Source organism: Tachypleus tridentatus, chromosome 1, assembly GCF_004210375.1.
Source record: "Tachypleus tridentatus isolate NWPU-2018 chromosome 1, ASM421037v1, whole genome shotgun sequence".
NCBI classification, from domain to species: domain Eukaryota; kingdom Metazoa; phylum Arthropoda; class Merostomata; order Xiphosura; family Limulidae; genus Tachypleus; species Tachypleus tridentatus.
This window is the reverse complement of record NC_134825.1, coordinates 105125099-105197187: the sequence shown is the minus strand read 5'-3', so window position 1 is coordinate 105197187 and position 72089 is coordinate 105125099. Positions and strand designations below refer to the sequence as shown.

General features: G+C 33.8%; 2 protein-coding genes across 3 annotated transcripts; one reads left to right on the top strand and one right to left on the bottom strand.

The window, feature by feature from the left end:
• The first annotated feature begins 13297 nt into the window (after positions 1-13297).
• LOC143257435 (serine/threonine-protein kinase SIK3-like) lies at positions 13298-45474 on the top strand. Of its 2 annotated transcripts, XM_076516110.1 has the most exons (16): positions 13298-13802; positions 14040-14232; positions 29833-29949; positions 30322-30385; positions 32883-33044; positions 34035-34159; positions 34360-34483; positions 35405-35634; positions 37443-37593; positions 38377-38501; positions 39282-39603; positions 39831-39946; positions 40963-41069; positions 41658-41794; positions 41903-42054; positions 42995-45474. In XM_076516110.1, exons 2-16 carry the CDS (start codon positions 14062-14064, stop codon positions 44387-44389), a joined length of 3498 nt encoding a protein of 1165 aa, XP_076372225.1. In that variant the 5' UTR covers positions 13298-13802; positions 14040-14061; the 3' UTR covers positions 44390-45474. The 2 variants fall into 2 exon arrangements, with proteins under 2 accessions (XP_076372225.1, XP_076372235.1); XM_076516120.1 differs by lacking the exons at positions 13298-13802; positions 14040-14232 and adding an exon at positions 27869-27986.
• Positions 45475-46626: 1152 nt separating this feature from the next.
• On the bottom strand, positions 46627-57038 carry LOC143257430 (uncharacterized). Its single transcript, XM_076516096.1, has 9 exons — positions 56867-57038; positions 55964-56066; positions 54865-55009; positions 54335-54522; positions 53371-53501; positions 52891-53077; positions 51617-51788; positions 50862-51006; positions 46627-50446 (listed from the first exon to the last, which is right to left on the bottom strand). The coding sequence occupies exons 3-9, from the start codon at positions 54922-54924 to the stop codon at positions 47550-47552; spliced, it is 3780 nt and encodes a 1259-aa protein (XP_076372211.1). The 5' UTR covers positions 54925-55009; positions 55964-56066; positions 56867-57038; the 3' UTR covers positions 46627-47549.
• Between the last annotated feature and the right edge of the window lie 15051 nt (positions 57039-72089).

The window sequence follows — 72089 nt, the reverse complement described above, 5'->3', positions numbered from 1 at the left end:
TTGTTCTGACTTAAGGTTATGTACAGTGAGGAAGTTGTTCTTACTTAAGGTTATGTACAGTGAGGAAGTTGTTCTGACTTAAGGTTATGTACAGTGAGGAAGTTGTTCTGACTTAAGGTTATGTACAGTGAGGAAGTTGTTCTGACTTAAGGTTATGTACAGTGAGGAACTTGTTGTGACTTAAGGTTGTATGCAGTGAGGAAGTTGTTCTCACTTAAGGTTATGTACAGTGAGGAAGTTGTTCTGTCTTAACGCAATGTACAGTGAGGAAGTTCTTCTGACATAAGGTTATGTACAGTGAGGAAGTTTTTCTGACTTAAGGTTATATAGAGTGAGGAAGTTTTTCTGACTTAAGATTGTATGCAGTGAGGAAGTTGTTCTGATTTAAGGTTCTTAACAGTGAGGAAGTTGTTCTGACTTGAAATTATCTACAGTGAGGAAGTTGTTCTGACTTAAGGTTATATACAGTGAGGTAGTTGTTCTGACTTAAGGTTATATAGAGTGAGGAAGTTTTTCTGACTTAAGATTGTATGCAGTGAGGAAGTTGTTCTGACTTAAGGTTCTTAACAGTGAGGAAGTTGTTCTGACTTAAGGTTATATACAGTGAGTAGTTATTCTGACCTCAGGTTATGTACAGTGAGGAAGTTGTTCTGTCATAACGTAATGTACAGTGAAAAAGTTGTTCTGACTTAAGGTTATAAACAGTGAGGAAGTTTTTCTGACTTAAGGTTTTATACAGTGAGGAAGTTTTTCTGACTTAAGGTTATTTACAGTGAGGACGTTTTTCTCAGTTAAGGTTATTTACAGTGAGGAAATTGTTTTAACTTAAGGTTATAAACAGTGAGGAAGTTGTTCTGACTTAAGGTTATGTACAGTGAGGAAGTTGTTCTGACATAAGGTTATGTACAGTGAGGAAATTGTTGTGACTTAAGGTTGTATGCAGTGAGGAAGTTGTTCTGACTTAAGGTTGTCTACAGTTACAAAGTTGTTCTGACTTAAGGTTATATACAGTGAGTAGTTATTCTCACTTAAGGTTATGTACAGTGAGAAAGTTGATCTGTCTTAACGTAATGTACAGTGAGGAAGTTCTTCTGACATAAGGTTATGTACAGTGAGGACGTTTTTCTCAGTTAAGGTTATTTACAGTGAGGAAATTGTTTTAACTTAAGGTTATAAACAGTGAGGAAGTTGTTCTGACTTAAGGTTATGTACAGTGAGGAAGTTGTTCTTACTTAAGGTTATGTACAGTGAGGAAGTTCTTCTGACATAAGGTTATGTACAGTGAGGAAATTGTTCTTTCTTAACGTAATGTACAGTGAGAAAGTTGTTCTGACCTAAGGTTATGTACAGTGATGAATTTGTTCTGTTTTAAGGTTAGGTACAGTGAGGAATTTTGTTCTGACTTAAGGTTATGTACTTCGAGGAAGTTGTTCTGACTTAATGTTATATACAGTGAAAAAGTTGTTCTGATTTAAGGTTATAAACAGTGAGGAAGTTTTTCTGACTTAAGGTTATGTTCAGTGAGGAAATTGTTCTGACTTAAGGTTGTATACAGTGAGGAAGTTTTTCTGACTTAAGGTTATTTACAGTGAGGAAGTTTTTCTCACTTAAGGTTATTTACAGTGAGGAAATTGTTTTAACTTAAGGTTATAAACAGTGAGGAAGTTGTTCTGACTTAAGGTTATGTACAGAGAGAAGTTGTTCTTACTTAAGGTTATGTACAGTGAGGAAGTTGTTCTGACTTAAGGTTATGTACAGTGAGGAAGTTGTTCTTACTTAAGGTTATGTACAGTGAGGAAGTTGTTCTGACTTAAGGTTATGTACAGTGAGGAAGTTGTTCTGACTTAAGGTTGTATGCAGTGAGGAAGTTGTTCTGACTTAAGGTTATGTACAGTGAGGAAGTTGTTCTGTCTTAACGCAATGTACAGTGAGGAAGTTGTTCTGACATAAGGTTATGTACAGTGAGGAAGTTTTTCTGACTTAAGGTTATATAGAGTGAGGAAGTTTTTCTGACTTAAGATTGTATGCAGTGAGGAAGTTGTTCTGACTTAAGGTTCTTAACAGTGAGGAAGTTGTTCTGACTTAAGGTTATGTACAGTGAGGAAGTTGTTCTGACTTAAGGTTATGTACAGTGAGGTAGTTGTTCTGACTTAAGGTTATATACAGTGAGGAAGTTGTTCTGACTTAAGATTATATACAGTGAGGAAGTTGTTCTGACTTAAGGTTGTATGCAGTGAGGAAGTTGTTCTGACTTAAGGTTATATACAGTGAGTAAGTTGTTCTGACTTCAGGTTATGTACAGTGAGGAAGTTATTCTGACATAAGGTTATGTACAGTGAGGAAGTTGTTCTGACATTACAGGTTGATAAACAGTAAGGAAGTTTTTCTGACTTAAGGTTTTATACAGTGAGGAAGTTTTTCTGACTTAAGGTTATTTACAGTGAGGACGTTTTTCTCAGTTAAGGTTATTTACAGTGAGGAAATTGTTTTAACTTAAGGTTATAAACAGTGAGGAAGTTGTTCTGACTTAAGGTTATGTACAGTGAGGAAGTTGTTCTGACATAAGGTTATGTACAGTGAGGAAATTGTTGTGACTTAAGGTTGTATGCAGTGAGGAAGTTGTTCTGACTTAAGGTTGTCTACAGTTACAAAGTTGTTCTGACTTAAGGTTATATACAGTGAGTAGTTATTCTCACTTAAGGTTATGTACAGTGAGAAAGTTGATCTGTCTTAACGTAATGTACAGTGAGGAAGTTCTTCTGACATAAGGTTATGTACAGTGAGGACGTTTTTCTCAGTTAAGGTTATTTACAGTGAGGAAATTGTTTTAACTTAAGGTTATAAACAGTGAGGAAGTTGTTCTGACTTAAGGTTATGTACAGTGAGGAAGTTGTTCTTACTTAAGGTTATGTACAGTGAGGAAGTTCTTCTGACATAAGGTTATGTACAGTGAGGAAATTGTTCTTTCTTAACGTAATGTACAGTGAGAAAGTTGTTCTGACCTAAGGTTATGTACAGTGATGAATTTGTTCTGTTTTAAGGTTAGGTACAGTGAGGAATTTGTTCTGACTTAAGGTTATGTACTTCGAGGAAGTTGTTCTGACTTAATGTTATATACAGTGTAAAAGTTGTTCTGATTTAAGGTTATAAACAGTGAGGAAGTTTTTCTGACTTAAGGTTATGTTCAGTGAGGAAATTGTTCTGACTTAAGGTTGTATACAGTGAGGAAGTTGTTCTGACTTAAGGTTATTTACAGTGAGCAAGTTTTTCTCACTTAAGGTTATTTACAGTGAGGAAATTGTTTTAACTTAAGGTTATAAACAGTGAGGAAGTTGTTCTGACTTAAGGTTATGTACAGAGAGGAAGTTGTTCTTACTTAAGGTTATGTACAGTGAGGAAGTTGTTCTGACTTAAGGTTATGTACAGTGAGGAAGTTGTTCTTACTTAAGGTTATGTACAGTGAGGAAGTTGTTCTGACTTAAGGTTATGTACAGTGAGGAACTTGTTGTGACTTAAGGTTGTATGCAGTGAGGAAGTTGTTCTCACTTAAGGTTATGTACAGTGAGGAAGTTGTTCTGTCTTAACGCAATGTACAGTGAGGAAGTTTTTCTGACATAAGGTTATGTACAGTGAGGAAGTTTTTCTGACTTAAGGTTATATAGAGTGAGGAAGTTTTTCTCACTTAAGATTGTATGCAGTGAGGAAGTTGTTCTGATTTAAGGTTCTTAACAGTGAGGAAGTTGTTCTGACTTGAAATTATCTACAGTGAGGAAGTTGTTCTGACTTAAGGTTATGTACAGTGAGGTAGTTGTTCTGACTTCAGGTTATATAGAGTGAGGAAGTTTTGCTGACTTAAGATTGTATGCAGTGAGGAAGTTGTTCTGACTTAAGGTTTTTAACAGTGAGTAAGTTGTTCTGACTTAAGGTTATATACAGTGAGTAGTTATTCTGACCTCAGGTTATGTACAGTGAGGAAGTTTTCTGTCATAACATAATGTACAGTGAAAAGTTGTTCTGACTTAAGGTTATAAACAGTAAGGAAGTTTTCTGACTTAAGGTTGTATACAGTGAGGAAGTTTTTCTGACTTAAGGTTATTTACAGTGAGGACGTTTTTCTCAGTTAAGGTTATTTACAGTGAGGAAATTGTTTTAACTTAAGGTTATAAACAGTGAGGAAGTTGTTCTGACTTAAGGTTATGTACAGTGAGGAAGTTGTTCTGACATAAGGTTATGTACAGTGAGGAAATTGTTGTGACTTAAGGTTGTATGCAGTGAGGAAGTTGTTCTGACTTAAGGTTGTCTACAGTTAGAAAGTTGTTCTGACTTAAGGTTATATACAGTGAGTAGTTATTCTCACTTAAGGTTATGTACAGTGAGAAAGTTGATCTGTCTTAACGTAATGTACAGTGAGGAAGTTCTTCTGACATAAGGTTATGTACAGTGAGGACGTTTTTCTCAGTTAAGGTTATTTACAGTGAGGAAATTGTTTTAACTTAAGGTTATAAACAGTGAGGAAGTTGTTCTGACTTAAGGTTATGTACAGTGAGGAAGTTGTTCTTACTTAAGGTTATGTACAGTGAGGAAGTTCTTCTGACATAAGGTTATGTACAGTGAGGAAATTGTTCTTTCTTAACGTAATGTACAGTGAGAAAGTTGTTCTGACTTAAGGTTATATACAGTGATGAATTTGTTCTGTTTAAGGTTATGTACAGTGAGGAAGTTGTTCTGACTTAAGGTTATGTACAGTGAGGAAGTTGTTCTGTTTTAAGGTTAGGTACAGTGAGGAATTTGTTCTGACTTAAGGTTATGTACAGTGAGGAAGTTGTTCTGACTTAATGTTATATACAGTGAAAAAGTTGTTCTGATTTAAGGTTATAAACAGTGAGGAAGTTTTTCTGACTTAAGGTTATGTTCAGTGAGGAAATTGTTCTGACTTAAGGTTGTATACAGTGAGGAAGTTTTTCTGACTTAAGGTTATTTACAGTGAGGAAGTTTTTCTTACTTAAGGTTATTTACAGTGAGGAAAGGTTTAACTTGTTTTTATAAACAGTGAGGAAGTTGTTCTGACTTAAGGTTATGTACAGAGAGGAAGTTGTTCTTACTTAAGGTTATGTACAGTGAGGAAGTTGTTCTGACTTAAGGTTATGTACAGTGAGGAAGTTGTTCTGACTTAAGGTTATGTACAGTGAGGAAGTTGTTCTGACTTAAGGTTATGTACAGTGAGGAAGTTGTTCTGACTTAAGGTTGTACTTAAGGTTGTATGCAGTGAGGAAGTTGTTCTCACTTAAGGTTATGTACAGTGAGGAAGTTGTTCTGTCTTAACGCAATGTACAGTGAGGAAGTTTTCTGACATAAGGTTATGTACAGTGAGGAAGTTTTCTGACTTAAGGTTATATAGAGTGAGGAAGTTTTCTCACTTAAGATTGTATGCAGTGAGGAAGTTGTTCTGATTTAAGGTTCTTAACAGTGAGGAAGTTGTTCTGACTTGAAATTATCTACAGTGAGGAAGTTGTTCTGACTTAAGGTTATGTACAGTGAGGTAGTTGTTCTGACTTCAGGTTATATAGAGTGAGGAAGTTTTGCTGACTTAAGATTGTATGCAGTGAGGAAGTTGTTCTGACTTAAGGTTTTTAACAGTGAGTAAGTTGTTCTGACTTAAGGTTATATACAGTGAGTAGTTATTCTGACCTCAGGTTATGTACAGTGAGGAAGGTTTTCTGTCATAACATAATGTACAGTGAAAAAGTTGTTCTGACTTAAGGTTATAAACAGTAAGGAAGTTTTTCTGACTTAAGGTTTTATACAGTGAGGAAGTTTTTCTGACTTAAGGTTATTTACAGTGAGGACGTTTTTCTCAGTTAAGGTTATTTACAGTGAGGAAATTGTTTTAACTTAAGGTTATAAACAGTGAGGAAGTTGTTCTGACTTAAGGTTATGTACAGTGAGGAAGTTGTTCTGACATAAGGTTATGTACAGTGAGGAAATTGTTGTGACTTAAGGTTGTATGCAGTGAGGAAGTTGTTCTGACTTAAGGTTGTCTACAGTTACAAAGTTGTTCTGACTTAAGGTTATATACAGTGAGTAGTTATTCTCACTTAAGGTTATGTACAGTGAGAAAGTTGATCTGTCTTAACGTAATGTACAGTGAGGAAGTTCTTCTGACATAAGGTTATGTACAGTGAGGACGTTTTTCTCAGTTAAGGTTATTTACAGTGAGGAAATTGTTTTAACTTAAGGTTATAAACAGTGAGGAAGTTGTTCTGACTTAAGGTTATGTACAGTGAGGAAGTTGTTCTTACTTAAGGTTATGTACAGTGAGGAAGTTCTTCTGACATAAGGTTATGTACAGTGAGGAAATTGTTCTTTCTTAACGTAATGTACAGTGAGAAAGTTGTTCTGACCTAAGGTTATGTACAGTGATGAATTTGTTCTGTTTTAAGGTTAGGTACAGTGAGGAATTTGTTCTGACTTAAGGTTATGTACTTCGAGGAAGTTGTTTTGACTTAATGTTATATACAGTGTAAAAGTTGTTCTGATTTAAGGTTATAAACAGTGAGGAAGTTTTTCTGACTTAAGGTTATGTTCAGTGAGGAAATTGTTCTGACTTAAGGTTGTATACAGTGAGGAAGTTTTTCTGACTTAAGGTTATTTACAGTGAGCAAGTTTTTCTCACTTAAGGTTATTTACAGTGAGGAAATTGTTTTAACTTAAGGTTATAAACAGTGAGGAAGTTGTTCTGACTTAAGGTTATGTACAGTGAGGAAGTTGTTCTTACTTAAGGTTATGTACAGTGAGGAAGTTGTTCTGACTTAAGGTTATGTACAGTGAGGAAGTTGTTCTTACTTAAGGTTATGTACAGTGAGGAAGTTGTTCTGACTTAAGGTTATGTACAGTGAGGAACTTGTTGTGACTTAAGGTTGTATGCAGTGAGGAAGTTGTTCTCACTTAAGGTTATGTACAGTGAGGAAGTTGTTCTGTCTTAACGCAATGTACAGTGAGGAAGTTTTTCTGACATAAGGTTATGTACAGTGAGGAAGTTTTTCTGACTTAAGGTTATATAGAGTGAGGAAGTTTTTCTCACTTAAGATTGTATGCAGTGAGGAAGTTGTTCTGATTTAAGGTTCTTAACAGTGAGGAAGTTGTTCTGACTTGAAATTATCTACAGTGAGGAAGTTGTTCTGACTTAAGGTTATGTACAGTGAGGTAGTTGTTCTGACTTCAGGTTATATAGAGTGAGGAAGTTTTGCTGACTTAAGATTGTATGCAGTGAGGAAGTTGTTCTGACTTAAGGTTTTTAACAGTGAGTAAGTTGTTCTGACTTAAGGTTATATACAGTGAGTAGTTATTCTGACCTCAGGTTATGTACAGTGAGGAAGTTTTTCTGTCATAACATAATGTACAGTGAAAAAGTTGTTCTGACTTAAGGTTATAAACAGTAAGGAAGTTTTTCTGACTTAAGGTTTTATACAGTGAGGAAGTTTTTCTGACTTAAGGTTATTTACAGTGAGGACGTTTTTCTCAGTTAAGGTTATTTACAGTGAGGAAATTGTTTTAACTTAAGGTTATAAACAGTGAGGAAGTTGTTCTGACTTAAGGTTATGTACAGTGAGGAAGTTGTTCTGACATAAGGTTATGTACAGTGAGGAAATTGTTGTGACTTAAGGTTGTATGCAGTGAGGAAGTTGTTCTGACTTAAGGTTGTCTACAGTTACAAAGTTGTTCTGACTTAAGGTTATATACAGTGAGTAGTTATTCTCACTTAAGGTTATGTACAGTGAGAAAGTTGATCTGTCTTAACGTAATGTACAGTGAGGAAGTTCTTCTGACATAAGGTTATGTACAGTGAGGACGTTTTCTCAGTTAAGGTTATTTACAGTGAGGAAATTGTTTTAACTTAAGGTTATAAACAGTGAGGAAGTTGTTCTGACTTAAGGTTATGTACAGTGAGGAAGTTGTTCTTACTTAAGGTTATGTACAGTGAGGAAGTTCTTCTGACATAAGGTTATGTACAGTGAGGAAATTGTTGTGACTTAAGGTTGTATGCAGTGAGGAAGTTGTTCTGACTTAAGGTTGTCTACAGTTACAAAGTTGTTCTGACTTAAGGTTGTCTACAGTACAGTTGTTCTGACAAAGTTTATTCTGACTTAAGGTTATGTACAGTGAGGAAGTTGTTCTTTCTTAACGTAATGTACAGTGAGGAAGTTGTTCTGACTAAAGGTTATATACAGTAAGGAAGTTACTCTGACTTAAGGTTATGTACAGTGAGGAAGTTGTTCTGACTTAAGGTTGTATACAGTGAGAAAGTTGTTCTGACCTAAGGTTATGTACAGTGAGGAATTTGTTCTGATTTAAGGTTAGGTACAGTGAGGAATTTGTTCTGACTTAAGGTTATGTACAGTGAGGAAGTTGTTCTGTCTTAACGTTTTGTACAGTGAAAAAGTTGTTCTGACTTAAGGTTATAAACAGTGAGGAAGTTCTTCTGTCTTAACGCAATGTACAGTGAGGAAGTTCTTCTGACATAAGGTTATGTACAGTGAGAAAATTATTCTGACTTAAGGTTGTATGCAGTGAGAAAGTTGTTCTGACTTAAGGTTATATACAGTGAGTAGTTATTCTGACTTAAGGTTATGTACAGTGAGGAAGTTGATCTGTCTTAACGTAATGTACAGTGAGGAAGTTGATCTGTCTTAACGTAATGTACAGTGAGGAAGTTGTTCTGACTTAAGGTTATATACAGTGAGGAAGTTGTTCTGACTTAAGGTTATGTACAGTGAGGAAGTTGTTCTGACTTAAGGTTATGTACAGTGAGGAAGTTGTTCTGTTTTAATGCAATGTACAGTGAGGAAGTTCTTCTGACATAAAGTTATGTACAGTGAGGAAATTGTTCTGACTTAAGGTTGTATGCAGTGAGGAAGTTGTTCTGACTTAAGGTTGTATACAGAGAGGAAGTTGTTTTGACTTAAGGTTATGTACAGTGCTGAAGTTGTTCTGACTTAAGGTTATGTACAGTGAGGAAATTGTTCTGACTTAAAGTTATTTACAGTGAGGAGGTTGTTCTGACTTAAGGATATATACAGTGAGAAAGTTGTTCTGACTTAGGTTATGTACAGTGAGGAAGTTGTTCTGATTTGAAATTATCTACAGTGAGGAAGTTGTTCTGACTTAAAGTTGTATACAGTGAGGAAGTTGTTCTGTCTTAACGTAATGTACAGTGAAAAAGTTGTTCTGACTTAAGGTTATATAGAGTGAGGAAATTGTTGTGACTTAAGGTTGTATGCAGTGAGGAAGTTATTCTGACTTAAGGTTGTATACAGTGAGAAAGTTGTTCTGACTTAAGGTTATATACAGTGAGTAGTTATTCTCACTTATGGTTATGTACAGTGAGGAAGTTGTTCTGTCTTAACGCAATGTACAGTGAGGAAGTTCTTCTAACATAAGGTTATGTACAGTGAGGAAATTATTCTGACTTAAGGTTGTATGCAATGAGGAAGTTGTTCTAACTTAAGGTTGTATACAGTGAGAAAGTTGTTCTGACTTAAGGTTATATACAGTGAGTAGTTATTCGGACTTAAGGTTATGTACAGTGAGGAAGTTTTTCTGTCTTAACGTAATGTACAGTTAGGAAGTTGTTCTGACTTAAGGTTATATACAGTGAGGAAGTTGTTCTAACTTAAGGTTATGTACAGTGAGGAAATTGTTCTCACTTAAGGTTGTATACAGTGAGAAAGTTGTTCTGACCTAAGGTTATGTACAGTGAGGAATTTGTTCTGTTTTAAGGTTAGGTACAGTGAGGAATTTGTTCTGACTTAAGGTTATGTACTGTGAGGAAGTTGTTCTGACTTAATGTTATATACAGTGAAAAAGTTGTTCTGATTTAAGGTTATAAACAGTGAGGAAGTTGATCTGTCTTAACGTAATGTACAGTGAGGAAGTTGATCTGTCTTAACGTAATGTACAGTGAGGAAGTTGTTCTGACTTAAGGTTATATACAGTGAGGAAGTTGTTCTGACTTAAGGTTATGTACAGTGAGGAAGTTGTTCTGACTTAAGGTTATGTACAGTGAGGAAGTTGTTCTGTTTTAATGCAATGTACAGTGAGGAAGTTCTTCTGACATAAAGTTATGTACAGTGAGGAAATTGTTCTGACTTAAGGTTGTATGCAGTGAGGAAGTTGTTCTGACTTAAGGTTGTATACAGAGAGGAAGTTGTTCTGACTTAAGGTTATGTACAGTGCTGAAGTTGTTCTGACTTAAGGTTATGTACAGTGAGGAAATTGTTCTGACTTAAAGTTATTTACAGTGAGGAGGTTGTTCTGACTTAAGGATATATACAGTGAGAAAGTTGTTCTGACTTAAGGTTATGTACAGTGAGGAAGTTGTTCTGATTTGAAATTATCTACAGTGAGGAAGTTGTTCTGACTTAAAGTTGTATACAGTGAGGAAGTTGTTCTGTCTTAACGTAATGTACAGTGAAAAAGTTGTTCTGACTTAAGGTTATATAGAGTGAGGAAGTTGTTCTGACTTAAGGTTGTATGCAGTGAGGAAGTTGTTCTGACTTAAGGTTCTTTACAGTGAGGAAGTTGTTCTGACTTAAGGTTATATAAAGTGAGTAGTTATTCTGACTTAAGGTTATAAACAGTGAGGAAGTTTTTCTGACTTAAGGATATGTACAGTGAGGAAGTTGTTATGACTTAAGGTTGTATACAGTGAGGAAGATTTTCTGACTTAAGGTTATTTACATTGAGGAAGTTTTTCTGACTTAAGGTTATTTACAGTGAGGAAGTTGTTTTAACTTAAGGTTATAAACAGTGAGGAAGTTGTTCTGACTTAAGGTTGTATACAGTGAGGAAGTTGTTCTGACTTAAGGTTATGTACAGTGAGGAAGTTGTTCTGACTTAAGGTTATGTACAGTGAGGAAGTTCTTCTGACAACTTAGAGAAACATTCATCTTTACTAGTTAGTTTGAATTAGTGGTGGGGTTGTTCAAGTCGCCGCGAGTGCGAAGTTGTTCTGATAAGGGCGATATAAGGTTATGGTCACAGTGAGTACTAAATTATGTAGGGTTAACATAGATAACAAAGTTCTTCTATGGCGAAGCCTCTATGTAAGAGATCTTTCAAAATCAATATAGTGAAATATAATACTTGAAAAACGTATGTATATACGATATAAAATAAATATGTATATGAAATAATTACGGCAATCTCTTTCAAAATCAATATAGAAACTGTATTTGCTGTATCTCTCCTTTTTGCTGTATCTCTCCTTTTTTGTTATGTATATGTATGAGTTTTTTATTTCAAAATAAACCCAGTTTGTGCTGTCTTCTATTCGTGAAAAACGCATGAAAAAAATTATCCATATAACCGTATAAAAATGACATATGAAACTTTAACAAAACCGAGTCAGCCAATTTGCACATGTTACGGACAACTCTAATTAAATAACTTTGTATGTATCACATAGCTCTATAGATAAACTGTGTGTATTATCTTCCTTTGAAGAAACATTTCACATCCCGTACTTTAATTGGTTGATTGTAAAACATCATTACATGCACTTTATGAGGACTTTTGGGGTCGAGCGTGGTGTAGCTGTTAACGTGTCCGGACTGTATACCTAAAGTGTTCGCGGTTCGCGTCCCGTTGCTCCTTAACCATGTTCCATGCCTGAGGTCCACGAACGCGTTACTTGGCCGTACAGCTAAAGAATAGACAATGGGCTGTATTGACTAGGCACATCCTCTATATTCCATCAGTTCAAAATTATGAACAGTAACGAACATATAATGTAGCTTTATAAGAAAATTCTGAAAGAAACAAGTTGGCAGTTGTAGATGGTTTTATTATTATTTTTGACAGAAGAACATAAGTTTATAAAACCGAAAGAAACATAGCACTCATGGAGTTTTGGTTTTATAAAGAGAAATTACCTGCTTTTAACACATTAAAAATTTATTAAATGAGTTTTTTATCTATTCTAATGTTCTGTGCACAGAAAATAAGCACGATAGCAAAACGGTCACAATATTAAATAATTAATTTGTATTCTTGTGTGGTCCAAAGTCACATAATGTGATGCGTCTACAGAAGGGAATCGAACCTTGCTTTCTATGATTGCAATTCCTCAAATTTACTGATGAAATACGATAAAGCATTAATTACATACGTATGCATGTGCCCGATAAATTTAAATGTATTGTTCAATCGGGGACTGTATCCCGTGTGTACTTTATGTTGCCATGACGATTAACAAACTTAAACCTGATTTTATTAATAATATAAGAATAATACAGATTGAATGATATTTATAACGGGCGTGCTTGTGTACGTATAAAACTGTGTTATTACATGTAACAAGTAAGTTGTAGCCTGACAAGGCCAGGTGGTTAGGGCGTTCGACTAGCCGCCTGAGTAACCACGTATATTGTGTAAAACTTCGGTAATAAGAAATATGAATTAAATATGAACTTTTTATCGCTAGTTTCTTGTTGTTGTTTTTTTTAGTCTGCACATTATGCACATCTTAAGGTTATTTTATTTGGTTACTATAGTAACGTGACGTCAAGCCCGGGTCTTACTACACTTTCAAGGTCCCATGTTAGCCCCTAGGACACAAAATGGGATATCACATGCTAGGCCTCGTCTGTTCTATTGCTGTCATCTTAGCTGAAAGTAGAGGTTTAGACTGATCATTTATAAACATTATGCAGATTGTTTGTTGTTTTTTTATTTCGTGCAAAGCCACTAGAGGGCTATCTGTGCTAGCCGTCCCTAATTTCGCAGTGTAAGACTAGAGGGAAGGCGGCTAGTCATCACCACCCACCGCCAACTCTTGGGCTACTCTTTTACCAACGAATAGTGGGATTGACCGTAAAAATTATAACGCCCCCACGGCTGGGAGGGCGAGCATGTTTGGTGCGACCGGGATCGTGCGGTTTGTACACAAACGAATTAAAAATTATAATGGCAAGTTTTCACTTACTACCTAAAATTTACTTGTTTGTAACTTTTTTAACGTTGTTAATGTGGATAAAATTTTATGTTTGTGAATAGAGATATAATCGTAATTTAACACAAATTTGTTTTATTTCTCTCATTCTCTCTAGGTTTTGTTTGTTTTATAAAGCTAAGATATTACGTGCTGTGTTTTTTGTCACCGACAAACGTTAACTTAGAATAATGTGACTGTTTTTGTTACTCTCTTCAGTTTGTCGTGGTGTCACTGCGGTCGTTAAAGTTTTTGTGTTTTGTGCCATTCGCGCAACGTTGTCCGATGACGTAAATGCGCGCACCCTCTGAGGTATCTTTATCTCGCACACCCAAGAGTTTAATATACAGTGTGTTATCGTGTATGAGTTTGTTCCATCTGACTGTTGTCTAGAACTCGTTGTCTAGTGTCTGAAGCGGTTGAGATCTCAAAACAGTATTTCACAGTTTTCATACAAAGAGTTATTGTTGTTCAGACGAAAATATTCGACGTTGTTTAGTGTATCAAAATTAATACGTCGAAGAAGCAAACAAAGAGTATATTACTGTTTGTTTTGATGCATTACTAATTCACGTATATAGCCTACAAGTACATAATAATCTTAGTCCTTGAACTTGAAGTTTAGGTGTGACAATATGTGGAGGGCTTTTATTATTTTATAATCTACTAGATATAGCATATCGTCAAAAACCTCTCGGATAGAATATAGTTTATCACAAACTCGGTCCAGGAAATGAATACAGTTTCCTCTGATGGAAATCCGGAAGCAAAGATAAATGTTTGACATTTCCGTGTACAGAACTTTGTAAATCAGGTAGTTGTTCGTTTTAGAGTTTTATTTGAATTTTATTTAGAGTTTTATGTTGAATAACTGAAATATAAGCAAAGCAAATAAATAGTAACGTTAGATACTTGGGCTGTATGGTATCGATATAAAACTTTATAAAATAACTTCTGATGAAAGATAATTATACGCTTCTCATCAGTGTAGTATGCGTCTGCACTTACTTAATATTACAAGCATTTTATGAACTTGGTTGTAACTACACAGGCCTGAGGACGAGGCTACTGGAATGTGCATGATCAGAACTGGCGAAAACATGGCAGCGGACAGGACGAAGCTTGTGAGTGGGAACTCGGCTACTGGTTTGGTTCGTGTTGGATTTTACGAATTAGAGAAAACTATTGGTAAAGGAAACTTTGCTATTGTAAAATTGGCTTCACATGTCATTACTAAAACAAAGGTAAGTTTGGTTGAGAATGATGTAATATATTTAAAATATGAAGTCAAAACGCTTTGAAAATGGAACAGTCGAAGAGTATGAAATATTTACTATTACTGTTTTAGTAATATTTTTGCAAGCTTATCTTTGTGTTACTAATATTACTGCATAACTTAATCATATTGATTGGTCTAACATTATATCTATTCAGTAAGCTTTGTCTTTGTCACTGCAAAACTTGCTGATAACATAATCGAATTAATGAAAATTTAACCTTATCTGCATACTATAACATTAATAGTAATTCTAGCTTACACTTACTCGAGACTTGGTTGTAATATTGCGAAAACGATGCTGGTAGTTTAAAAGTGGACGCCTATTATTGAAATATTATTACTATTAATATTATAATTTTGTTTAGATTTTATACTTGCCTGTTAATTAAAGTTAAATAATATAGCCACCAGGTGCTCGTGAAGCTTGGAGGCTTTCTCACTAAGAATGTAAGATGTTTGCAGCATCTGTGGCCCTAAGCTATAGTCTGATTGAAAAACCAGATGAATGCATATTAACAAGGAAAACTACAATTGAATGCCATTTTTAAAGATAAAATGGTTTCGTTAATTTTTTATTTTAACTTTAAAATTGACCTTGAAAATAATAAGGTAACTTTAAGTTAGCTAAAATCACTGATTTTAAATAGTTCAATTTATATCAAATTGTTTTAGACTTAAAATTATTATCTCAGGACAAACAAAAACATGCTGTTCTGGCTACTTCTGTTTTAAAGTTATTCTTTCTACTATACTAAAACTGTAGATTTTTATGTCAACTGTTAATATCTGAAGCTACAGGGCTAATTATACCTCATTTTGTAATTTTCTTGTTTATTTTATTTGAAAAAGAAATATTCTTCCAGAAAACTATAAAATGATAAAAGTATACAGAACTGTATGTTTGGACATTTTAGTAGTTGTACTAGTGTAGTCTTTACTTGTGCATGTTTTAAAGTTGTGTTAATATTGGTGTTTCTTGGAAGCTGCTTATGTTTTTAGTAGTATTCATTGTCATCTCTGTGTCACTATAAACACTTGACTTGTCAAGCCCTACACCTTGTTCTAAATTGTAATATTCAGAATTGATATGAATATTTCACATATGGTCATTGTTAACCTAAATGTACTCGTAAAAAGAAAAATGTAAGTAAGTGTAATTGAAAAATTGGGTGCCTTCTTTTTGTTTACTTAACATTTGTATCTAACTTAGATATTTATCTAATCCTTCTGGTTAAACAAGTGAACTTTGTGTTATAAAACTCATCCTAAACTTATTTGTGAACCAGCTTCTGAGAACAACAGCTTAACAGGTCTTGCATAAACTGTTTTTTAATTTCAGTTTTAGTTTTGAATGTATTGCTACTTCAGTTCAGTTTTTTTACGTAGATTGTAATAACATGCATCCCACCCCTGAACTATTGTATATTCGTAACACACACACACACACACACACACACAACTATCCCTGCACACTAGCAAAAGGGTATTGTATATTCACAACACATGCACACAAGACTGTCTCTGCACACTAGCAAAAGGGTATTGTATATTCACAACACATGCACACAAGACTGTCTCTGCACACTAGCAAAAGGGTATTGTATATTTACAACACATGCACACAAGACTGTCTCTGCACACTAGCAAAAGGGTCTTGTATATTCACAACACATGCACACAAGACTGTCTCTGCACACTGACAAAAGGGTGTTGTATATTCACAACACATGCACACAAGACTGCCTCTGCTTATCCATCTCTGAGTTAAAGTAAAAATTTGGAAGCAACACTTTCTTTACTTTCCAGGAAGCTAGTAATTCCTCTCTTAAACTTCTGTAAATTTCAACTGTCAACATCAAGTCATTCCACTGGTCAAATGTTCTTGTATAAAACTATTTTATCTCAAGCAAGTCCTGATTTTTCCAAATCTTAAATTAGTGTTTTAACTATCACCTAACTATTAGTGTTTTGTATAGCATACAAAAACCCTAGATATCTTATAACTCCTCCTATATAATCTTGTAAGCTTCATTAAGATCTTCTGTTACTTTTCTATCCTGAAGAGAAAATAAGAGAGTTCATAATCTACCCCATAAGATAACCTTTTTATCCCTGGAATTATTCCAGTGGCTCTTGTCTGAACCCTTTCCAATAAATACACAAGTAAATGTCCTTACATAGATAAGAAAACAGAAACTGTATAGAAGGTTCCCTGATGATACGTACCGGCCTCAATATTGATAAACAGAAGAAAAAACTTCTAGTAGATTATTAAACTTGAGATATGGTGATTTCCTTTGTTAACATTGTTTGTGAATCAACTTGAAACTTTCTGTCACAAATTGATGTTGTATGCTCTGGAGTAATTTTCTAGGACTGAATATTTACATTTTTACTTGGTAATATTTCATAATCATAATGTAATCATCTTATCTTTGCTGCTTTTATCTATGATGGGGGGGGCAAATGAGTAATCAGTGTTTCTTTCACTGTTAACTTCTGTCTAGATTGAATTTTGGATGTGGTATCACTGAGTTACTTAAGTTCTAGATGGACATGCTAGCAGCCAATCAGAAACAACCTGATAGTGTATATTTATGTTGTGTTCTGCTGTTGGTCCCATTTTACTTTCACTGTAATATGTTTCCTAAAGTTTAACAATTACTTTATAACCTAGAATTTTGTCTCTCTGTTGTAGTTTGTGCTTGTCTTCTATCATATTTAAGTTTTAGTAAGTCATTTTGAGGCTTAATGAGTAATTGTGTTTTTGTATGCATGTGTGTGGAGGGGTATGTAATAATTTTAAAATTATGCGATTATTTTTAACTAACTAGCAGGTTCATAATTGTGAATAGATTAACATTTTTCCTAATGTATCCAAAATCTAGATTTTTATGTCTAGGTCTGTATTTATGAGTTGATGATGTTCATATGTCTGATATACAGATATTATTTGCAGGCCAATGACTCCAGTATCTCAGATTTCAGGTATTACAAAGTTCCAATTATGATTAGTTGACTGCCATATCTTAAAATTCTCAGACTTCCAGATCTTATGTTCAGACTTCCATTTATCTGTTAGATGAAATTTTATAGAACCATAATCAGTGAATAGTATAGAGAAAAATAAAATTTAGTTAAGTAACAATTGTTTGGCAAATTTTAAATATCATATTAGACAAAGTGTATAATAACGTTAGTAATATACAGTTGAAAACAATGTCTTTGTAGTCTCTTTAGACTAACTATATTCCATGTTTCTTTCAAGGAAAGTAGTGTAACTGTATCACCCTTGTTTAAAATGTTAATACATTTAGGTGCAATTTTGGAGTGAGTTTGGACTTAAACACGTTTGTATGGAGTGAGTTTGGACATTGTCTTTTTTTTCTCAACTTTTCCTTCCAAAGTCTTTATAAACGTTATGTAGTTAAAAACTGTTTTAAACTCAACCAAACAAGGTTGTTCTTACTTTTGCTGATAAAAGCCTTTTAAAAATGTTTGTGTGAATAAATACCCCTAAGAAAAGATCATGGTTTGTAACTGAGTGTTTGTAAGAAGTCAGAACATGGTTATTTCAAGCCTGTTGTTTGTGAAGTGTTTAGTCTCAGTGATCAGTCATTACTTTATACATTTATCAGTTGTTTCTGGGATGATGGTATTACCATATGGTGAGTTTTTTATGTAAGGTTTGAGAAATTCTATCAGCTTAATACATTTCTTTTTATATTATTGTCAGTTAACCCCAAACTTTCTGGGGCACATCTGTTATGGGTAGTTAACCATACCTCAGAACTTAAAGAATTTACTGACTAGGTCTGATACTTGTTACCACCAATGGAGCACCACACATGTTCAGTAACAATGTGTCTGTTACAATGTCTTATGTAAAGAACTAATCATTGAAGTTCTCTCATCTTTGAGAGTAAATGTTTAGAAACATCATAAGTAATAAATAAACAAACTGTTCAATCAACACTTTCATCAGCATGTTTTTAAAACTATTCCATTAGTTATCAGTAATCATGAACACAAGTTAACCAAAGAAAGATAAGCTGGACTTGCATCAAAAAATTGTGTACAACCAAATACTGGCTGACTACAAACCACGTTCTGAAACCCGCCGATCCAGTCGCCTTTGACAGTTTTCCTTGTAGAGAAGTGACAGGCTGTGTGATGGATGAGTGCATAGAGGGGTGGCACTGTTGGTTGATCATTGTGTGTCCACCCTGTCTTTGCCATTCAATACACCCTTGGAGGCCATAGCCATCCGTGTTTCCTTGGGTCATACCATCACTATTTGTTCTCTCTACCTTTCACCTGGAAAGACATGATCAATTAGACCTTGATGCTCTCATTGAACAGTTGTCGTCTCCCTTTTTAATCCTGGAGAACTTTAATGGACATCATCCCCTATGGGGAAGTGCTGATATTGATAGGAGGGGTTGCTCTATAGAGAGTATGTTCTCTGATCACAACCTTTCTCTTTTCAATACTGGTTCTTCCACTTATTTTCATGCACCTAGTCAGTCCTTTACTGCTACTGATCTCTCAGTTTGCTCCTCTTCACTATTCTCCCAATTTTCATGGAAGGTTGACAATAATCCACAATGCAGTGATCATTTTCCTATACTTTTGAGAGAGACTGGCCATGGTTGATGCCACCCAACCCACGTCCCCCAATGGAAGCTGGATCAGGCAGACTGGTCCACTTTCACTGCTCTTGCAGGACTTGATCCTGCCATCATCTGTCAGCCATCAATAGATGACTGTGTGGCAGCAGTAACTGACTGTATTATACAAGCAACTGTTCAATGTATTCCTAAAACCTCGACATGTTTTCTACTGTATCCTCATCCGTGGTGGAATCCTGCTTGCCACATGGCATGGAAGGCTCAAAAATGGGCCTGGGATACTTTCTGTAGATATCCCTCACTCTTGCACCACATCACTTTCCAGCAGGCCCGTGCACATGCTCGATGGATTAGACATCAAAGCCAAAAGGAATCTTGGATTAAGTTAACAACCAGCATATCTTCTACCACCAGTTCCAAAATCATATGGGACAAGATTCAAAAGGTCAGGGGGCATTATAATTCTGTCCCCCTCTCAATCTTGCTCTTTGATGAACAGGAAGTAGCTGACACCCGGAACATCGCCGATACTCTAGGTGAAAACTTTTGCTGGGTATCTAGAACTTCTGCTTGTTCCTCCATCTATTTAGCCATCAAGACTCGGACAGAGTGATTACTTCTTTCCTTTCGAACTGATTGTCTCCATGACTATAATTGACCCTTTACACTGGTGGAACTCAAACTGGCCCTTTATCAGTCTAGCAGTACCTCAGTTGGACCTGATGGTATACACTATAAGATGCTGTGCCATCTATCTCCTGCTTCTCTTGCTATTCTTCTGCTTGTTTTTAATCGAATCTTGCAGGAGAATGTTTTTCCTGATGCCTGGTGCCAGGCTACTGCCCTGCCTTTCTGTAAGCCTGGGAAAGATCCCAAGATTCCTTAAAACTACCATCCAATTGCTTTGATGAGCTGTCTCTGTAAGACCTCAGAGAGGATGGTTAATGCTCGTCTTGTTTTGATTCCTCGAATCAAACAACCTCCTCTCATCCACCCAGTGTGAGTTCTGATGACAGCGCTTCAGCATGGACCACCTGATTCGACTTGAAACATCAATCAGAGAAGCCTTTCTCAAACTACAACATCTTATATCAGTATTACCCTATTCTCAGTTCAGAGCTTATACACAGGGCCTCATGAACCTTCTTTGCATCTCTGCCGTTTGCAACTGTCTTTGCTACATGCTTCAAAACTTCGTTCCTTACCAAGTTGTGTTTTCCTTCCTCGGTGGGCCATACGTTTTCAGAACAATCTGCCATTGCTCCTTTGGCCTTCATATCCAGACACAGTTGGATGAATTGGGTCTGTCCTTGGATAATTGCTGTTTCCACTGGTCAGCATATCCCACCATGGCATTTTACAGTCCCCAAATGTGACATATCTTTAAGTCATCTGAGAAAAGCAGACACTCCTGATTTGGAAATACTGTCTGTTATTTGCTGAACATCTTTCGAACCATCCTTCCATTCCTATTTATACAGATAATTCAAAATCAGGTGACTGTGTGGGCTCTGCCATGGTTTGTTGTGGTTCAGTGGTTACACACAGAATCCTCTCTACAGCGTCTGTGTTCACTGCTGAACTTTATGCCATATCTCTTGCCCTGGATCACATAGAAGCTAAGCAGTACACAAATTGCAGTATTTATACTGACCAGCTTAGTTCTCTACTGGCCCTGGAATCGCTTCACGTTAGTTCACACCCTGTTCTCGCCGATATTCAAAACCTACTGGCCCATTTCTTATTTAACATCTACTTCTATCCAGTTTTCCTGGATTCCAGGCTACTTTGGCATTCGCGGGAACAAGCTTGCCGACACCACAGCTAAATGTATCTGCTCTGACACTATCACTACTGTGCCTGTTCCATATATGGACTATGGTCCTGTATTCAAGGCTTGGCTGTGTGCCAGCTGGCAGTCGACTTGGAGTGAGCAACGTGAAAACAAGCTTTTCCAAATAAAACCCTATATTGGACTTTGGCTGTCTTGCTTCCATAAGGATCTGAAAGAGGAAGTTGTTCTAACTAGAATACACATTGGTCAGTTTTTTAACTCATCGTTTTATTTTATCTCTATCTGATGCACCAGTGTGTAGTTTGTGTAACACTCACAATAAGCTACATTTTACTTTCTTGTCATCGTTACGAATATCAACGACGGCACCATTTAAAACACGTTCTGTCCCAAGGTTTGTCTGTAACATTGGACAGTGTTATTGGTGATGGTGACACTGTCCATCTTGGTAATGTTTTTAGTTTTTAAACCTTTTCTTAATGTGATTTCCTTTTAAGAATCAAAGTACATGTAGTTCGATTTGAAATTGGAAAATGGCCGTAACATCAAGTAACTCGGAATCAGAACTGGAAAGGCCAACTTCAGGTGACTAACACTGCTGTTTGAACTACCCGTTAGTCATCCTGGTGAGTTATTATTAAAATTTTTCTTCAAGTCTTTTAAAACTTTTATTACTTTACTTTTGGAAAATTACCATAACGTCAAATAACTCGGAACCAGAACTGGAAAGGCCAACTTCAGGTGACTGATGGCGGTTTTTGTACTTACCTGTTAGTCTTTCTGGTGAGTTATGATAATTACAATTATGCAACAGAAAGTCCTTTACGACTTGTGTTACTGTTGTTTTTCTTTTACTGCTGTAGACTAGATGTAAACATTGGTTTTATGCTATTTATGTTGTTTTTTACTTTGTTTTGTTTTACAATAATTTTCTTTTATGGATTTTACTAATTTTACTTTAATTTTAACTTTTTACCGGATGTTTAGCGTAGGTAGCCTAGTTGCTTTGTGCCATAAAACACCAAACCAACCAACCATGGCTTAGGGTGAATTTTAAAGTAGTATGTTCATTGGGAAAATAGTAGGTGTTATAATCGTATGACATGAATTAGGGTGAATTTTAAAGTAGTGTGTTCATTGGGAAAATAGTGAATGTTATAGTTGTTTAACATGGATAGAGAAAGTGTGTGTCACGTCTTGGATATAACACTTTCCCTGTTTATTGCATGTACTACACTTAAACTACCAAAACGTTTCTTTTCTGCACTGTCATTGTGTCGTATTTTGCTTCTGAAAATTAAACTGGGTTATTCACCTTAATCATCATTGCCTGTAACTTTGTAAAGATTATGCTGGTGTGGCGCTCGTTAATTGGTTTGGTAACAGCCATTTAAAATGTAAATAACACAGGACTCCAATGGTTTTGTTGTTTTGAAATACTAACATGTTGTATAGCGTACGTTGAATCCGAGAAAGATGTCTATTTTTATCCATTACGTATGGATCTTCCACCAAACGTCATGTGTACTTTTAACAAAGTGAATAATTTTCTTTGAAATAAGGTCTTACTTTATGTTTAAAATGCTGACAACCACTGGTTATAAATTTATTTCGATCAGTTGTGATGTGCGAGTTTTAACGAGCATTCTATAACCCGTGAGAAACTCACCACTAGTATATAAACTGTTAACAGGTCGCATAACGTATCATTTCTGGATAGTATTTGTTTGTTCGTGCACTTTGACATTATTTTTTTTAAATATATTTATGTGTTGCTATAGCAACAAGTGTTTATGTAAATGACACACATTTCATGTTATACTTGTGGTAATTTTATTGTAAATTTGATACAAGTAAAAGTATTTCTTCCCAATGTGTAAAAAAATTCCTTATGCAATATGAGAAGTGAATCGTATTTTCTAAGTCTGCGTGACTGAATTACATAAAATGCGTTATGAAAACAACTTTAAGAAGTTTAATTTCGCAGGCCTGTATAAGTAACACCTGACTTCAGGTTTAGGTGTTTTTATATGCCTTGATCAGGCTTTACCTTTTCTGTGCATTATGGTTAGACATCTAAATTGAAACTATGAAATATTCGTCTTCGTGTGCTAGCACTAAATGTATATTCCAGTATTAAACTATTTTGAGGTTGAGAATTCGCCGTAAACCCAACACACAGACACTAAACGTTTCGTCTGTGTATGCACGGCACGAGGTGTGTTTTGTGTAGTTGATCAGATACTGCAAAGAAAGCACGTGGATCATCTCATTGAAAGTAAAATATACTTTTGTTCATTAGCAACTGAATCTAAACTATATTAACACGTGGAGTTAAGATTTGAGCTACATTTATATTTGAAAGTCTTTTGTTCAAGTATAAGCTAGTTACATACATTTTACACATTGTGTTATAAGCTATCAAACCATGGTTATATTATGGGCTACGGAGTTAACTTGATCGGTCATAAACTGAATGAATATCTTATACGTTTGTGCGTGTTGGGGTGCGTGGGAAAAATTTAACCTGTTCAGTGCCGTAGACGAGATAACTCGTCCAAGCTGATCGGTAACACAGTTCCACGGCCGAGTTTATTCGTTCCCAACTTCAACGCTAGATTTCAGCACTATACATGCATTTGACCTACTTACAAATTGTTTCACTTTCGATCCAAAATGGCGTCACGAAAACAGTTACAAAATGAAGAAGCATTAGAGTTGTATTTTGAACTTGGTTCGGAGTTGCCGTAGCAGCTGAAATACTTGGCAGTCAACAGGTTAAGTTTGTCCCAAGATCACCCACCGTTAGACTAGCAATGAAGAAATATCAAACACATAAATATAGAATGAAATTTAACGAACTAATGTGACTGGCGGAAGGTTATAACGGAACTAATGTGTTTGAGAAAATGAAGTTTAGGGTTACGTGATATGTTCATTTGTTGCCATTTTAAGTCTAATATGTGTAATTTGTAAATAATTTGTATTTCTGTTATGAGATGTAGAGTTTAGAATGATTTTGTAAATTAACAAAAACAAGTTCTAAGTGTGAAAATACAACAATGTTTAAATAATTGTATAATTTCCAATGGAAAAATATATGTTTAGAAAGTTGTACATTTTCTAGTTGTGTTCTTTATATTTAAAACCTTGCTTGTACAAGAAAGCGTTGCATTAGATGCTAGATTCAAACCCGTTATTTTATGGACTGTTCAACACAACTTGTTATGCACACACCTCAATGTTTAAACTGTATAAAAACAAACTAAATCGATTGTCATATGTTTAACTCTTTGAAATCTTTAGTTGGAAAGACTTACTTAATCACCCGGTTACTAGTCGAATTTCCCAAGGTTACCTGGGAAAGAAATTCTCTTTGAACAAAAATGCCCAGACAGCTATACTATCCAGTTTCGACAATAAACGTTATTTTCTCACCAATATAGTTAAACAGATTGAAGGTACAACACAACACGATCATACAGACTATGTGTAAACAACGTAGTTTGAACAGTACTGAAGGCACAACACAACACGGTCATACAGACGATGTGTAAACAATATAGTTAGAACAGTACTGAAGGTACAACACAACACGATCATACAGACGATGTGTAAACAATATAGTTAGAACAGTACTGAAGGTACAACACAACACGATCGTACAGACGATGTGTAAAATGTATAGTTAGAACAGTACTGAAGGTACAACACAACACGATCGTACAGACGATGTGTAAACTGTATAGTTAGAACAGTGCTGAAGGTACAACACTACACGATCGTACAGACGATGTGTAAACTGTATAGTTAGAACAGTATTGAAGGTACAACACAACGCGATCATACAGACGATGTGTAAACTGTATAGTTAGAACAGTATTGAAGGTACAACACAACGCGATCATACAGACGATGCGTAAACCGTATAGTTAGAACAGTACTGACGGTACAACACAACGCGATCATACAGACGATGCGTAAACCGTATAGTTAGAACAGTACTGAAGGTACAACACAACACGATCATACAGACGATGCGTAAACCGTATAGTTAGAACAGTACTGAAGGTACAACACAACACGATCATACAGACGATGCGTAAACCGTATAGTTAGAACAGTACTGAAGGTACAACACAACACGATCATACAGACGATGCGTAAACCGTATAGTTAGAACAGTACTGAAGGTACAACACAACACGATCATACAGACGATGCGTAAACCGTATAGTTAGAACAGTACTGAAGGTACAACACAACACGATCATACAGACGATGCGTAAACCGTATAGTTAGAACAGTACTGAAGGTACAACACAACACGATCATACAGACGATGCGTAAACCGTATAGTTAGAACAGTACTGAAGGTACAACACAACACGATCATACAGACGATGCGTAAACCGTATAGTTAGAACAGTACTGAAGGTACAACACAACACGATCATACAGACGATGCGTAAACCGTATAGTTAGAACAGTACTGAAGGTACAACACAACACGATCATACAGACGATGTGTAAACAGTATTGTAAGAACACTACTGAAGGTACAACACAACACGATCAGTTTTCACACACTACCTTAAACTAATAAAATTGTATCTTGCAATACGTCTTGTGAATGTGGATTCCGAAATAAAAATTCCACAGAAACCTGGAGTGTTTGGACTAGATAAGACCGTACTCTAAGTTTAGAAAACAGTTTGTGAATCACATCAGAGAATACACAGTTGAAGTGGTCGTATGGTGTATTAATCATAGCAACGGAACACACATCGAAACTCGGATTTTCCAAGGTGATCGCGCAAATTGAATTTGAACGATCGTGTTTCGTGTCGCTGTTTTAGTGAATCAGTTACTTAGCAAAATATGTTGTGTTGCAATGTTAATTACGAATTTGAGTTTCTTAGTGAAAGCAAAAAAGGAATAGTGATATCTGTTGTATCCAGGGGGCAGGACCGTCGAGACTGGAATACGACATAGTGGTCGAAATGTGATTGGCAAGTGCTATCAGCGTGTGAATTGGCTTGAGTTGTTGGAATGTAATTACCCATCAATCTGATTTACTTTATAACGGATGAGATTTATTTAACACTGTGTTATGTATTTACTGAGTGTTATAACTTTCTTCTAATAGTTTGGTGAATAAACTTCTAATCTATTTGTTGTAAAAACTCCAGTCTTAGATTCGTTACTTTACTAAGACGTTGGAAAGCTATGTCACGTGTCATTAACGTATTGATATTGTGGGTGTATAATAGATAAAGAATAGTTACCATCTTTCCAAAACAGAAATAGAGGACGCCCTGCACCTACACCTAGGTGGTCTGGGTGTTCCCCTTGTCTTAAAATATTCTGAAGAATTGCTTACATCATACTCCGATGTTAAAATGAGTATGTTAGGTATGTACTTAGTTTGTAGGTATGGTCGATAGAGGGCCTGTATATGGATCGATATTAGAATGATAAATAATGAAGTTATTGGTTAACTTTAGTAGCGCCCCCCGCTAGTACAGCGGTAAGTCTACGTATTTACAACGCTGAAATCAGGAGTTCGATTTCCCTCGATGGGTTCAGCCGATGTGGCTTTACTACAAGAAAACACCCAAACTTTCGTCGCACTGTAACGATACATCGGAGGAAGGAAAGCAACATTAGACATGGTCCAAACTTTACTGTTTTATCTTTTTAATTTTTTTTTTTTAATATACGAATAGCTAATATAGATCTCGACAGACTTTCTACGCATGCATACGCACTACGATTAGGTTTTAGTTTGTGTTCCTGTTGCATAAACATGTTTAGTTTTCCAATACTTTCAATATTTGTATTAAAGACAGCCTACTGTATTATGTCCGTTAACAAGACGTTGCTTTTAATCATACAAAGTCTGACGTCTGTCACAGCAAAGTTCGTGCGCCATGTTGAACAGAAAATATAAACTTATTTAACGTCCGTCGTATGAAGTGTCGGTACACTTTAACCTTTGGAGATTTACATAAATTTGACAAATAACGAAACCGTATTACTATAGTGTTTCATTAAATTATATGGATGGTTAAAGCTGCATTACACGGAGAAGTGTTTTGTTGTATACTCTGTTGAGCGTATCTTGAAGACAGCACCAAGTAACTAGAAAAACCATTTAGTGCACGAAAATATACAAGCATGGAAGTTTTTTTAACAATACTGAGGAAAGAAATAAACAGTAAGACTTAAAGCCATAACTGTACAAACACAACTGTTTTTTTTTTGTCCCTAAAGAAAATTTATTTAAACATCGCGGAAGATGGGGATTTAAACATTATCCAAACATTGTTTATAGCTTATAGAATTACTTGAGGTACAGAACCCCTTTGCTGGGTAATGAAAGAGATATAAAAATTGTTCGTTTGTAGATGGTATCCACCGTGAACTATTTGTGCCCAGTACAGCTTACTGTGGATGTATACATCAACATGAGTGTAAGTTTTAGTGGTATACAGAAACTAAATCCTGCTTAGTCAGACTAATCTTCCCTTCTAAAACATGTTTACAGTATGAAATATAAAACATCTGTATGTACATCATAAGGAGTTTTACTCTTTACTAACCAGAAAAGCTTTAGTTATTGTACATACTTTGTTATTAATTGTTTAAGGTGATGAACTCTTGTGTCTTACAAATATAACATTCCACATTTTAAAGAATTGCCAGACTTGAATCTAATTTGCAATAATTGGTTCTTTCACTGGTCTTTTAATCACTAGCTGTTTTCCTTGCATGAAGTATGGTGAACTTTGTCTCCAGATAGGTTGATTTTTAATATCACTAGCACTTCTATAATAATTTAACAATTAACTGTTTTATTTTTTACTGTTATTTAGGCTTAATGATTCATTATATTGAGATGTGATAAGAACAAACAATTTGTTATTACTCATTTTGATTTGAAAAAAAACAAACTAGGCCTTGTTCAGTGTAATCTATTCCAAGGACAGTCACATAACCTTGTATGTAAACAAATACTCTTTATCCACAAAGACTGAAGTGTTTCAGTTTCTCAGAATTTTATCAGATGCTGACAAATGAATTGAATGCTAAGGGTATGTGTAGGTAATTGTCCAGGTTTTTATATTTAAAAGAAACCAAGGCTCAAAATGATACATACTTAGTTTTTAAATAGGTTTAGAGAACAAGTGATGGAGTTCTTTAACACATTTAGCTGGAATTTATTTATTTGGCATCATTTGATTCTTTGTGCTGTGTGTATCCCAGATGAAATGACAACGGTACCTTTGGGTAAGAATAACATGTTTTGTTTAAGGGGTTTATATGTATATGTTTGAAACATAATGTGAGCTTTAGATCAGTGGAATGCTAAGGAGCTGAAGGCTACTGTATTGAAACTTAGGACTTTCTGTCAAAGCAAATAATATCTGATTTTACAAGAAGTATAGAAATAATTGATGTTGGTAATCTACATTAAGATCTCTTATTGAAATAACTTTGTGTTAACCATCTTATTTGTACATTCAAGAACTATTTTTTGTACACAACAGAGAAAATTAACCTTATTGACCTCAAGTTGGAGTAAAAAAATTGATTTTTTTTAATGTATTTTAATGAGATGTTACTCAAATTGTGAGTCTGGTCCTGATTTGTGTTACTGTTTTTGTTTGTCTACATTTGATGTTTAGAACTCTGACACTGGTTTGTACGTCATATTTACTATGTCACCACTTTACTACATAGAACTCTGACACTGGTTTGTACGTCATATTTACTATGTCACCACTTTACTACATAGAACTCTGACACTGGTTTGTACGTCATATTTACTATGTCACCACTTTACTACATAGAACTCTGACACTGGTTTGTACGTCATATTTACTATGTCGCCACTTGACTACATAAAACTCTGACACTGGTTTGTACGTCATATTTACTATGTCGCCACTTGACTACATAAAACTCTGACACTGGTTTGTACGTCATATTTACTATGTCACCACTTTACTACATAGAACTCTGATACTGGTTTGTACGTCGTATTTACGATGTCTCCACTTGACTACATAGAACTCTGACACTGGTTTGTACGTTGTATTTACTATGTCGCCACTTGACTACATAGAACTCTGACACTGGTTTGTACGTCATATTTACTATGTCGCCACTTGACTACATAGAACTCTGACACTGGTTTGTACGTCATATTTACTATGTCGCCACTTAACTACATAGAACTCTGACACTGGTTTGTACGTCATATTTATTATGTCGCCACTTGACTACATAGAACTCTGACACTGGTTTGTTCGTCATATTTACTATGTCGCCACTTAACTACAGAGAACTCTGACACTGGTTTGTATGTCGTATTTACTATGTCGCCACTTGACTACATAAAACTCTGACACTGGTTTGTACGTCATATTTACTATGTCACCACTTTACTACATAGAACTCTGACACTGGTTTGTACGTCATATTTACTATGTCACAACTTTACTACATAGAACTCTGACACTGGTTTGTACGTCTTATTTACTATGTCACCACTTGACTACATAGAACTCTGATACTGGTTTGTACGTCGTATTTACGAGGTCTTCACTTGACTACATAGAACTCTGACACTGGTTTGTGCGTCATTATTTACTATGTCGCCACTTGACTACATAGAACTCTGACACTGGTTTGTACGTCGTATTTACTATGTCGCCACTTGACTACATAGAACTCTGACACTGGTTTGTACGTCATATTTACTATGTCGCCACTTGACTACATAGAACTCTGACACTGGTTTGTACATCATATTTACTATGTCGCCACTTGACTACATAGAACTCTGACACTGGTTTGTTCGTCATATTTACTATGTCGCCACTTAACTACATAGAACTCTGACACTGGTTTGTACGTCATATTTATTATGTCGCCACTTGACTACATAGAACTCTGACACTGGTTTGTTCGTCATATTTACTATGTCGCCACTTAACTACATAGAACTCTGACACTGGTTTGTACGTCGTATTTACTATGTCACCACTTGACTACAGTGTAATATTGTACCTTTCAATCACTCTTTGTCTTGGTAGAATTTGTACTGAATTTAGCTATTCTAATTTCTTAGGTAGCAATAAAAATTATAGACAAATCTCAGTTAGATGAAGACAATTTAAAGAAGATATTTCGTGAAATCCAGATCATGAAATTGCTCGACCATCCTCACATAGTTCGTCTGTATCAGGTTGGTTTGAATGTTTATAGCTATAACATTAAATGTCTGTAATTGTAATGTGATACAGACTGTTAGTAACGTTATACATTTAAACATCACAAAATAACACCACAACCTGTAGAACATACCAGTTGATATCTTTCAAGGCTAATAAAGATGTACGTGTTCAAGATGTGTTTGTTTAGAGTTGTTAAATTGGATGTTTGTAGATGAACAGAATAATTAAATTTAACTACTGGTCACTTGGAAGTGTCTTTTAACAGAAGACAGTCTTAATTTTGTACATTATGGAAATTAGAATATAACACTAAATCATTTGTGTTTATGTTTATACAGAATTCTTTTTTCATCTATTCTGAATTTTTAAACTTTTGTTTTCAGGTGATGGAGACAAAGAAGATGATATACCTAGTAACGGAGTATGCCAGTCAAGGTGAAATATTTGGTAGGTACATGTGTTGAACACATAAAATAAATCATGTGTTTTTGTTTATTAATTAAACATTTACATTTTAAAAATACTACAAGGTGTTTGGAAAGTCACTGTGCAGTTTTGTAATCATATTTTATTCAGTCTATTTTAAGCCAACAACTGATAGCAGTGTTTAGAAACAAAATAAGAAGGATCCAAGCCTGTATTGATGTCAACAGAGGTCACTTTCAACGTTGTTTATAATTATCATTCATATTTACCTCGTATTCTATATTGAAACATGTCTGTTAATAAATATACAAGTGCACAGTGACTTTCCAAACACCCTGCATAATTGTTAATGGTCTTAATTTTCATAATTATTATAGAGGTTCAACTGAGCTCATAAGAAATTATTATGCAAGTGAAATTAGATGTATTTTGTTAAAGAAATTCATTAAACCTTTAGTGACTTACATATAATCTATATTGTGATAATTTCTCACATAATGCTATTCAGTTAATAAACTTGTTTTTTTTGTATATATCTATCCAAGAAGAAATATTTCAGTGCAGAATGTCTTGTTAACAGAATCCAAACTTTCCTTAATGATACTGGTATGCCTGATGGATCAAATAAATATTCTGTTTTGAGTATCTGCATGTCATGAATGAGAAAGTAGGTGACTTTTAGGTAGAGACAAGAGTTTTCTTTCAGTTGGCACTGCCAAGTTGAGGGACAGAACCATACATTATAGGTATATTGGCCTTTTAATTGTAAAAATGGAATTGAATGAATTTCTTTTATGTGGTCATGACTTTTGTAATCAAGTTATTAGGGCTAACATACAGGTGACGTTTGAAACATTGTATACTGATTTCAACTATTCATCAGGGGCTGGTCACTGCTGAGGTTGTTTGTTCTAGCAGTAGAGAATAATGAGGGTATGTGAAGGGTGGAGGTTTTGAAACTTATAAACAACTCTGAAAAAGATATAAACAAATTACAGAACAACAGTGGAAGGAAGTAGGCTTTTGGTGACTGTTATTAGTGATATCCTGTGAAATAATTCATACAAGTTTCTTCACTATTATCTTATATACACTTGGATGTGACTCTGGTTAATTCTTGTAAGAAAGGAATTTGTTATTGTGAATGTCTTGTAAGAGTATCCTCTTAATATTTTAAGTACAAGAATGTTTCCTAGGTAACTGTAACTATCATTGTTTAACTCGCTCAGGCCAGTAAGATTTGGGCTACAGTTTGATTTATTTATTTTGGTTTATTTGTGCTCAAAACGATCATAAACCATAAGTTGTGCATGGTGGACAAATTAAGCCACTATTACATACAGAAGGTGAATTTTGTAGCTCTGGTTACAGGGTGGGTGAATGGTGTAGCTGTTGTACATTAAGGTATTGATGTCTTTCTTAGAAAGGAACTTAACAAGTATTTAATTATAAATAAAATTATTTAGTTTCATGTAATTGTTCTTTCATACTAACTAAAGTTAATATGTTCCTGAATAATTGACTTAGTCTATCTGAGTCTCAACAGTGTCTGTTTATCAATGTGATGTCGCTACATTAGTAGCACGTGTGTGTCTGATGATATGTAAATATCGGGTGTCATAAGGATGCAGTGAAATATAATATACAAACTTGTATGCTAGTTTTCCGTAATACATCCATTTAGATAGATGTAATGTTGTTGAAATCCAGCAATTGTAAACTCATTATTTCTGTCAGTCACAAAGTAAGAATGTAATGACAGCACAAAAAGGGGTTTATGTTTCAGTACGTGTAGGTTGAAGATTACTGGTGGTTGTAATAGCTATATTCATTTTGTATGTTTTCCAACATTATGAGCTGGTATTTTGTTAAGATTCTTTAAAGTTACCACACTTTCACATTGTAACATTCTTGTTTGGTTCAATACTTGATTTTAGTCTGGGGAATTTAAATTGGAATATTTTAATATTTCTAATGTTTCTCATCTGTAGAGAGTCAAGTTACTTAACTGTGATTTTTATTAACCACTCCAGTACTGTTCTTATCACTACAACTGTTGTCCACACATGGACCTTCTTTAAGTGTTTCTTTCTGTTTAACATAAAAAAATAACTTTTCCAACAGTTGGATGAAGTTAATCAGTTTCTTTGAGAAATATGTAGATGGCCCCTGTAATAATTATTAGTAGTGAATGTGTTCAGAATTTTGTAACAAACCAGTTCATTGACACACATGCAACTTTCTACATAAGTAATTTAGAAAAATGTTTTGGAAAAGCTAGTGAACATCTATGGATATTGAAAATTAAAATGCTTACAGTTTTACATGTGTGGATTTGTTCCCCATAATTTTTAAATTATGAGTAATCTTGCATGTTGTTGTCTACTCATCAAACAATATAAACAGTTCATGTTGAGTTGTTGTTTTATTTTCAAAGCTACTACAATTATGATTGTCTTTCTTTCTAATTTGCCAATAAAAAACAGTATATGTACATGATATTTTTGGGTGAGGCTAGATAACCTAGTGGCCAATGGACGAATGAATGAAAATGAAGCAAGGAAGAAATTCCAACAAATACTTGGTGCTGTTAACTATTGTCATCAGAAACACGTGGTTCACAGAGACCTCAAGGCAGAGAATCTCTTACTTGATGCAGACATGAACATCAAAATAGCAGGTATGGAGAAAGAGGCTTCTTACAAATTTATTGAATCTTAATAAACCATTAAGATTAGGCCTGGCACAGCTAGGTGATTAGGACGCCCGAATCGTAATCTGATGGTTGCAGGTTCAAATCCTTGTCACACCAAACAAGCTTGCACGTTCAGCCATAGGGCCATTATAATGTGACAGTCAATCCTGCTATTAATTTGCAAAAGTGTAGTCCCAAGGATGTATGGTGATGACTAGCTGCCTTCCCTCTGGTCTTCCACTGCTAAATTAAGGATGGCTAGCACAGATAGTCCTCGTGTTCTTTTGTGTGAAATTCAAAAACAAACAAACCAATAAAATTACTAGTTTCTATCTAATGAAACAGAACATACTGAGAATGGGTTTGAACAGGTGTAGAAATGTTATTAAAGACTTACTTTTGTTCATAACAATATTATAGTTTCTTTTCACCTTGCACTATCTCTGTAGTGAAGGGGCCTTGCAGGGGCTGAATGTATGGATGAAGGAATATGGGCCTATTTCAGTGTATTTGAAAAAACAAAATAATTTGGTATAATCTTGAAGAGAAAAGCTTATGATATAAGTTATCCTTAAAGTAAAGACATATTTTAAACAAACAATTTTCTAAAGCAAAATTCTCAAAGATGGAATGTTATATAATGTACCCAAATATGCCTAATAAAAACACAACTTTTAATAGTTGTTGTGATCAGAACACATTCACAGTGTTATAAAAAGTAGATTCTAACAGTTCTGTAGAATTACTAGTAACATTGTTGTAAAGCAACTAAATAGTAAGTTCTAAGTTTAGAAATATTTGTATTTGTCATGTAAAGACAAGGAGATAGTTATGATAAATAGATGTATGAAACAATATATGGAATAGGGGCTGGAAAAAAATAATTTTATATTTCAGGACATGTGCATAGTAAAGTTTCAGTGATAAATAAAGTTTGAATCTAGACATTTTCACGATGTAATAATGCTCTCGCAGATTTTGGCTTCAGTAACTACTTTGAACCTGGTAAACGTCTTTCAACGTGGTGTGGAAGTCCTCCGTATGCTGCCCCAGAACTGTTTGAAGGGAAGCAATATGATGGACCAAAAGCTGATATTTGGGTAAGACAGAATTTTAAGATAATGTAGTTGATACAAAGTCTTAATGTGCAAGGTTTACAGATGCCACTCACTTTATGTAAAAATCTGTTAATTTAGTCTCTCTTTGATCTTGCAACAGAAATTTTTGTCATCGTGATATATTTGAGTGTTGTGTTTATGCGTGTGCATGTGTTAAAAACTTAATAGTTTTGTTTTGGCAGAGTTTGGGTGTGGTTCTTTATGTTCTGGTTTGTGGAGCTCTTCCTTTTGATGGTAACACACTTCAAAGTTTACGAACTCGGGTTCTTGCTGGAAAAATTCGTATACCTTTCTTCATGTCTTCAGGTATGTGTTTGTCTAAAAATTATCTGATTATTAAGAGTATTATAACTATAATTAATTTGAAGAAACACAAGTAAGCTTAATTGAAATTAAGTTTCAATAATTCCTGAACCATTTTGAAACTGTATGACTAACAGATCCAAGATTAACCTTCACAGCCGTCAAATCACCATTAATAACAAGTTTCATTGTCTGGCTTGATACTTATGAGTTAAGGCAGTTTTGTTTGTTTGTTTTTAAACTAGTAAGAGCAGAGTCAGGTAATAGTGATCAGATCTAGAACTGCACGATCAGTAAACTTCAGTAAGTGGTTAGTTGTTGGAGTTATTAATCAGTTATTTTTAAACAAGTGAATATTTCCACATGAGACTTGGATAGTTAGAAACCTGAATTTTTACGTGTAACTCATTCACTAACTTGAAGAACCTAGAGTTAATAACAAAATAACAATAACAAAACTGTAGTATCCATACTTGGATAGTTGTAATAGTTGAAAACATGAAAGTAGTTGGTTATTTTTTTTAAGTGTTAGTAGATCATCTCATGACTCTAAGGAAGTTTTATGTTTTAATAACTCTAGAAATTGTAAAACAACAGTAAATTAACTTGTTTTTTTATTATTGTTAAGCATAAATTATTCATTTATATATTTTGATAGTTTTCTATAGATACTGTCATAGCTCGTATAATCAAGTGCTTAACTGAAGGATAATAAAGCTGTTTTATTGGTTATATTACAACACGTGTGGCCTTCTGACAGATTATTCTAGAGTTTGATGAATAGACAGTTGAGTAGTAATATTTGTATACTGCAAAGAAAAGAATTATTGTACCTACAGCAACAAATGGTGAAAAATTCACTGTTTTTGTCAGTTTTATATAGTTAATAGTGAAATTAGAGTATAGTATTTCTTGTTTCTGTAGAATGTGAGCATCTGATACGGCACATGTTAATAGTGGATCCCGAAAAAAGGTTCACAATACAGCAAATTGTCCAGCACAAATGGATGCAACAGGGAGGTCCTTGTCCCGAGCTGGAAACGTTAATAGGGCAGCGGAAGATGGAAGCTTTGGATGAAAATGAACCAATCAATGAATTAATCATTCAACATATGCTTCAACTTCCTGGAATATCCAGCGAACAAATTGCCAAGGTAATAATCTCCAGAACTATACCATTGATGAAGTTGAAAATATTTTGGTGCCATCTCTAGGTGTAATCACCTTCAAATTCAAGGAATGAAGCAAGTACAACTTGCATTTTAGAAGAATATTGGTCAATGACATGTTTTCTCTTAATCTACTCTTGTCCTCAGATCCTTTTGTAATCTCAGAGTTGTGTAGTGTCCTACAGAAGCAGTGGTTTCCAAACATTTCTAACTGATGACACTCTGATCCTCTTATCTTAGTTCATATGTTTCTAATTACTCTTTGTCAGATGAAACTATTTCAACACACACAAGTTTTTTTATCCACTATATGCTTTGAAAAATCATTGTCTAACTATATTTAAGTATTTGAATTTTGCCTGAAATTGATTGTAGATCTACTTTAAGATGGCATGAAAAAATAATGACATCTTATGTTTATCAATAATAATTGCTGAACTTGGTTATACCTAGGTTAAATTAGCTTCATTTGATGGTAGATTAATTGTATTTCTGAATTTAAATAAGGACCTGTAAGATAAGGAATTTCATTATTTTGGGGGAAAGAAGACAGACTAATGTATGTACCCCCCCCCAAGTAAATGACTTCATTATGTTTATAGTTTGCCAGTTTACTATTTGTGATATTATAGTGTAATCACTCTGAAATATTTGTGGCTGTGACACAAGTTGTTATTTTGTTTGAGAATGCAAGGTATTTTGTGTTATAATAGGCATGTTTGAAAACTACAGAATTTAATAACATGTTGTAATGAAAACTTAACAAAACTTTCTTGGCAGACCCATTAAATATTATGGGCAAAAGCCATTGGTAGAACCCTTGGATATGTTTTAATGTACCTGTACAGAATTTCAAGTGAGCAAATGATATTATTGTCATAAAATAAAACAAATATTTCTGAGAAGGAAGTGTGGTTTGTGTGAAATACCGTGTTGGACTTTCTGCTATATTCAACATCTACGCAAATTAAAAAACTAACCTTTGGAAAAATCCTTCTGGCTGTGTTGCCCAGTTGATGAACTTGTTCATTTTACTGGTTTTATCATTGTCAATAGCTGTGCTTACTGCCACCATACTAAAATGTTGTTATATCTCTGTATACAATAATGATATCTTCATACACAAGTCATGCATCATTGTATTGTCTGTAAATTTCTAAGTATTTCAACTTGATATGGAATAGGTGTATGAGTTAATTGTTTTTACTTCTTATTGTAGACTGCTGATCATGTGTAAGCACTGTTTTAACGACTTAACATTTTGGCAAGTGCTTGAAGAGATGATGTACATGAATGTTTTGGTGTCAAACAGTAATGTAGCATTTCAATTTATTAACATAAATCTATGAGAATATATATAAAGTAATTCTATTAATAGAAGTATTAGATCATTTGGGCTTATCTAATACACACATGTACATTACTCAGGATGTGTGGTCCTGATGGTGACATAGGTTGTTGCTACATTCTTCTAAGATGTTTCTAATGAATGTTTCAACAGTTCTTGTCAATGTTCATTTGGCCAGATAATCTATTTTGTTTTTTTAGTTTAGATAAAGGAGTCTGTAATGTGTTGTGTACTGAACTTTGTGAACAGAATATTATCAGAGACATGTTTGTACTGAAGGAAATATTTCTGAATGATTTAATTATATAAAGAACAAACATACATACTCTTTCATCTTAAGACTTTCTAACAGAAATGTGTGAATTCATGTTTCAAATCCATCAGGTAGCTTAAAGAAGTTTATAAATGTTTGAGAATTGACAACAACTTGCTTTTCATGTTTCAGTCTGTACGTGAAAAGAGGTTTGATGATTATAGTGCAATTTATCACCTCCTACTGGATAAATTGAAGAGTCACCAGAGGGCAGCATTGTTGTCCCAGAATTTGCCAGTAACAGCCCAGCCACAAAGAAAGTCAAGTATTACAACTGGTGTTGGTATGTAATCATTGTTGTACCTTGTTTAAACTATTATAGCTGGGCTTGGTATGTAATCATTGTTGTACCTTGTTTAAACTATTACAGCTGGGCTTGGTATGTAATCATTGTTGTACCTTGTTTAAACTATTACAGCTGGGCTTGGTATGTAATCATTGTTGTACCTTGTTTAAACTATTACAACTGGGGTTGGTATGTAATCATTGTTGTACCTAGTTTAAACTATTACAGCTGGGCTTGGTATGTAATCATTGTTGTACCTAGTTTAAACTATTACAACTAGGATTAATATGCAACTACTGCTGGTATGTAGTTTTATTGTCTGTAGTTTTTTGTGCTACTAAATGAAATCCACAAATTTAAATTTGTATTTATTTGAGTGGAAAATCAGAGTTAGCTTCTACTGTATCTAATATGAAATGCTGCTATTGAAAAGCCTTGTAAATTACAATTTGAATAAACTTACTTTTAAATAAACTTAATTACTGTTGTCTACGAACTAGAAGCTTGTTCTACATATATCAAGAGTGACTTTCATTTAAAGTCTCTCTTCTGTGATTTTAAATAATACCTAGACAGTTTGAAGATATGATTTGATATAGGGGCAATATTTTATCATGTTATAATTCACTATGAAGAATAGAATGAAAGTGTTATGGACGTGGTTTTTGTTGTCATTAAAATTGTACTAGTTCAAAAGTTTAGTATTAGTTCAGGTGTAACATAAATGAATAACACATGTTTTCGTGTTACCAGTAGAAATAACTTATTGATTTCCTTTAGTTGAAAGAAGTTCACCTGCTATGGAGTTTGTTGACACTGACAACCGAGTATCATCTAACCCTACTTTGACCATTAGCCCTACACCCATGTTGCAGATGTTTGCTGAAAATCAAAGCCTTGAAAAGGTGAGACGTTAGAGTTTTGTATAATATTGATACCAGATATTTGTCTGCTGCTTGGATTGTTTAGCTTATATTGTTTGTTTTGATCTGCAGGTATGTAGTTTTGTGTATATTGTTTGTGTTCTGTATAGGTTGTATTGTTTTTGTTTATCATGATGTTTGTGTGGTATGTTACTGCCAAATGTTAAAAAACTTATTTCAGTTTTTAGGTTTATTTGTTACTCAAATGTCAAGTAGTTGTTAAAACAGTTACATAGAAGATAGGTTGTTTTTGTTAATTAAAGAACTATTATTTGTGGTGTGATACATTTATGTTCACTTTATCTGATTACAGTTAATTGAGTAAAAAATATCTTCAAGAACTTCTTGATTTCACCCATTAAGTATTCCTTCTGTTATTACACCCATTGAGCATTCCTTCTGTTATTTCACCCATTGAGCATTCCTTCTGTTTTCATGTCATTTAGTTTGTTTAGCCTTACTTTTGTTGAATAACGTACCAAAACTTTTGCTAATGGTACTTTTGAATATCACAGGCATAATTATTTTAACAGTGTCTTGTTTATCAGTATCGGGCTTTGGAAATGTGTATTTGTTAGATGAAAATTTAAGTAATCAGTTTGGAGGACAGCTTTCATTCCTTGAACACTAGTGGTAAATGCTTCCAATAAAATAATTTAACTTTCAAATATTCAAGAACATATGATTTTAAAATTTTGTTATCATGAGTGATGTAACATGATTGCGACAAGCAATGTGATTGAAATAATATCATTCCTTAAGTTTGGCGAGATAGATTTGGAATCTGACGGAGAGGATCCCATGCCAGAAACTGTGTCTCGTTACCAGGTAATTCGTCGACACACAGTTGGTCCTAGCGACTCGCGGCACAAACAGGTTTTGAGATCTCCTGCCGTAGAAGAATACAAGCTGAGTCAAAACTTTAAGCCAATCGTAATGCTCCATCTTCCGACAGCATTACCTCTCAGTGCTTTGCCAAATACGAACCTTCCTCAAAACCTACCTCTTGTACAAAACCTTCCCCCCCAGAACTTTTCTGTGAAGGACCAACATCTGTTGAAGCCACCAACAATCCTAGGAGCAGGTAAATTTGCACAACGTTACTTATTGATGTTAACACGTTTTAATTATCCAAACTTCATTTAAGTCTTATAATATTAGACCCCTTTCAAACATAGAAACTTGTATATGTAATGTTCATAAGTTTAAGCTTTTAAAATGGACTGAAGAAACAATAATAAATATCTGTGTTTGGCCAGCAGTTTCATTTGATTTATTTGAGGAACTTTTTTTCCTCTCTTGTTGACATAGTTGGGGGTTTGGGTCGTCGAGCGTCGGACGGTGGAGCCAACATACAAACATTCTTCCAACAATATGTGTTACAAGGACAGTTAAGTCATCCGTCAAGTAAGGAAAGGATTGTGTCGGTAAGTATACGATATGTTTACAGGTTTTAGAATTATGAGGAATATTTAGTTGTACCATCTAATAATGATACATTTTGACTTCAAATAATATTCTTTATTTAGGTACTAAAATTGTATTACGTTGCTTACCTTGTAGTCCTATAGTTAACACTGCCTTGGTGGTATTATTACCTTGTAGTCCTATAGTTAACACTGCCGTGGTGGTATTATTACCTTGTAGTCCTATAGTTAACACTGTCGTGGTGGTATTATTACCTTGTAGTCCTATAGTTAACACTGCCGTGGTGGATTATTACCTTGTAGTCCTATAGTTAACACTGCTGTAGCAATATTATTACCTTGTAGTCCTATAGTTAACACTGCTGTAGCAATATTATTACCTTGTAGTCCTATAGTTAACACTGCTGTAGCAATATTATTACCTTGTAGTCCTATAGTTAACACCGCCGTGGTGGTATTATTACCTAGTAGTCCTATAGTTAACACTGTCGTGGTGGTATTATTACCTTGTAGTCCTATAGTTAACACTGCCGTGGTGGTATTATTACCTTGTAGTCCTATAGTTAACACTGCTGTAGCGGTATTATTACCTTGTAGTCCTATAGTTAACACTGCCGTGGTGGTATTATTACCTTGTAGTCGTATAGTTAACACTGCCGTGGTGGTATTATTACCTTGTAGTCGTATAGTTAACACTGCCGTGGTGGTATTATTACCTAGTAGTCCTATAGTTAACACTGCCGTGGTGGTATTATTACCTAGTAGTCCTATAGTTAACACTGCCGTGGTGGTATTATTACCTAGTAGTCCTATAGTTAACACTGCCGTGGTGGTATTATTACCTTGTAGTCCTATAGTTAACACTGCCGTGGTGGTATTATTACCTTGTAGTCCTGTAGTTAACACTGCCGTGGTGGTATTATTACCTTGTAGTCCTGTAGTTAACACTGCCGTGGTGGTATTACCTTTTGGTCCTATAGTTAACACTGGTCGTGGTTTTTTTCACCTTTTTACAGATGTCTCCGAGTAACCAACTGACCTTACCCAGACTACCAACTGTAACCCTACCAGGAACTGAAGCTGGTGACATTGATGACAGACATTGTATTGGTACACTACCAAGGTAACGTAAAACCCATGTTGTGAAAGTTCTTCAGGTCACACACCAATGTTTATCACAACATTAATGATGTAGTTTTCTTAGTTTCTTTAAAGAAATAATTTACTTTCATTTAAGTTAAAGCTGTTTAATATATCATAACTCTTCCCCCCCAAAAAAAAAATAAAAAAAATTGTGGTTCAGCATAGTCAGTTGGTCAGGGTGCTCAACTTATAATCTAATGATTGAGTGTTAAAATCCATGTCACACCAAACACCTTTTCAGTGTAGGAGTAATATAATTGTGGCAGTCACTTCCACTATTCATTGGTGAAAAGAGTAGCCCAGGATTTGATGGTAGTAAATGTCTGCCTTCCCTCTAGTCTTTCATTGCTAAACTAGGGATGGGTAGCATAGATAGCACTGGTGTAGCTTTTGTTAAAAATTCAAAAACATATTTCATCTCCATAAAAGACATTTTATTTTAATCTTTCCAGTCTTTCTTAATATTTTGTTGTATGTAATGAATTCGTAACACAATATACTCTAATATTTGTAATACCATGTTTTCTTTGGATCAAATGCTTCTCACAGTTGTCCATTTCTTATTCAGATACACTCAGTCACGAGGTCGTGTCAAGCGACACGTTCTTCCTGGTGGCAGTGCAGAAGACAGCCGAGAGTGGAGAGGCGAGCCTGCAATTAGACAGAGGCGGTCTGGGCTTCTAACTGTCACGGAGAAACAACCAGGTCTGTATTAGTGTTAATCTCTATTAAAAAACAGTGTTAAAATTTGCTTATTTTGAACGATTTTGTTTATAAATGAACTGTTCTCATGACATAGTTTTTAAACTGCAGTCACTCGGCGAGCAAGTGATGGATGTCCGGTGGTCAGTCCTCATCGCTTTCAATTGGAGCGACTTTATAATCAGTTTGGGGTTAGTAGCCAATCATCAAGTGAAGGTTTTTCCACGGTGAAAGCATTACAACAGGAATGTCACCAGCTACAGGTACGTTCACTGTATAAAACTTTTATAATCAGTTTGGGGTTAGTAGCCAATCATCAAGTGAAGGGTTTCCCACAATGAAAGCATTACAACAGGAATGTCACCAGCTACAGGCACATTCACCGTATAAAACTTTTTCAAATAAAATGTTCTTCTGCCAATTCTCTTTATTTATAAAGATGCTGATTTTAAGAAATATATTGTTGTTATTCGTATTTAAATATGACTTTAAGATGTCATGCTTTTGTAATCATCCTAACAATGAATATAAATTAAAATAATTAACTTGTAACTATTGTTACCTTTGGTGATGATAGCCTCACTGATTGGATACTGACCACAACCCTCACTGGGGACGGTAATGATAGCCAAGGATACGGACTAGTACAGATTCATTAATCATGATTTTACATAACTTCTATTTATAGTGATTTCTCAGTTGTTGGTTTTTCAGAGTTTTAATTTTCTGGTTCTGTGTTCACTTGTTGGGTGGAGCCATTTTTGTTCAGTTTCAAACTTGGTCACAGCAGCATCACTTAGTTGTCATGTTATCTTAAGATTTGTTGTGCCATAACTAGACTTGTTCTAAAGGTAAAGTTCATTACTTGGGTTCTTTTAATTATCCTGGTGTTTGTTTTTTTATCATGGTTTCTTGAGAATTTTTACTATAAAGTAAATTATTTTGTAACTAAAGGAATATATTATAAAATGATGAGTAACAAGACAACAGCAACAACAATGAACATTTCACAATATATGTATTCTATCTTCATCAAGCTATATTGAACATGGTAAATTATTAGGTGCAGTCATATTATAAAGTCTGAACCTAATAATTTACCAAGAATTAAAGTTTTGTTACTGAACGTACCCACGTCAAATGTTTGTTGTTGCCATCATCCGGAAATGATTGTCAATAAGCCTTGTTTTTTACCCCTTTCAGAAAAATACCGGACCAACAGATAGCCAGCTACAAGCTGAGATGCAAAGGAGACATTCGCTTCACATTCAACAGATGTCCTACCTCCACCCTCTTTTAGCCACCACTTCTACTTCTTCACCTCCTTCAATTGCAGGTTCCCCCATTCATCAGACATTGAGTAGTGGCTCCAGTTCAACAGCTTCTCTGTCCCAGCATCTTCAACGACTTCATCTTCAGCGTCGTGGTAGTCCCGTAGGATTTGGAGGTCCCCATTGTACTAGTCCATCACCCCCACCATCTGTCGGAAACAGTGTGGAAACAGGTACAGAAAGGATGTCTCCCCCGTACTCTAGGGTTTGTGGTATCTCTTCACCTCAGCAACAGACTGCATCTCCTCCTAGTCCTTATCCAGACTCTCCTACTCACCTCTCAGCCATCTACCCTCGACTCCAAACACTAGTTGGTCAGAATCCTCGAAATAATTCTCCTCCTACTTTCCAGAATCTGGACATGATTCAGGAGGACTCCACAGAGCATGCTCATGCAGGAGTCTTGACCTTAAATACCTCAAATGTCAAACCATTTCAGTCCAGTTCAGCTCTCTCAGTCTGTACTCAGATATTTCCCAAAATCAGTATTACAGATGAAACGGGAGAAGTACACCTTTCTCCTACAAGTACAGATACTTTTAATATTGCCACAGCCCAACTTCTGTCTGTTAAACCAACTAGTCCTCAGACTAGATCTCTCCCAACAACACCACCACTTATCAAGTTTGAAGAAAAAGATGACAATAGCATGGATTATTGTAGCTCTGTTGCACTGGGTGAATTTCACTCATCCTTTTCTGAAACTGAACTGAATTCTGGGAATTGGCTACCTGAAATTGCAAGAAATCAGGGTGAACAAGTAGATTGTAATTTGTTGAAATCTTTACCAATGTGGTCAACAATTAAACCCACCAGAGAATCTTTTATCAGTACTGAACATTTAAGACAGAATTTCCCACCTGTTGATTGTACCAAATCCAGACTTCACTCTGACAGAAATAGATTGGTTGCTTTTTCCACTGGTGTCACGACAAGTTTTCCACCTTGTGAAGCTGGTGCTTCAGAGCTTCAGAAAACTGCAAGTGGTAACATCTGTGTGACAATTGGGTCTGAAGATAATACTGTGTGCTGTAGAGAACTCCTGGAACAGGTCCAGCAGAGACTGGGCTCAAAGGGTTTATCTTTAATGTTCCAACCATCTGAACGAGGTTTTGCCTTGGAACATCCAGATGGGGTACAAATAGAACTTGAAATTTATAATGGGTCGAGGCCATCAGAGAGAGGAGTGAAAATGCGACGGATATCGGGAGACAGCTTGCAGTATAACCAAATATGTAACGAATTAATTGCTTGCATGAACATGTGATGTGTGTGGTTCTTAATATTTACCAGCTTGCCTTAATTGAACTGCATATACTTACTAGAAGCCCCTGGTGATAACATTACATCTCCTCAAAGTTACTTCAGCTAGTCAAAATAATTATTGTGTGTGTGTGTGTGTGTGTGTGCATTTCAGCCAAAAACTAGGAACTTTATTAAAACTAAGTGTGAGTGTGTTTGTTGTTCACACATCTGATTTGAATCATATATTTTGACTCTCTTACAGATCATGACATTTGCTCAAGATATGTTGTTTAATATATACATAAGGAATATATAAAGATCTCCATTAGAATCTCCTGCAGAAGTGTGGTGAGTACTGTGGCTCCATTTAAGTCAATGGTAAACTTAATGTTTAAATACTGCTCAGGAAAATGACACATGCCTCTTTGTTCAGAAGCTATTTCAATGCCGAATTGCACGTGTTCTGATGTATTGGACCAGATAGCTAATTGACTTGTAATATTAGTACTTTGAATCAACTGAAATGGTATGGTTAGTATGTTATTTGCTTAATACATGTGAGTACTTTACCACAAGTTATGTTTTGTATAGTTTATTTCTAAGATTAAGCAGTTATTGTTTGTCTTGTTCTATTCCAGCCAGTTGTATTTGTTTACCACTACAGTGAGACCTGTTATTTAGTAGACATTGTTAAGAAATGCGAGTTTGTAATGACGTAATCGATCGAGTGTTTATACAGTCTTGCACATTTTATTTAAACAGAATCCAGTGTACGTGACAATAATATGTTTAAGTATTCTAAAATTAAAAGCATGAAGTTGCAGGTGGACATCTTATTTCAATTGATAAAAATCAAAAAAGTTGTAGCTACCCTTGAAATATGTAATTATATTGTTCTCTACAAAGCCTACATGAGTTCCACATCTATATATATATTTAAGTTGAAAATATTTAAATTTGTGTATATGAAATGTTTAATTCTTTGTACTGTTTTGTAAAAATTATTTTTACTAATACATACAGGTCATATTTCTAGTTCTTTGGAGGTACAGTTTTAAGAAGATTCTTGTTACAAGAAAGATAATAAACACCGTGTCTACTCTGAAAGCTATTTTTTTTTTTTTTCTACATTAACCTGTCTATAAATATCCAGGTGCTGTTCTTGGAAATTACTTACTTGACACCTCTACGATTTCTTGTAGATCCAGCAGGTTTAGATGTATACCTGTTTCTAAAACAAATCATTTATTATTCAAGATGTGGAAAAATAAATTTAATATACAGTTGACTGTATTCATACCGATTATTTACATGTTACTATTGATGCGTTTCCAAACAGCCATAACTGCTGGACAACACCAGAGGTTGTATGTGACTGGAGTTGTACAGCAAGACTAAACTGCTAAACTACAACAATAATTTGCATTTGTAATGATTCAAGCCACAGAAATGAACTGTCACATGACTGAAAAGTTTCCAAGTGCTGTTACAGTTTGGTAAAATGTTCTGATAATGAAACTGTTTTGAACATTCTCAAACAAATTAAGTTTGACAGCAGCTTATTACTGGATTGTCATAAAAACCAACACCACCTTTTGTTTGTGTACTCTGCTTTAATTACTTTTGAAACTAACTGTACTTCATGAGAGAAACTTGGTTATGTACTTATATTAGACAGGGTTTTTAAAATAAGTTCTGTGGCCCAGAAAGAAGTTTTTTCAATCTGAGCTTAATTTAAATCAAAATAATGTTACATTTAACTTTTCAAACTCCAGAATCTCCTTCCATAAAAGTCAATTTTAAGCAGAAGTAACAGAACATCTTTATCCAAGTTTCAGCTTTTGCATATGTGTGAAAAGAATGTCTTTGTATAGACTCAGTTTGGTTTACTTTGAATTCCGTGCAAAGCTACGTGAGGGCTATCCGTGCTAGCCGTCCATAATTTAGCAGTACAAGACTAGAGGAAAGGCAGCTAGTCATCACCACCCACCACCAACTCTTGGGCTACTCATTTACCAACGAATAGTGGGATTGACTATCACATTATAACGCCCCCACGGCTGATAGAGCGAGCATGTTTGGTGTGACGAGAATTCGAACCCGCGACCCTCGGCTTGGGAGTCACACGCCTTATCACGCTTGGCCAGGCTGGGCCCTATATGCTCTGTAGAATGTCTTTGTCAGTGTTATGGGTGTATTTTAAAATGTTCCACTTTGAACACTTCCCATTATTTAGCTAAAGGAAAAAATAAAATGCACTTTAAAATATGAAAAAGAAAATTCTTTAATATTTCTATACATACAATTGTAACAAGGTTATGTAATTTTTCTAGCAGTATATACAGAAACATCATGTAAAATAACTCCACTGGTTGGAGAGTTCTACGTACTACTTAATATCACATTAAAAAATTTTGTAGCCTCTAAGGAAGAGTTGTCAGTGTCTTTAATAAGACATTCAAAATATACATGTGTTTAGTATAAATATACACAATACTTGTTACTATAAGTTACTGGAAAACATAACAAATGATTAACTGTATACAAGACAATGTTAGTGTTAACAACGTACATAGTAACTTGTTTGATTCACTTTGAACTGTTGCAACTCAGACTTGGGTTATTGCTACAGTGAGAACTTGCAGGTGAAACATTTTGCTTGCTGCTTTGATTAAATGATCTGAACATTGATGACCCACCCTTAGAGTTGTTTATATCTTCAGATAATTCTGTAATTCTAGTAATTAAAAGTTACATTTCAATATAGCTGTGCTAGAACCTGCCTTACCAACTCAGCAGATAGTCCAAAGTGGCTTTGCTATAAGAAAACACTTGCACCTGTCTTACCACTATTAAAACTTTTACAGGGACAAATGTATTTCTAAAATCAAGTGGCTAGTAATTGTACTATAAATGGTTTTATATACATAATTACACACAAAACAGTAATAATAATTACACCTTCCTTGTAAACTACCAACTTGTGAGCTACAAAACCACCAACGTTGAAATGCTTGGAATGACTGGATACATGTTTACAACAGCCTAAAATAATGAATTACAATAAATTGACAGGGTAATGTTTCACATACATTTTTCTACTGGAACTTGCAATTGATTTCTCATACAAATCATTTGTTGTTTTTTTTACAATAAGTTGCTACAAGTCTAAACTGATTTTATTACACTGAAGTTTCTGGTCTCAAAGTGCAGTAATCGTTTGTGTGCTTGAGCACAAGAGTTTCATTAGGCACACAATTTTGATACAAGGTGGTGTCTTGACCACAGTCACTATTTACTTGTGAAGATAATCTTGAAACAATGTCTGAGCTGTGGTTAATTTCATCAGATAACTGAGTAAGCCTGGATGTGTTATGTTCCTGTCTTCCTTTGCAGATGGTTCCTCCTTTACCTTTAGTCTGATAGGTTGGTCTCTCCATACGTTTGTACTTGCTGCCATCGTCATATCTTTCCTTCATGTTCTCACCTAGTGAGAAATTATTTAAGATTCCTGAACTGCGACTTTGTTCCTTTCTATTTTTGACGGACTCGTAATCTTTTAAACTAGTGACTGTTCTTGAAAGTGGAACACTTGACCTCCATCGTGTTCCCACGTGTTTCTTGTCTGGTGTTTCCTTTTTAAAACTTTCAGATTTCCACCTTTCCCTGAGTTGTGCCCTTCGTTCTTCTTTGTAACGGTCAATTCTTTCCCTCCTCTCATTCTCTTCAAAAGAAATTAAACTATTTACTGAAGCCATGTTCGGAGACTTAACACTTTGTTTGTGGTGTTCAGCTGGAAGTGTTGTTGGTGTGCTTGTCATGGGAAGAGTTCCTATGTTTTCCTCTTCTTTGGATATAGAACCATCCATGCTTAGCTGTCGTATAAATTGATCTTTGTGGCCACAAGTTGTTTTAATGTTAATTTCTTCAGTTTTAGAAACATCTGACAGTTGTAGTTGTTGTTCACCTTTAGACAGTGAATGTGTGGGACATGAGGAAAAAATTTGCTTTTCCCAAATGTCTTGTGGATCCACCACACTATCTAATATTGGGTCTGACCACGGGTCATAGAAAATTGATTCTTTGGACATTTCTGGTGAATGGAAGGCTTGTAGTTTCAGTACTTTAAGTTGTGTAAATAAACTAGGTTGTGAAGACTTGCACATAGAACTTGTGCTGCAATCTAATGGAGTTTTCTTATTGTTTTCTTCAGTGACGTCTAGAAAAGTTTTTCCATTTACTTTATCACAAACTCTATGAAATTTGGGGTACTCAAGACTTGCAGGTACTAGTGCAGCATCTTTACCATTGTGGGACTCTGGCAGTGTGCATAATTTTAAACCCGCATCAGAAATTCCACCTTTTTCAAAGGTACTGTAAAGTCTTCCATTCTCTGTTATTACAGATTTATTAAGCTTTTCATTGAACTGTTTCTGTTCAGATGAAATTGGATCACAGAATTTCTCCTTTAGTTCTTTGTTATTACAAGTAATGTTTAGAAGTACGTCTCGAGAACCTTGGTTAAAATCATCCTCTATACTAAACCCTCTATATTTCTTTGATGAATCATTCAATTCATTTCCACGTTTATCGTCACAAATTTCGTTCTCTGCATCCTCAATGAGGAAACCTTCAGTTATACAACGGAGAGTCGAGTGCTGCCCAGCTAGGCTTGACTCTGAGAATTCTCGAGATGTATCTTGTTGCTTAGAGAATGGAGCATGCTGAGGTAAGAATTTCATTTTTGATTGTTGCTTGATAGCACAAAATGCATCATTTTTTACAGATGTCATTACGTCAGATTGGCTCAAACTCTTTCGTGTATTTATAGTTTCCTCCATGTGTACCTTACTATCATCATCACACTGAGAAATGTTTATAGTATCCTCATCACACTGAGAAAGGTTTAATTTCTGTGCTTCACTACCAAATGAACAGACTTTATTTACAGAAAACATCTTTGTACCAGAGTGATTATGGCTTTCATCTCTTGTTGTAGTCAAACAATTAGTAGATATCTCAGGTTGTGTACCAAGAATCTTTATCTTTTGGTCACTGGAGGATGAAACACAGTTAGGTGGTTTTTCAGCAGGAACACTGTCTACATCTGGTCCAGCTCCACAGGTTTCTTCTTCAATTTTTTTAGCTACTGCTTGTAACATTTCATCAACGACCTTAACACAGTCATCTTCTGTCTTGATGTCACCATCATGAAACCATAAATCATAGGTGTGTATATCTAAGTTTTTGGCTGCTTGTGGTATGGTATCACCACCATGGTTAGTGTTTAATGTATCGCTAGAGTGTGTTGTGGCACAGAGTCGGAGGTCAGATAATGATCTCACTTGTCTGCTGGGTAAGTTTGACTCCAAGAGAACTCGTGGAAGCGATAGAGTAGGTTGATAGAGATAAAGCACGATAGCTGATTGAGATTTATCGTTCGTCAAATGAACTTCTTTATCGTCTGACAAAGAAAACAGTTTCTTTTGTACAGAATCGGGTGACAAAACGTGAAGAATTTTGTCCTTTGTTCGACGGAAACTCCCTTGCAACGCGTCTTGATCTTTTTCATCGATGAACGAAGCCCATTCCGAATGTTTGTATGTTTCATTACGAGAACTAAACGAAGGTGAGCTAAAGGCTTGACGAAAGTGTCTCAAACTTAGTTTCTGGACTTTAGGACTTGACACGTCACTGTCAGAACTTCTTAGTTTCTGTTTACGCGTCACTTTATTACAGTTAGATAAGTATTCAGATGATAGATTTTTTGTTTCGTCTTGAGAAAAGTTCATCCATGAACTACTGAAAGAAGCAAGAGTATCGCTATCCACAAAATTATCAAATGCGTGTTCAAATGAAGTGAACGATTCATGACTGTCAGGTGACTTTTTAACGGACTGGGGACTGCCTTGAACTAAACTTTGATCATCCATAGCAGCATCTCCTGGAGGGCTTTCTTGTTTGGAACTTGGGTCAAAATAAGAATCGTGAGAAGAAGAACGAACATGTTTTTGGAGACTTTGAGAACTGGAAGAAAGAAGTTCTCTGTTGAGGAGGTTAGACTGGCTGGCTTCTGAAACTTAGTAAAATAATAATGGATAATTAGTAAAAACAACAATAGGATTTTTTAAAATAATTTTCACAGCTCTACTTTTAAATTAATTAAGTTTCATGCTCCAGACCTTTGTAATGTAGTTCAAATATATCTTAGAACCTTAATCTCTAATAACCATGATGGCCTTTTATCTTTACTTGCTAATGTTTTGAATACTATATACTGAAGCTTTCTAGAGGTCAGAGTTCTAACAAACTTAACTGACCACAACATACACAAATTCCTTTCCATTTCAAAGGTGAGGAAACAACAGTAGGAATTTATTGTTTTATAAATAATTTAACTTACAAAAACAAGTATTTATTATAGGTTAACGTTTCACAGCAATGGCAGGTTCAAAAATATTTAACCAAATTTAGAGGATGAATGAATATTGTACCAGTTGGGCCCGTGGGTTCAAACACAGAAGAGCTGCGACATGAACTGTCACCTGGTGTACAAGAAAACAGCGACTCTGCACTCTTTACAGTTCTCAACTTTTTCCAGCGAGTGTTAATTAAATCTGCTTCTGTGATGACTTTTTCCTGTTTTGAAAATGAAAAAATGAAATACACTTTCAGTATATCCAAGAACTCCAGTTGTTGTATAACATTATATTCATTTGTAAAATAAGTGGAAAATTATCTCATTTAACTGGCTCTCTGGGTTCTACTGGTTGACGTTATTACCTGAATGCTGTTATGAGAGATACGTGTGTGTCCTCTTTCTTCTGGTCAGGTAGCTCTGTCACGATGTCTGGTTGACAACAGGAAATGGATCAGAACTTTTCCATAACCAAGTTGTGTTAATCAACCACACAAATCAATGTGCAAGTTTTTAGAAAAGTTGCCTTAATACTATATTCAGCTTTCAAAGTGATAACGTTATTTTCCCACCAACCCAGAAATGTGGGCTATACATCAGAACACAGCTGACAGTTGGGATCTTACTTCACAGCTGTGTTGACCAGTAATTAGTGTTTTAATGTTTACAGACTGTTACAGGACAGTTTTTTAAAGTGTAAACGAACTATGAAATTTTCTTTCCAGAAATTAAACGATGTTGGATCACAAGATTAAAACATTTTGCCAAATTTTTAATTCTAAATAGTAATATAGTTTTTAAGTTGAAGCAGCTGAACAAACTATAACGAACCTGCAGTGGAAACTGAGCATGCTGAAGCGAACCAGTACTTCCTTTGCGCAGTTTCAGAGACCCTCTTCGACCACAGTTGTCTTTTTCTCGTGTACTACTGGACTGCCAGCCTCGAGAAAAGAATGACTTCCACCCTGAAGGAGATTTTTTCAACTTGGTGCCACTGCGCCTGCTGGATCAATATGAGTACAGGTATATTTAGCACATAAGAATAGTTAGTTTTCTGCTATAAATATGTAGTAGTTTAGTAAACGTTTTTAAACTTGAAGTTAAACTTTGGTGTTTTCTTAAGATTTGTTTTATTAATCCTGAAATTTTGCCAATCTGATTACATGGACTCAGTTTTTACATTTACCAAAATACAGGTTTCAAGCTGGATAATTAATTTTGTACAAAATATCCTGGACTTAGGGTTATAGGTTCTTACGACACCTCGTCAACCTAAGTTCACATGAATTTCCAGCAGGTGGTTGACTCAACCCACAATTCACAGGAAGTTGTGATTTTATTACCATTGGAACTAATTTGTTTTTTATCAAAACAAGATGAATTAGGACTAACCTGCCAGTTGCTAGCACAGTTGTAAAGGTAACAAAGTATCTTTTTTCAGTATCTACTTTTTAAAAAACTATTAATATTTTCAAATACTTTTACTACAAAAGTTTTTGTTACTATTCTTGAAACACAAATTTGTGGTAGAGAGTCAAAATGCAATGCATACTTAAAGCAGTATACTGTGTGCATTGCTTACATCAGCAGGTGTGTTATCTCCCTAACAGCTGACGATGTTGCAAGCACCCTCTCTTTTACCCGAAGCTTCTCGTGTGCAGGATGCCTGATGTTAGATCTCAAGGTAATGGCAGCCCTTGGCAACATGATCTTGAGTTTAAATATATTGTGAATAATTCTGAGCCCCTGTAATTATTCTGTTTTGTTTCTAGGCCTCAAGAGAACAACAAATTAATATACTTGTTACTTTCTTATGTTAACTTAATCGATGGATATTTTCAATTGAACTTCAGTAATATGTTTTAGTACTGAAGTAGTTAACAGCTAGGATTAACCTAAAGCTTTGAAGCAACTTATGATTTATAAAATCACAGTTTTTTAAAACAAATTTGTGGAGCTGATCAGAAGTTTAAAAAACTAAACTGTTTCACTTGTTTAGTGTTGTGTTTAATTTTATGGACAGACATATTCGAGGTACATCAGGCCCAGCAAGCCTGCTAGTAATAACACTAGTTCTAAGTGACCCAAGGAGAAGTTTTACATACTTTGAAGGTAACTCAATCACTGTGTGATATTTTGCAGGCAACTTCTTGGGTCCTCCTCCAACGTCGATGTACTTCTGTCCTGCTCCAGGGAGATTGGCTGCCAGAGCTCTTGTACGAGCCTCTTCCAAAGATAGAAGCTTGGTTGGAGAAGAAATAGCCAACGATTTTGGGCGTGGTCGTTGTGGTGCTTTTGAAAAATAAGAATGTTAATCTCGGACAAAAACTTCCACATATTACTTTTAATGGAAGATGAAAATTTGGTTAAACTATTGTTTTAACACACTTTTTAAAAACAATGAAACCAATATTGTGATAACAGCTTTTCTCTAAATTAATTAGAAGAAAAAGTTGTGGAAAAGCAACACAAGTTATAAAATCTTAATTTTCTGATAAACAATCCTGGGTGTCTTATCTTAATAAATCACACACACGCAACATAATTGTGTAACGTGTTATATATTCACACCCAAAGCTACAAACCTCCTGCTTGTTCTTGGAAAGACTGAAGTTTTCCACTGAAAATAATTTCGACGTATCTGATGAGATATTCTGTTAGAACTGCTTGAACACCTACAACGTGAAGGGCACACCCTCCTTCCATTTCTTTTGACCTAGAATTACCATTGAGAAAATAACTGGTCATGGCCTCATAAGTAAAAATTAGTGCTCACCTAATTAACAAAAAGAAACTAGAATACACGAGACCAGTGATCCATGTGCAGTGATAGAAAGACATAAACAACAACACTATTCATCAAACATCTAAACCGAAATAGTTTTATATGCTATGGATAACAGAGGCCAACGATGGTTTTATTGCCTTGAAATATTTATATGTTCTACAGTAATTACCGTATGCTGTATCCAAAAGTATCCAGTTTTCTCCATCACATACAGAATTTTCACAAAACGTCATATGTACTTTTACATTTCGTTATATTTAAAATGGCGACAACCACTGGCTATAGATTTCTCTAGACCAATCACGGCGTGAACATCTTATCGATCATTCTAAAACCCACCACTAGAATATAAACGGTTAAAAGACTGCTTAATGTGTCATTTCTGTATAGTATTTGTTTGAATGTGCACTTTAACGTTATTATTTTCTTAAATATTATTTATTTGTTTATATACCAACAAGAGTTTGTATAAATGACACAAACCTTTTCTGTTATATCAAGTTTACAAAACAAATTATCACAAATATAAGCAAGAGGGGTTTTTCTTTCGAATTTGTAAAAAAAATCTTACCTTATTAAAAACAAAATATATGATTTTCAAAATCTATGTTGCACAATTATGGGAAGTCCATTATTAAAACTAAACCAACTTTTATAATAAAGTTTAAACTTGCATATCTGTGTCATTATTATCAACAAGAACAACTCTTGCTAGGGAAATCAAAACGTTCCAACTACACATTACATAATCACTGACATACCTAAGCAAGTTGGGTGCCCACACAATTGCAACGTTTTTGGGGGTCATCCCTGTCTGATTTCCCCAAGAAGCAATCTTGGCTAGATGTCTCATCAGATATTCCAACGTCCGATAATGAGGCGGTGGAAGCTGTTGTACGACGTCACGAATATGGATCAGTTTTGTTTCCTCTTCCACCTGTACAGCATTCTGTTGGAACAAAACAGACACAGTAGTTATTACATGTAACACTGATGTTGTGTGATAAGTACAGTATACACCACCGCATGTATTTCTCTGTGTACCCAAAAATGTGCCAATGAAAAGGTTTATGATTTTAACAAATGGTTACCAAGTGTCCAAGTGTTCACCTTACCATAACTTCACCACTGCTAGTAATGTCTAAAGTGTCTCCAACCCTCACTTTACTACAGTTTCACCACCGTTAGTAACCTTTACTGTGTGTCCAAGTGTTAGTAATGTCTAAAGTGTCTCCTACTCTCACTTTACTACAGTTTCATCACTGTGATTAATGTTTAAGACTTCACTTACCACAAACTGTTCATAGAGTTGATACGTTAAAAGTGGGTTCGGCAGCTCTCTGAAGTACATTTTCAAGAGTGAAGCAACACAGTGGATATCACGCAAAATGGCTTCATCATTCAAGTTTGCTGCCCTGTCTTCATCAAATGCTAACCTAGAATCATTTAAGTGAGTTAAGTTTCTCAGAAGTAACTTGTCCCTAACTTCTTTAGTACAGTCTACATGGATTGATCTACACTATTCATGGGTCGCCACTTGGTCTCTAATAACAATGAAACTGACCATCAGTACTGGAATCACTTTCACTAATTATAGATGAGGTTCCCACCTATCCTAATTACAAAAAAAACATCTACTGCTTATGGTCAGTACTTTATGCTGAATTTAAAAAGAAACAAAATCAATATGATGCAACATGGGAGCTTAGTATACAGTGAATGTTATAAACTGATGTTTCAAGATCTGTAACACAAAATATAAAACTGTTACCATGATCATTAATACTTAATAAAAATCACACAGACGTTCACTGTAGAGAATACAAGGGTCACACAGACATTCACTGTAGAGACCACTAGAGAATACAATCAACTTGACCATTGAACTAATTACATAATCATGATATTAAAGTAAGAAAGTTAAAAAACAATTTAAATTTCAACCTACACTTATTTTTTGAATGATTGTTAGAATAAGTTAGATATATAGCTATTCTGTTACTATAAATATAAAAGAAACTACATGCGTAAAAACTTTGGGTATATTAGTGATAAAATATATAACTTCTTTAGTATCTTCTCACATCCATATCAAAACGTTAGACTTCCAGAAGCAGAAACAAAATGGAAAACACAAACTGACCAAAACGAATAATTTAGGGCATTCTCCTGGAAGAAGGAGTTTTCCAAAATCTGGGGCATTTTTGTACCTTTCCTTCTTTAGTATCTTTTTATTTTAGCCAACCTGTATTGTTTGTCCTGGATACATTAATACACTGGTGATATTTGTCAACTCCATTAAGTCTCACAGTGTACATAATTTGATGTTATTATGTGACGTTGTAAAGAATTCAACCTTCTTAACTGGACATTCAAAGTATAATGAATACCTGAGTTTCTGTATGTTGGAATTAATGCCAGAGAGCCTGTAGATCCCGTGGACAATCCCATGTTCCTCGATGAATTCAGCACAGCATTTCAAAATTAAGGGAACTATGGGTCAGAAATAGGAAGTTGAAAATTAACTTCAGTCTTAACAAAAGGTTTTATGTATGTATTGAATATATATTCTGCGAGAGCTTACCAGTAAATAACACAGTATAATTACAAGTTTTATTCCAAACCCACACAAGGTTACAAAATATGAAGATATGTTTAGTAAGGCCCTAAAGCTGTAATGATGTGTAGTTACTGATTTAAACACACTTGTATTAGTTTTAACTTTCTGTTCAATTACTCAGTAGGAAACCTATTTTATACCTGTACTGACTGTCACAACAATACAAACACTAATCTCCATGTAAACACTTGAATTACACCATGAGTAGTTACCATATAATACTTTGATAAACAACTGTCCACAAATTATCAAGTTCCATATTTACCACAGAGCTACAGGTGAACATACACGTTCAATATGTAGGTCGTGAAACAGTTTATACAACTGAATCAATAACTGGACTAAAATTTATATTTCACTTCAATTTCTTATCATTGATATCTGTAACAAACATGTTTTACATTTATAATTACAGTTTACTATCACACAATACATATAAACTTCTACATTTACAGACTACAGCTTACTATCACACAATACTTATAAACTTCTACATTTACAGACCACAGCTTACTATCACACAATACTTATAAACTTCTACATTTACAGACCACAGCTTACTATCACCCGATCTATATAAACTTCTGCAATAACACCAATACTTCAAATGTTTCCAATTTCACAGGTTTGAAAATGAATATTAAATTAGAAAACTAAGAAGGAAACCCCTCACTATCTCTGGAAGTGTTCAGCAAGTGTTCACCCAGATCACATCCAAACACCCGTTCCTTTAATATTCCACTCTGCTTCAGTTTACCTCGAGAAGGTCGTGACAGCAAGAATTGTCGGAAAAAAGCTATGAGCTTTCCTTGTTTCCTGAATACTGAAGGAGGAACAAGTGTTAGACAAAATCAACTAGTACAATAAACGTTTAACTAATGTTCTGTAACTGTACAACAAAATGTAAAGTTTTCTCTTGTACGGTAAACGTTTAACTGGCGACGTTTAATATCTGTAACTGTACATCAAATGTAAGGTTTTCTCTGGTACAATAAACGTTTAACTAATGTTCTGTAACTGTACAACAAAATGTAAGGTTTTCTCTTGTACAATAAATGTTTAACAAATGTACTGATGGCCTAGCGTGGCCAAGCGTGTTAAGGCTTGCGACTCGTAATCTGAGGGTCGCGGATTCGCATCCCGGTAGCGCCAAACATACTCGCCCTCCCAGCCGTGGGGGCGTTATAATGTTACGGTCAATCCCACTATTTGTTAGTAAATGAGTAGCCCAAGAGTTGGCGGTGGGTGGTGATGACTAGCTGCCTTCCCTCTAGTCTTACACTGCTAAATTAGGGACGGCTAGCATTGATAACCCTCGAATAGCTTTGTGCGAAATTCCAAAACATACAAACAAACTAATGTACTGTACCGTACAACACATTGTGAGGTTTTCTCTTGTACATTAAACGTTTAACTAATGTTCTATAACTGTACAACAAAATGTAAGGTTTTTTCTTGTACAATAAACGTTTAACTAATGTTCTGTAACTGTACATCAAAATATAAAGTTTTCTCTTGTACAGTAAACGTTTAACTAATGTTCTGTAACTGTACAACAAAATGTAAGGTTTTCTCTTGTACAGTAAACGTTTAACTAATATTCTGTTATTGTACAACAAAATGTAAAGTTTTCTCTTTTACAATAAACGTTTAACTAATGTTCTATAACTGTACAACAAAATGTAAAGTTTTCTTTTCTACAGTAAACGTTTAACTAATGTTCTGTAACTGTACAACAATATAGAAAGTTTTCTCTTGTACAATAAACGTTTAACTAATGTTCTATAACTGTACAACAAAATGTAAGGTTTTCTCTTGTACAGTAAACGTTTAACTAATGTTCTGTAACTGTACAACAAAATCTAAATTTTCTCTTGTACAATAAACGTTTAACTAATGTTCTATAACTGTACATCAAAATATAGTTTTCTCTTGTACAATAAACGTTTAACTAATGTTCTGTAACTATAGAAAAAATGTAAGGTTTTCTCTTGTACAATAAACGTTTAACTAATGTTCTGTAACTGTACAACAAAATGTAAGGTTTTCTCTTGTACAATAAACGTTTAACTAATGTTCTGTAACTGTACATCAAAATGTAAAGTTTTCTTTTGTACAATAAACGTTTAACTAATGTTCTGTAAGTGTACAACAAAATGTAAGGTTTTCTCTTGTAGAATAAACGTTTAACTAACGTTCAGTAACTGTACAACAAAATGTAAAGTTTTCTATTTTACAATAAACGTTTAACTAATGTTCTATAACAGTACAACAAAATGTAAAGTTTTCTATTTTACAATAAACGTTTAACTAATGTTCTATAACAGTACAACAAAATAAAAAGTTTTCTTTTGTAGAGTAAACGCTTAACTAATGTTCTGTAACTGTACAAGAAAATGTAAGGTTTTCTCTTGTACATTAAACGTTTAACTATGTTCTGTAACTGTACAGCAAAATGTAAGGTTTTCTCTTGTACAGTAAACGCTTAACTAAAGTTCTGTAACTGTACATCAAAATATAGTTTTCTCTTGTACAATAAACGTTTAACTAATATTCTATAACTGTACAACAAAAAGTAAGGTTTTTTCTTGTACAATAAAGGTTTTACTAATGTTCTATAACTGTACAACAAAATATAAAGTTTTCTCTTGTACAATAAACGTTTAACTAATGTTCTGTAACTGTACATCAAAATGTAAGGTTTTCTCTTGTACAGTAAACGTTTAACTAATGTTCTGCAACTGTAGAAAAAAATGTAAGGTTTTCTCTTCTACATTAAACGTTTAACTATGTTCTATAACTGTACAACAAAATGTGAAGTTTTCTTTTGTACAGTAAACGTTTAACTAATGTTCTGTAACTGTACAACAAAATGTAAGGTTTTCTCTTGTACAGTAAACGTTTAACTAATGTTCTATAACTGTACATCAAAATATAGTTTTCTCTTGTACAATAAACGTTTAACTAATGTTCTGTAACTGTAGAAAAAAATGTAAGGTCTTCTCTTGTACAATAAACGTTTAACTAATGTTCTGTAACTGTACATCAAAATGTAAGGTTTTCTCTTGTACAGTAAACGCTTAACTAAAGTTCTGTAACTGTACATCAAAATATAGTTTTCTCTTGTACAATAAACGTTTAACTAATATTCTATAACTGTACAACAAAATGTAAAGTTTTCTTTTGTACAATAAACGTTTAACTAATGTTCTGTAAGTGAACAACAAAATGTAAGGTTTTTCTTGTACAATAAACGTTTAAATAATGTTCTGTTATTGTACAACAAAATGTAAAGTTTTCTATTTTACAATAAACGTTTAACTAATGTTCTATAACAGTACAACAAAATGTAAAGTTTTCTTTTGTACAGTAAACGTTTAACTAATGTTCTGTAACTGTACAAGAAAATGTAAGGTTTTCTCTTGTACATTAAACGTTTAACTAATGTTCTGTAACTGTACAGCAAAATGTAAGGTTTTCTCTTGTACAGTAAACGCTTAACTAAAGTTCTGTAACTGTACATCAAAATATAGTTTTCTCTTGTACAATAAACGTTTAACTGATGTTCTATACCTGTACAACAAAATGTAAGGTTTTTTTCTTGTACAATAAACGTTTTACTAATGTTCTATAGCTGTACAACAAAATATAAAGTTTTCTCTTGTACAATAAACGTTTAACTAATGTTCTGTAACTGTACATCAAAATGTAAGGTTTTCTCTTATACAGTAAACGTTCAACAAATGCTCTGTAACTGAACATCAAAATATAAAGTTTTCTCTTGTACAGTAAACGTTTAACTAATGTTCTGTAACTGCACATCAAAATGTAAGGTTTTCTCTTGTACAGTAAACGTTTAACTAAAGTTCTGTAACTGTACAACAAAATGTAAGGTTTTCTCTGGTACAATAAACGTTTAACTAATGTTCTGTAACTGTACAAGAAATATAAGGTTTTCTCTTGTACATTAAACGTTTAACTAATGTTCTGTAACTGTACATCAAAATGTAAGGTTTTCTCTTGTACAATAAACGTTTAACTAATGTACTGACAGCCTGGCGTAGCCAAGCGTGTTAAGGCTTGCGACTCGTAATCTGAGGGTCGCGGATTCGCATCCCGGTAGCGCCAAACATGCTCGCCCTCCCAGCCGTGGGGGCGTTATAATGTACGGTCAATCCCACTATTCGTTAGTAAATGAGAAGCCCAAGAGTTGGCGGTGGGAGGTGATGACTAGCTGCCTTCCCTCTAGTCTTACACTGCTAAATTAGGGACGGCTAGCACTGATAACCCTCGAGAAGCTTTGTGTGAAATTCCAAAACAAACAAACAAACTAATGTACTATACCGTACAACAAAATGTGAGGTTTTCTCTTGTACAGTAAACGTTTAACTAATGTTCTGTAACTGTACATCAAAATATAAAGTTTACTCTTGTACAGCAAACGTTTAACTAATGTTCTGTAACTGTACATCAAAATGTAAGGTTTTCTCTTGAACAGTAAACGTTTAATTAATGTTCTGTAACTGTACAACAAAATGTAAAGTTTTCTCTTGTACAATAAACGTTTAACTAATGTTCTGTAATTGTACAACAAAACGTAAAGTTTTCTCTTGTACAATAAACGTTTAACTGATGTTTTGTAACTGTACAATAAAATATAAGGTTTTCTCTTGTACAGTAAACGTTTGACTAATGTTCTGTAACTGTACATCAAAATATAAAGTTTTCTCTTGTACAGTAAACGTTTACTAATGTTTTGTAACTGTACAACAAAATCTAAATTTTCTCTTGTACAATAAACGTTTAACTAATGTTCTATAACTGTACATCAAAATATAGTTTTCTCTTGTACAATAAACGTTTAACTAATGTTCTGTAACTGTAGAAAAAAATGTAAGGTTTTCTCTTGTACATTAAACGTTTAACTAATGTTCTGTAACTGTACATCAAAATATAAAGGTTTCTCTTGTACAGTAAACGTTTAACTAATGTTCTGTAACTGTACAAGAAAATGTAAGGTTTTCTCTTGTACAGTAAACGTTTAACTAATGTTCTGTAACTGTACATCAAAATATAAAGTTTCTCTTGTACAATAAACGTTTAACTAATGTTCTGTAACTGTACAACAAAATGTAAGGTTTTTTCTTGTAAAATAAACGTTTAACTAATGTTCTCTAACTGTACATCAAAATATAAAATTTTCTCTTACAGAGTAAACGTTTAACTAATGTTCTGTAACTGTACAACAAAATGTAAGGTTTCCTCTTGTACATTAAAGGTTTAACTAATGTTCTGTAACTGTACATCAAAATGTAAAGTTTTCTTTTGTACAATAAACGTTTAACTAATGTTCTGTAACTGTACAACAAAATGTAAGGTTTTCTCTTGTACAATAAACGTTCAACTAATGTTCTATAACTGTACAACAAAATGTAAAGTTTTCTTTTGTAAAGTAAACGTTTAACTAATGTTCTGTAACTGTACAACAAAATGTAAGGTTTTCTCTTGTACAATAAACGTTTAACTAATGTTCTGTAACTGTACATCATAATTTAAAGTTTTCTCTTGTACATTAAACGATTAACTAACTTTCAGTAACTGTACATAAAAATATAGTTTTCTCTTGTACAATAAACGTTTAACTAATGTTCTATAACTGTACAACAAAGTGTAAAGTTTTCTCTTGTACAATAAACGTTTAACTAATGTTCTGTAACTGTACAACAAAATGTAAGGTTTTCTCTTGTACAGTAAACGTTTAATTAATATTCTATAACTGTACAACAAAATGTAAGGTTTTCTCTTGTACATTAAACGTTTAACTAATGTTCTGTAACTGTACATCAAAATGTAAGGTTTTCTCTTGTACAGTAAACGTTTAAATAATGTTCTGTAACTGTACATCAAAATATAAAGTTCTCTCTTGTACAGTAAACGTTTAACTAATGTTCTATAACTGTACAACAAAATGTAAGGTTTTTTCTTCTACAATAAACGTTTAACTAATGTTCTGTTATTGTACCACAAAATGTAAAGTTTTCTCTTTTACAATAAACGTTTAACTAATGTTCTATAACTGTACAACAAAATGTAAAGTTTTCTTTTGTACAGTAAACGTTTAACTAATGTTCTGTAACTGTACAACAAAATGTAAGATTTTCTCTTGTACAGTAAACGTTTAACTAATGTTCTGTAACTGTACATCAAAATGTAAGGTTTTCTCTTGTACAGTAAACGTTTAAATAATGTTCTGTAACTGTACATCAAAATATAAAGTTCTCTCTTGTACAGTAAACGTTTAACTAATGTTCTATAACTGTACAACAAAATGTAAGGTTTTTTCTTCTACAATAAACGTTTAACTAATGTTCTGTTATTGTACCACAAAATGTAAAGTTTTCTCTTTTACAATAAACGTTTAACTAATGTTCTATAACTGTACAACAAAATGTAAAGTTTTCTTTTGTACAGTAAACGTTTAACTAATGTTCTGTAACTGTACAACAAAATGTAAGATTTTCTCTTGTACAGTAAACGTTTAACTAATGTTCTGTAACTGTACATCAAAATGTAAGGTTTTCTCTTGTACATTAAACGTTTAACTAATGTTCTGTAACTGTACAGCAAAATGTAAGGTTTTCTCTTGTACAGTAAACGCTTAACTAATGTTCTGTAACTGTACATCAAAATATAGTTTTCTCTTGTACAATAAACGTTTAAATAATGTTCTATAACTGTACAACAAAATGTAAGGTTTTTTCTTGTACAATAAACGTTTTACTAATGTTCTATAACTGTACAACAAAATATAAAGTTTTCTCTTGTACAATAAACGTTTAACTAATGTTCTGTAACTGTACATCAAAATGTAAGGTTTTCTCTTGTACAGTAAACGTTTAACTAATGTTCTGCAACTGTAGAAAAAAATGTAAAGGTTTTCTCTTGTACAATCAACGTTTAACTAATGTTCTGTAACTGTACAACAAAATGTAAGGTTTTTTCTTGTACAATAAACGTTTTACTAATGTTCTATAACTGTACAACAAAATTTCAAGTTTTCTCTTGTACAATAAACGTTTAACTAATGTTCTGTAACTGTACAACAAAATGTAATTTTTTTCTTGTAAAATAAACGTTTAACTAATGTTCTGTAACTGTACATCAAAATATAAAGTTTTCTCTTACACAGTAAACGTTTAACTAATGTTCTGTAACTGTACAACAAAATGTAAGGTTTCCTCTTGTACAATAAACGTTTAACTAATGTTCTGTAACTGTACATCAAAATGTAAAGTTTTCTTTTGTACAATAAACGTTTAACTAATGTTCTGTAACTGTACAACAAAATGTAAGGTTTTCTCTTGTACAATAAACGTTTAACTAATGTTCTATAACTGTACAACAAAATGTAAAGTTTTCTTTTGTACAGTAAACGTTTAACTAATGTTCTGTAACTGTACAACAAAATGTAAGGTTTTCTCTTGTACAATAAACGTTTAACTAATGTTCTGTAACTGTACATTAAAATGTAAAATTTTCTCTTGTACATTAAACGTTTAACTAATGTTCTGTAACTGTACATAAAAATATAGTTTTCTCTTGTACAATAAACGTTTAACAATGTTCTATAACTGTACAACAAAATGTAAAGTTTTCTCTTGTATAATAAACGTTTAACTAATGTACTGATGGCCTGGCGTGGCCAAGCGTGTAAAGGCTTGCGAGTCGTAATTTGAGGGTGGCGGATTCGCATCCCGGTAGCGCCAAACATGCTCGCATTCCCAGTCGTGGGGGCGTAATAATGGTACAGTCAATCTCACTATACGTTAGTAAATGAGTAGCCCAAGACTGGTGGGTGGTGATGACTAGCTGCCTTCCCTGTAGTCTTACACTGCTAAATTAGGGACGGCTAGAACTGATAACCCTCGAGTAGCTTTGTGCGAAATTCCAAAACAAACAAATAAACTAATGTTCTGTAACTGTACAACAAAATGTAAGGTTTTCTCTTGTACAATAAACGTTTAACTAATGTTCTGTAACTGTACATCAAAATGTAATATTTTCTCTTGTACATTAAACGTTTAACTAACTTTCAGTAACTGTACATAAGAATATAGTTTTCTCTTGTACAATAAACGTTTAACAATGTTCTATAACTGTACAACAAAATGTAAAGTTTTCTCTTGTACAATAAACGTTTAACTAATGTTCTGTAACTGTACATCAAAATGTAAGGTTTTCTCTTGTACAGTAAACGTTTAACTAATGTTCTGTAACTGTACATCAAAATGTAAAGTTTTCTCTTGTACAGTAAACGTTTAACTAATGTTCTGCAACTGTAGAAAAAAATGTAAGGTTTTTTCTTGTACAATCAACGTTTAACTAATGTTCTGTAACTGTACAACAAAATGTAAGGTTTTCTCTTGTATAATAAACGTTTAACTAATGTACTGATGGCCTGGCGTGGCCAAGCGTGTAAAGGCTTGCGAGTCGTAATTTGAGGGTGGCGGATTCGCATCCCGGTAGCGCCAAACATGCTCGAATTCCCAGCCGTGGGGGCGTAATAATGGTACAGTCAATCTCACTATACGTTAGTAAATGAGTAGCCCAAGAGTGGTGGGTGGTGATAACTAGCTGCCTTCCCTGTAGTCTTACACTGCTAAATTAGGAACGGCTAGAACTGATAACCCTCAAGTAGCTTTGTGCGAAATTCCAAAACAAACAAATAAACTAATGTACTGTACTGTACAACAAAATGTGAGGTTTTCTCTTGTACAGTAAACGTTTAACTAATGCTCTGTAACTGTACATCAAAATATAAAGTTTTTTCTTCTACAGTAAACGTTTAACTAATGTTCTGTGACTGTACATCAAAATGTAAGGTTTTTTCTTGTACAGTAAACGTTTAACTAATGTTCTGTAACTGTACAACAAAATGTAAAGTTTTCTCTTGTACAATAAACGTTTAACTAATGTTCTATAACTGTACAACAAAATGTAAGGTTTTCTCTTGTACAATAAACGTTTAACTAATGTTCTATAACTGTACAACAAAATGTAAGGTTTTTTCTTGTACAATAAACGTTTAACTAATGTTCTGTAACTGTACATCAAAATATAAAGTTTTCTCTTGTACAGTAAACGTTTAACTAATGTTCTGTAACTGTACAACAAAATGTAAGGTTTTCTCTTGTACAGTAAACGTTTAATTAATATTCTATAACTGTACAACAAAATGTAAGAATTTCTCTTGTACATTAAACGTTTAACTAATGTTCTGTAAATGTACAGCAAAATGTAAGGTTTTCTCTTGTACAGTAAACGCTTAACTAATGTTCTGTAACTGTACATCAAAATATAGTTTTCTCTTGTACAATAAACGTTTAAATAATGTTCTATAACTGTACAACAAAATGTAAGGTTTTTTCTTGTACATTAAACGTTTGACTAATGTTCTATAACTGTACAACAAAATATAAAGTTTTCTCTTGTACAATAAACGTTTAACTAATGTTCTGTAACTCTACATCAAAATGTAAGGTTTTGTCTTGTACAGTAAACGTTTAACTAATGTTCTGCAACTGTAGAAAAAAATGTAAGGTTTTGTCTTGTACAGTAAACGTTTAACTAATGTTCTGCAACTGTAGAAAAAAATGTAAAGGTTTTCTCTTGTACAATCAACGTTTAACTAATGTTCTGTAACTGTACAACAAAATGTAAGGTTTTTTCTTGTACAAAAAACGTTTTACTAATGTTCTATAACTGTACAACAAAATATAAAGTTTTCTCTTGTACAATAAACGTTTAACTAATGTTCTGTAACTGTACATCAAAATATAGTTTTCTCTTGTACAATAAACGTTTAAATAATGTTCTATAACTGTACAACAAAATGTAAGGTTTTTTCTTGTACAATAAACGTTTTACTAATGTTCTATAACTGTACAACAAAATATAAAGTTTTCTCTTGTACAATAAACGTTTAACTAATGTTCTGTAACTGTACATCAAAATGTAAGGTTTTCTCTTGTACAGTAAACGTTTAACTAATGTTCTGTAACTGTACAAAAAAAATGTAAAGGTTTTCTCTTGTACAATCAACGTTTAACTAATGTTCTGTAACTGTACAACAAAATGTAAGGTTTTTTGTTGTACAATAAACGTTTTACTAATGTTCTATAACTGTACAACAAAATTTCAAGTTTTCTCTTGTACAATAAACGTTTAACTAATGTTCTGTAACTGTACAACAAAATGTAATTTTTTTCTTGTAAAATAAACGTTTAACTAATGTTCTGTAACTGTACATCAAAATATAAAGTTTTCTCTTACACAGTAAACGTTTAACTAATGTTCTGTAACTGTACAACAAAATGTAAGGTTTCCTCTTGTACAATAAACGTTTAACTAATGTTCTGTAACTGTACATCAAAATGTAAAGTTTTCTTTTGTACAATAAACGTTTAACTAATGTTCTGTAACTGTACAACAAAATGTAAGGTTTTCTCTTGTACAATAAACGTTTAACTAATGTTCTATAACTGTACAACAAAATGTAAAGTTTTCTTTTGTACAGTAAACGTTTAACTAATGTTCTGTAACTGTACAACAAAATGTAAGGTTTTCTCTTGTACAATAAACGTTTAACTAATGTTCTGTAACTGTACATTAAAATGTAAAATTTTCTCTTGTACATTAAACGTTTAACTAACTTTCAGTAACTGTACATAAAAATATAGTTTTCTCTTGTACAATAAACGTTTAACAATGTTCTATAACTGTACAACAAAATGTAAAGTTTTCTCTTGTACAATAAACGTTTAACTAATGTTCTGTAACTGTACATCAAAATGTAAGGTTTTCTCTTGTACAGTAAACGTTTAACTAATGTTCTGTAACTGTACATCAAAATGTAAAGTTTTCTCTTGTACAGTAAACGTTTAACTAATGTTCTGCAACTGTAGAAAAAAATGTAAGGTTTTCTCTTGTACAATCAACGTTTAACTAATGTTCTGTAACTGTACAACAAAATGTAAGGTTTTCTCTTGTATAATAAACGTTTAACTAATGTACTGATGGCCTGGCGTGGCCAAGCGTGTAAAGGCTTGCGAGTCGTAATTTGAGGGTGGCGGATTCGCATCCCGGTAGCGCCAAACATGCTCGCATTCCCAGTCGTGGGGGCGTAATAATGGTACAGTCAATCTCACTATACGTTAGTAAATGAGTAGCCCAAGACTGGTGGGTGGTGATGACTAGCTGCCTTCCCTGTAGTCTTACACTGCTAAATTAGGGACGGCTAGAACTGATAACCCTCGAGTAGCTTTGTGCGAAATTCCAAAACAAACAAATAAACTAATGTACTGTACTGTACAACAAAATGTGAGGTTTTCTCTTGTACAGTAAACGTTTAACTAATGTTCTGTAACTGTACATCAAAATATAAAGTTTTTTCTTGTACAGTAAACGTTTAACTAATGTTCTGTAACTGTACATCAAAATGTAAGGTTTTTTCTTGTACAGTAAACGTTTAACTAATGTTCTGTAACTGTACAACAAAATGTAAAGTTTTCTCTTGTACAGTAAACGTTTAACTAATGTTCTGTAACTGTACAACAAAATGTAAGGTTTTCTCTTGTACAGTAAACGTTTAACTAATGTTCTATAACTGTACAACAAAATGTAAGATTTTCTCTTGTACAATAAACGTTTAACTAATGTTCTGTAACTGTACAACAAAATGTAAGGTTTTCTCTTGTACAGTAAACGTTTAACTAATGTTCTGTAACTGTACATCAAAATATAGTTTTCTCTTGTACAATAAACGTTTAACTAATGTTCTATAACTGTACAACAAAATGTAAGGTTTTTCTTGTACAATAAACGTTTAACTAATGTTCTATAACTGTACAACAAAATATAAAGTTTTCTCTTGTACAATAAACGTTTAACTAATGTTCTGTAACTGTACATCAAAATGTAAGGTTTTCTCTTGTACAGTAAACGTTTAACTAATGTTCTGTAACTGTACAACAAAATGTAAGGTTTTCTCTTGTACAGTAAACGTTTAACTAATGTTCTGTAACTGTACAAAAAAATGTAAAGGTTTTCTCTTGTACAATAAACGTTTAACTAATGTTCTGTAACTGTACAACAAAATGTAAGGTTTTTTCTTGTACAAAAAACGTTTAACTAATGTTCTATAACTGTACAACAAAATATAGTTTTCCCTTGTACAATAAACGTTTAACTAATGTTCTGTAACTGTACATCAAAATATAGTTTTCTTTTGTACAATAAACGTTTAACTAATGTTCTATAACTGTACAACAAAATGTAAGGTTTTTTCTTGTACAATAAACGTTTAACTAATGTTCTATAACTGTACAACAAAATATAAAGTTTTCTCTTGTACAATAAACGTTTAACTAATGTTCTGTAACTGTACATCAAAATGTAAGGTTTTCTCTTGTACAGTAAACGTTTAACTAATGTTCTGTAACTGTACAAAAAAATGTAAAGGTTTTCTCTTGTACAATCAACGTTTAACTAATGTTCTGTAACTGTACAACAAAATGTAAGGTTTTTTTGTTTGTACAATAAACGTTTAACTAATGTTCTATAACTGTACAACAAAATATAAAGTTTTCTCTTGTACAATAAACGTTTAACTAATGTTCTGTAACTGTACAACAAAATGTAATTTTTTTCTTGTAAAATAAACGTTTAACTAATGTTCTGTAACTGTACATCAAAATATAAAGTTTTCTCTTACACAGTAAACGTTTAACTAATGTTCTGTAACTGTACAACAAAATGTAAGGTTTCCTCTTGTACAATAAACGTTTAACTAATGTTCTGTAACTGTACATCAAAATGTAAGGTTTTCTTTTACAATAAACGTTTAACTAATGTTCTGTAACTGTACAACAAAATGTAAGGTTTTCTCTTGTACAATAAACGTTTAACTAATGTTCTGATAACTGTACAACAAAATGTAAAGTTTTCTTTTGTACAGTAAACGTTTAACTAATGTTCTGTAACTGTACAACAAAATGTAAGGTTTTCTCTTGTACAATAAACGTTTAACTAATGTTCTGTAACTGTACATCAAAATGTAAAGTTTTCTCTTGTACATTAAACGTTTAACTAACTTTCAGTAACTGTACATAAAAATATAGTTTTCTCTTGTACAATAAACGTTTAACAATGTTCTATAACTGTACAACAAAATGTAAAGTTTTCTCTTGTACAATAAACGTTTAACTAATGTTCTGTAACTGTACATCAAAATGTAAGGTTTTCTCTTGTACAGTAAACGTTTAACTAATGTTCTGTAACTGTACATCAAAATGTAAAGTTTTCTCTTGTACAGTAAACGTTTAACTAATGTTCTGCAACTGTAGAAAAAAATGTAAGGTTTTCTCTTGTACAATCAACGTTTAACTAATGTTCTGTAACTGTACAACAAAATGTAAGGTTTTCTCTTGTATAATAAACGTTTAACTAATGTACTGATGGCCTGGCGTGGCCAAGCGTGTAAAGGCTTGCAAGTCGTAATTTGAGGGTGGCGGATTCGCATCCCGGTAGCGCCAAACATGCTCGCATTCCCAGTCGTGGGGGCGTAATAATGGTACAGTCAATCTCACTATACGTTAGTAAATGAGTAGCCCAAGACTGGTGGGTGGTGATGACTAGCTGCCTTCCCTGTAGTCTTACACTGCTAAATTAGGGACGGCTAGAACTGATAACCCTCGAGTAGCTTTGTGCGAAATTCCAAAACAAACAAATAAACTAATGTACTGTACTGTACAACAAAATGTGAGGTTTTCTCTTGTACAGTAAACGTTTAACTAATGCTCTGTAACTGTACATCAAAATATAAAGTTTTTTCTTGTACAGTAAACGTTTAACTAATGTTCTGTAACTGTACATCAAAATGTAAGGTTTTTTCTTGTACAGTAAACGTTTAACTAATGTTCTGTAACTGTACAACAAAATGTAAAGTTTTCTCTTGTACAATAAACGTTTAACTAATGTTCTATAACTGTACAACAAAATGTAAGGTTTTCTCTTGTACAATAAACGTTTAACTAATGTTCTATAACTGTACAACAAAATGTAAGGTTTTTTCTTGTACAATAAACGTTTAACTAATGTTCTGTAACTGTACATCAAAATATAAAGTTTTCTCTTGTACAGTAAACGTTTAACTAATGTTCTGTAACTGTACAACAAAATGTAAGGTTTTCTCTTGTACAGTAAACGTTTAATTAATGTTCTATAACTGTACAACAAAATGTAAGATTTTCTCTTGTACATTAAACGTTTAACTAATGTTCTGTAACTGTACAGCAAAATGTAAGGTTTTCTCTTGTACAGTAAACGCTTAACTAATGTTCTGTAACTGTACATCAAAATATAGTTTTCTCTTGTACAATAAACGTTTAAATAATGTTCTATAACTGTACAACAAAATGTAAGGTTTTTTCTTGTACATTAAACGTTTGACTAATGTTCTATAACTGTACAACAAAATATAAAGTTTTCTCTTGTACAATAAACGTTTAACTAATGTTCTGTAACTGTACATCAAAATGTAAGGTTTTCTCTTGTACAGTAAACGTTTAACTAATGTTCTGTAACTGTACATCAAAATGTAAGGTTTTGTCTTGTACAGTAAACGTTTAACTAATGTTCTGTAACTGTACAAAAAAATGTAAAGGTTTTCTCTTGTACAGTAAACGTTTAACTAATGTTCTGTAACTGTACAACAAAATGTAAGGTTTTTCTTGTACAATAAACGTTTTACTAATGTTCTATAACTGTACAACAAAATATAAAGTTTTCTCTTGTACAATAAACGTTTAACTAATGTTCTGTAACTGTACATCAAAATATAGTTTTCTCTTGTACAATAAACGTTTAAATAATGTTCTATAACTGTACAACAAAATGTAAGGTTTTTTCTTGTACAATAAACGTTTAACTAATGTTCTATAACTGTACAACAAAATATAAAGTTTTCTCTTGTACAATAAACGTTTAACTAATGTTCTGTAACTGTACATCAAAATGTAAGGTTTTCTCTTGTACAGTAAACGTTTAACTAATGTTCTGTAACTGTACAAAAAAATGTAAAGGTTTTCTCTTGTACAATAAACGTTTAACTAATGTTCTGTAACTGTACAACAAAATGTAAGGTTTTTTCTTGTACAATAAACGTTTTACTAATGTTCTATAACTGTACAACAAAATATAAAGTTTTCTCTTGTACAATAAACGTTTAACTAATGTTCTGTAACTGTACAACAAAATGTAATTTTTTCTTGTACAATAAACGTTTAACTAATGTTCTGTAACTGTACATCAAAATATAAAGTTTTCTCTTACACAGTAAACGTTTAACTAATGTTCTGTAACTGTACAACAAAATGTAAGGTTTCCTCTTGTACAATAAACGTTTAACTAATGTTCTGTAACTGTACATCAAAATGTAAAGTTTTCTTTTGTACAATAAACGTTTAACTAATGTTCTGTAACTGTACAACAAAATGTAAGGTTTTCTCTTGTACAATAAACGTTTAACTAATGTTCTGATAACTGTACAACAAAATGTAAAGTTTTCTTTTGTACAGTAAACGTTTAACTAATGTTCTGTAACTGTACAACAAAATGTAAGGTTTTCTCTTGTACAATAAACGTTTAACTAATGTTCTGTAACTGTACATCAAAATGTAAAGTTTTCTCTTGTACATTAAACGTTTAACTAACTTTCAGTAACTGTACATAAAATATAGTTTTCTCTTGTACAATAAACGTTTAACAATGTTCTATAACTGTACAACAAAATGTAAAGTTTTCTCTTGTACAATAAACGTTTAACTAATGTTCTGTAA

Bases quoted from the DNA above. Each gene is read 5' to 3' on its own strand.
- LOC143257435 (XM_076516110.1), top strand. From the start codon at position 14,062: ATGTGCATGATCAGAACTGGCGAAAACATGGCAGCGGACAGGACGAAG. The intron at 39,604-39,830 runs GTAAATTTGCAC...TTGTTGACATAG, and splicing joins ACCAACAATCCTAGGAGCAG to TTGGGGGTTTGGGTCGTCGA. The intron at 41,795-41,902 runs GTCTGTATTAGT...TTTAAACTGCAG, and splicing joins TGTCACGGAGAAACAACCAG to TCACTCGGCGAGCAAGTGAT.
- LOC143257430 (XM_076516096.1), bottom strand. From the start codon at position 54,924: ATGTACTTCAGAGAGCTGCCGAACCCACTTTTAACGTATCAACTCTAT. The intron at 53,078-53,370 runs GTTTGTAGCTTT...ATTTTTCAAAAG, and splicing joins TTTCCAAGAACAAGCAGGAG to CACCACAACGACCACGCCCA. The intron at 50,447-50,861 runs GTACAATATTCA...TATTTTACTAAG, and splicing joins TGAACCCACGGGCCCAACTG to TTTCAGAAGCCAGCCAGTCT.